The sequence below is a fragment of the Aythya marila genome, assembly GCF_965140915.1.
Source record: "Aythya marila genome assembly, chromosome: 1".
Classification (NCBI taxonomy): Eukaryota; Metazoa; Chordata; class Aves; order Anseriformes; family Anatidae; genus Aythya; species Aythya marila.
The window spans coordinates 91,964,366-92,033,975 of NC_139042.1; the positions used below are offsets into that span (position 1 = coordinate 91,964,366).

At 45.4% G+C, this 69,610-nt stretch overlaps 3 protein-coding genes across 13 annotated transcripts in view; all 3 read left to right on the top strand.

Annotated features, from left to right (window-relative positions):
- The first annotated feature begins 9,726 nt into the window (after positions 1-9,726).
- U2AF1 (U2 small nuclear RNA auxiliary factor 1) lies at positions 9,727-26,148 on the top strand. Of its 10 annotated transcripts, XM_082774413.1 has the most exons (11): positions 9,727-9,863; positions 11,762-11,849; positions 12,082-12,138; positions 13,922-13,952; positions 14,551-14,617; positions 18,885-18,934; positions 19,559-19,657; positions 20,556-20,689; positions 21,046-21,138; positions 21,253-21,353; positions 23,112-26,148. In XM_082774413.1, the coding sequence occupies exons 2-11, from the start codon at positions 11,803-11,805 to the stop codon at positions 23,354-23,356; spliced, it is 924 nt and encodes a 307-aa protein (XP_082630539.1). In that variant the 5' UTR covers positions 9,727-9,863; positions 11,762-11,802; the 3' UTR covers positions 23,357-26,148. The 10 variants fall into 10 exon arrangements, with proteins under 10 accessions (XP_082630539.1, XP_082630543.1, XP_082630542.1 ...); XM_082774417.1 differs by lacking the exon at positions 21,253-21,353; XM_082774416.1 differs by lacking the exons at positions 12,082-12,138; positions 13,922-13,952.
- Positions 26,149-27,408: 1,260 nt separating this feature from the next.
- LOC309878009 (cystathionine beta-synthase-like) lies at positions 27,409-60,219 on the top strand. 2 transcript variants are annotated; one of them, XM_082760071.1, is made up of 18 exons: positions 27,409-27,818; positions 38,404-38,528; positions 39,469-39,680; positions 40,218-40,324; positions 40,694-40,828; positions 43,038-43,117; positions 43,708-43,842; positions 44,385-44,454; positions 46,037-46,128; positions 46,972-47,097; positions 47,734-47,818; positions 48,016-48,121; positions 48,973-49,047; positions 49,765-49,899; positions 50,880-50,988; positions 51,751-51,780; positions 54,356-54,440; positions 55,613-60,219. In XM_082760071.1, exons 2-18 carry the CDS (start codon positions 38,487-38,489, stop codon positions 55,720-55,722), a joined length of 1,734 nt encoding a protein of 577 aa, XP_082616197.1. In that variant the 5' UTR covers positions 27,409-27,818; positions 38,404-38,486; the 3' UTR covers positions 55,723-60,219. The 2 variants fall into 2 exon arrangements, with proteins under 2 accessions (XP_082616197.1, XP_082616198.1); XM_082760072.1 differs by lacking the exon at positions 51,751-51,780 and having other exon boundaries at positions 27,411-27,818.
- A 6,003-nt stretch (positions 60,220-66,222) lies between these two features.
- LOC309878024 (cystathionine beta-synthase-like) overlaps positions 66,223-69,610 on the top strand; it is a 21,039-nt gene continuing 17,651 nt past the window's right edge. The window contains exons 1-2 of the mRNA XM_082760090.1: positions 66,223-66,270; positions 68,476-68,633. Coding sequence (XP_082616216.1) covers positions 68,622-68,633 — 12 coding nt within the window. The 5' untranslated portion in view covers positions 66,223-66,270; positions 68,476-68,621. The remainder of the gene's footprint in view (positions 66,271-68,475; positions 68,634-69,610) is intronic.

Here is a 69,610-nt window from a genome sequence, read left to right on the forward strand (position 1 = left end):
TTTTCCAGTGTGTTCACAGCACATCAGCAGCACTGTGCAGCCTTCGGTTGCAATCACAATGTGCTCCGCATCCATTTAGCATCTCTTCCCATCGGCTGCCGCACTGCAGAGCGGGATTTTCCTTTACAAAGCTTGCTCTAGGGGCTGAAAACTTGTGCAGCTCTGGAAGGGGCTCAGGGGGGTCTCTGTTAGTTTCCAGTCACACCTAAAAGAATTGTTTTAAACCTCTGAAAGGCATCAACCCCAAATTTCCTGCAAGATGACCCGAGTTGTCTTGTCAGGAATCCCATCCTTCCTGTCAGCTCACTCTGTCAACATTATTCTCTACGCGAGGGACTGACACAAGTGCTCAGTTTCACATCACCTTCGCTTTCATTTTCACCCCTAATCCACGGGCTGATTTTCCAAGTGCTTGCCTTCCAGCTCGTTCTGGGCCACAGACAACAAGAGTTTCCCAAGCAGCCCTAAGCCAACATGCCTATGGCACAGGAAGGCAAAAGGAGGGAGCTGCATTATCAGCTCAGCAAAGAGCTGAGGTTTCACAGATGCTGTTGCTTTGTTTCACACCTTTTTAGCTTTCTGCCTTCCAGGATTCAGAAGTCTTTGGAGGTAAGGACTGTTTTTAACACACTCCTGCATGTTTACTTCTCAAACTGAGTGATTTTCCCTGGCGCAAACAAGCAAAGCTGTACAAACGTGAAGGGAAGCTCACCTCCAGAGCAAAACCATGGAAGCGGTCCTCAGCGTCAGACTCCTTTTGTCAAGTGTATGCCCTACAGCACATAAAAACTAGAGCTGAAACACAGAGCTTGAGCCCTAAGCTCTCTAAGCAACGTAGCTGCCTCCATGGGCTGACACCCAACCAGCCCTCTAACACGAGAGATGTATTTGCAAGCCTGCTCACCTAACCCAGTGACAATGCTGGAGATGGCACCCTAGGCTCCCCTGGTCACAGAAAGGAGCAGTTAGAGGGAGACTGAGGATGGGCAATCACCAGGAAGGAGGAACCAAGCAGCAATTTCTTTTTCCCAGCCTTTAGCTAGACTTCGTGTGTGCTCAGGCCTGGGCACACAGAACCTATGGTGTTAAAATGGAATGAGGAGTGCCAGCTGTAGGATTTAACCTCGTTAATCCAGCAATTTACCACTATCAGTAAATCAATAGCAGCTGTTAAGGAGGCTGCACTGACATACCTGCTCAGTGGCAGGGCGTTTTGGTTTTTTTCAGCTGTGACTTTAAAACCTCTTCTGGTCTAGAAGCGCAGTACAGCAACGTTCCCATGGCATTCCAGTGAACACAACTGCTTAGGAAAGCAGTTTATATGGGGATAAAAACGAGTAGGCTCTTTTGTAGGCATTGGCACGCTGATTAAAGTGCCATGTAGCTCGCCTTAGGGCATTCATTGTATCTGCAATTATTGAGAGAGACAGGGACAAAGGACAGGGAGAGTGTGTGAAAAAGCACACAGAAAAGTGCTTGGATGGGCATCTGCTGCTGTTCAGCAGCATGTAGGTCCTCTTCCCTTGAGGCACATCGGGTCCTCGGAGGGCTTTCAGGCAGCCCCCAGGGCTCTGGTGGAGCCTGGAAGCCCCTTGCTGCAGCCCCCTGCTGTCTGAAAGCACCTTTAAATATGAGGAGTGATATCACGAGGAGAGTACAGGAACACAATTCAGGCCTTCAGGCCTCTGCCCCTAAGCCTGACAAGTACTGGGGCTACAGGAGAGCTGCTAATCCTTTCAGTGATGGGACAGGGAAGCCTCTGTAATTTAGGAACCACTAAAGGCTGGAGTATTCTCGAGTTGGGTGCTGAGTGACTGAGCCAGGCTGTGGCTTCAGCTGCCCTTTCCTAGCAGACCTCAGGAAGCCTTTCCGTGACACTGCCCCCTTCTCTCACTGCCTCATACCATGAAAGTCAGCAGGAACCACTGATGTTGCTGTGTGGTTGCTTTAAACAGGAGGTGATCTTTGGGGAAAATAATTGTTTACTATTGTTCCAGCATTCATTATTGCTGCATATATATATATGTCTGTGTGAAAGCATATTTTCAGCCCTGAAAACGAACTCCAAACCCTCCTGGGGAACTCCCTTTGCCTTTTGCTAGCCCACCCAAGGCAGGTGGGTCCCGAAGGAGGTTCCCACAGCCACCCCGTGCCGTGTAGGTTTCCTGCAGCAGATTCACACCCCTGGTGTTACCTGGGGAGCTGGTGATACTTCAGCTAGAGCTACCTCACAGAGCTAAAACTAGCGCTGTAAATATCGATCTGGGCCCTGCTCTGCAAAAAGGCTCTGCTGGATGCTGCAAACAGAGAGTATTTCTCGATTCTGAATCAGCTGGCAGCAAAGACGTCTGTTATCGCGGCTACTGCCCCGAAATCAAGCCCTAGAACAACAACGAGAGGAATTCACATGAGGCAGCACGGCTCTTCGCTGCGTCAGGCCCGGCAGCTTTGATGCTGGTGCTTTCACAGCACTGACTAAACACATCGACCGGCCCTGCATCGGCCACTCGGCGATGGGAAATCATGTTTGCACGGGGTTAGAGCTCCTTGCTGTGAGGAGGAGCAGCTTGGCTTTGGGTAAAATTTTCCAAGGCACCTGTGCGATGCAGCTGGAAAAGCAGAGCCTGGTGCCGAGCTCTGCACCAGGAGTTTCCCTCACACCTGGAGCTGCTCTGCTAACACTTTCCTCAGTGCTCCCGCGCTGATATAGGGCCAGGCAGGTTTTTCCCAGGCTACCCTTCCCACTCCCAAAGCAGATCCCACATTCCCGTCCCCTCACGGGCCTCTGCTGTCCCCCCAAATCTCCATGGTGGCCTCCTGACCTCCCAAAAGCTGTGTCAGGCTCCCCGAGCACCACCTCCTGAAGACACAAGCTGTGTGTGATATTTCCTCAGGTGAAGAAACACATTTGCAGGGCTGCCTGGTGCGAGCCTTTTCAGCTGAGAGCCACAAGAGGGAGCTGCAGCAAAGCACATGAAGGCTCGAGGGGCCTTGTGCAGGCAGCTTTTAGGGCTTTCAGCCCGGTCACCCCCAGGCCCTTTGGAGTGAGGGCATTATTTCAGAGGGATTCGTGAAAAATAAGCGAGAACAGCCCGTCTGCTGCTCCTAACCAAAACCTCTCTTCTCTAGGTGTATCTCAGGGTAAGCCTGGCGCTCTGCCTTTTAAATGTGTTGCTGCAAGCAGAGTTCAGCAGCAGACAGACACGGGAGCAACGTGCAGGAGCTTTCACCCCCTCCGCCCCCAACAGCTCATCTGATATCTCTGCCCTACTTCACTTGCAGAAATGCCCGCTATTTTTAGGCCTAGTATTTGCTGATAAAAAAGCTCTGCAGTTAGGGCACAGTCCCATGACAGGATACAGCCACAGCCATGGAGCAGCCTTCCTCTCCATCCTCCTCCTCCTGCCCTATTCCTGGGGCTTTCCTTCCCTCCAGACAGGCGGGTGGGAGAGATGGAACAAAATAAGCACTGGGGAAGGGTGGAGGGAAACCCACCCATCCCTTACAACACGGCTGGGCTGTTAGCAAAGTCCCGGCCGGGTCAGGAAACCATGACCAACTGAAGCTAGCCAGAGCCAGGCTGCAAGCAAAAAGCGATGCAATGGGGACAGCAGATAGGCAAGCTCCTTCCCATCCAGGGGATGGAAAATGGGAAGTTTGTGTGGGTTCAATGGGCACTAGACCCTTTTGTGGGCCTTGAGCTCAAGGGGTGCTTGATGTGCTTGGAAGAGAGACCTCAAAAAAAAAAAAAAAAAAAAAAAAAAAAAAAAAAAAAAAGAGGGACCACAAAAGGCTCAGGAGGTCCCCTGAGATGAAAAATTGGGGAGGCCAGGAGTGTACCTGTGGAGACAGGGCAGCTCATGCATGCACACCCTGCTTTATTCCCTCTCCCCTGGGGATCTGCTCTTCCTTCACCCAGCAGGCACTGAGGTGTGAATCTGTCCCCGTGGCCTTGTTAGCAAGTGCCAAGAGTACAGGGAGAGGTCTGAAGAGACCGGCTGCCCCCACAGAACCATCCAAACCACCCAGGGCAGCACAGAAGGGGGTTTCTCTCAAGGGACCACCTGGATTTGCTTGTCCCACTGACTCTGGTTACTTTCCAGTCAATCCTTTCGGCCCCTGGGGCAAGGCACACTCTGTGAAAGGGGACAGAGTGACATGGGTCAGGGACAAACCCCGGGGCAGCACCTCACCTGGCTGGGAAAGAGTTACACCCCCAGGGGCAGGCAGTGACAGCAGGAGAAAACAAAAAATACTGCTACTGGTTTCTTTTTTATTTATGTATGTATTTATTTATTTATTTTTCCAGGGAATAAGTGCAGTGTTCAGCACAGCCAGAGGGCAGGGATGAGGCTAAACCTTTATCCCTTTGCTGAATGTCTCCTGCCCAGCTCGTACCTCTTGTTTGCTCTTTCCAGACTGCCACTGGGGAAAACCATCTGATTTCTACAGCACCTCTCTCTGTTTCACTCCACCCCATATGGAGATGGATGCAGAGATCTCACCCTTCTCTCAGCCGTGCCGTGCTTACTTGGGCTGCTATAATTAAGGATCTTTGATAAGATCTACTTATATAACCATGGTGATTAATGAAGTATAGACGTGGAAGTAGATTAAGTGAGATTACCAGCTACTGCTCCGCTCTAGCGTACACAGCTTGCCTTCTCTGATTAACTTTTGATGCTGCATCTTAAATTGATTCTCTTTCCTCCTGGTTGTGCCTTGTTTCAAGATGGGGCAAAATTGTCCGAAGCGCTTGCTGGCTGTGGGTTACTAATTATCCCTGCACACACGTTGTTAGCAGAATCCCTTTAACCTGAAAAGCCAAATCCTGTGTGCCAGCCTGGAGCTCCAGGTATTTTTAATTAACACTGAGCCATTTTCTACACAAAGCACTCTAAGCTCTCAACCTTGGGCTGTGTTTCTTCATTTTAAACTCATTTTATATATATATATATATATCCAAGCATTGTCCTCTTTTGCTTAACAACCATTTCTTTCTTCTCATTTCCTCCCTGACCCGACACTCCTAAAAAACTGGCTGCTTCCCTATCTCCTTATTTTTTTCTCACCTCTTTATCTCCCCAGCCCAGCAAACCAGGAAAACAAATATGGGTGTCACCTTTTTCTCCTCACCAGGTGTCAGCTGGTAGCCGGTGGTGGCATTGGGTTTAAGAAGGTAGGAAAGAACAGAAGAGGGTTTGTGGCAGCATTTAACCCTGTAGGTCTAGAGAAATTGGGGTGGGGAAGTAACCTGCGGTGAGCCACTAGCCTGAACAACCCCACTGCTGCGGAGTGTATGCTTAAAGACAGGGAACACATCCAAGCTGTCCTGAGTCCTGCAAATGTTCTCATTTTGATTTAGTAAAACAAAATGTGCAATAACAAATAGTTACTGCTTTGGAATCCTATTTTTCCTCCAGAGAAAAGTGGGAATCTCATCATTCCTTCATGTTTCCTTTACTTTGCTGGCTCATGACTTCCCTTCCACCTTTCCAGCTGTGCTGCCAACATGAACCTCAAAGGGTCTTCTTCCCTCTCCCTCTCTCACACACCTTAGTTTCTGCCCTAGCCCCCTTTCTTCTTTCTAAGTTTTGCCCTGTGTGCAAGACAAAGTTACTTCAGTTTTGAGGGATTTGGCTGCTAAGAAGCTTTCATCCTCATTGTGATGTGCCCACATAACGTGGCCTCCGGTGTTATCAGGCCATGTCCAAGCTGCTGCCCTTCAGCAGGCAGATGCACTGCAGCAGATCTTCCATCCAACAACAGCTCGGCCACACTGACACAAGGGGAAAATATCCCACTTTCAGATAATCAGCTGCAATACTGCGAGCAGATGGATGTAGGTGAAATTCTGGCTCTTTGACACTGGGTTAATCACAAGCTCGTTGGCACCTCATGAATTCACAAGCAAAAAGCCATTTTGTTTCATTCCTCGCTCCAAGCTTAGACATAGAAGGAAGCATGGTGTGAAACGTCTGGCTGTTACTACTAAGCAGAGCATGGAGATCTCCCTTCCTGGCACGCGGTGGGTTTTGTGTAGGCGCAGCACCCCTCTGCACATGTGTGTTTTGGTGCAGGTCCTGGTGCTGGCATGTGCACAGCCAGGCTGAGCGCAGGAGGGGAGCATCCTAATGAGCCATTTGAGGCACCTACTTTTGCTGGAGGCATCATAAAATCTCTGCTTGTCATGTGCAAAGGCAGCCCGGGCTGGTGGGAGGTGTCCCTGTCCATGGCAGGGGGGTGGAACCAGGTGGTTTTTAAGGTCCCTTCCAACCCAACCCAGTCTGCGATCCGATGATTCTGTGATTTCCAACATGGGCGTTTTGTTTTGTTTTCTAACAGCATCTCCAGGTGAAGTTACCTGCCTGGGAAACACAGATGTCAGTGGCAGCAGGCTTCAGCAGAGCATTGGACTCACAGAGGGTCAGAACCTATTGCATTTCAACGAGTTCGAGCAGATTTTAATTCCCCGAGAAGAAATACACATTTCAACACATCTTAGCTGAAGGTTTTAAAAAACACATTAGAGCAAGAATCAATAAAATTTCGTTCAGCTTATCATGTAAAGCATATACTCTGCAAACAAACGTCACAGGCTGCTTTTAGTGATGAATCAAAGCCACCAAGGACTTCTGCTTTGTTAGGGCTCATTGCAGGCCACTGTAGTTGCAGTTCCCCTGACAACTTAGGCTAGGTCAACCCTCACAGCAGGTTTTCCCCTGGGAGACTGCGCTGATCTAGCAGCTTGCTGCTTCTGAAGGCGTCTGTCCCACTCCTTCATCGCCCTCACTGCAAGCTACAGCTGCAGCAGTCCTGATCTTCCCTGGTGCTGGCTCTGGCACTTCTTCCCCTACTCAGTGAGAGTTCAGCTCACTTCATGAGATGGAAATTACTCTGTTATTTGCAAGGCTTTGTTTCTACTGGTTTTGTGAGTTTATACTGCAGCGCTGAGCCTAAATAGGAGGCTGATAAACAACAAGCAACTGTTGGGAAAAAAAAAAAAAGTACATCCTCGACCAGGCAAACCTTAACGGGCACACACACTGCAGTGCCAAGCCAAGCAACAGGATCTGTCCTCTGGTAGCAGGGGGGGGTCACAGGGAAGCAAGTGAACCCCCGTCACTGGGTATAACTCTTGTCCAGGTAGTGAACTGCTTCTAAAATTGCTGTTCTGTGTTTAAAGTGGACGCATTTTAAACATCTTTTGGAGCCAGGCAGAGACATAAACATTGGGCTTACTTTCTCAGAACTGTCCTCGGTGTTAAGTTTCCATTGTATTTTGTCAGAGCACGATGCAAGCACGTGTGTTTGTGAATAGCCCTATTGACCACAGCGGGGCTATGAACGTTATGCAAAATAAAGCACATTTGTAAACATTTCAGAGAATTCCAAAATACCTAAGAGACAAATTCTGCTTGTAATAGACCGAGTGCTCAGCCTGTTGTCTGCATCACAACTACTCTTCCCTTAGCACCGCCTCATTTACAAGGCCTCACAGAAATTACTTATATTGTTATAACTGCCAGTGGAAACTATTGTCAAACTACAAACACCAGCCATCATGTTGTGCACCTACCAAGAAGAATGTTAGTGTAACTTTACTGTGGCGTAAACTGAAAAGTAATTTGAGGGAGGGAGGTTCGAATGCCTAAGTTCTGCTCATGGGCAGTGATTTTCAGACTGCAACACAAAAACTTTGCTGCAAACACTGATCGGGTTGTATCATATCTGTGTCTTCCACATGCATTCTTATTCCATTTCAAAATTTTCAATTCAGTCAGCTCAACTTTGCAGCTTTGGGCCCATAATTATGTGAAGCTTCCCAAAGTGACTAGAAAGAATCTGATCTGATAGCAACCCTCCACGTTAAAGTAAAACTGCAGATGACACCAGGCTGGGGGAAGTGTCGATCTGCAGGAGCATAGGAAGGCCCTGCAGAGGGACCTGGACAGGATGGGTCAGTGGGCAGGGGTCAGTGGGATGAGGTTCAACATGGCTAAGTGCTGGGTCCTGCACTTTAGCCACAACAACCCCATGCAATGCTACAGGCTTCGGGCAGAGTGGCTTGAAAGCAAAGCAGAGGAAAAGGACCTGGGGGTGCTGATCAATGCTCGCTTGAACACGAGCCAGCAGTGTGCCCTGGTGGCCAAGAAGGCCAACGGCATCCTGGCTCTTCTCGCAGACAGCTACTGATAGGTACTACAGACAGCTACTGACCAGCTACTGATGCGGCCTCAAGTTGCACCAGGGGAGGTTTAGGTTAGAAATTATGTGACATTTCTTCTCAAAAAGAGCAGTCAGGTATTGGAATGGGTTGCCCAGGGAGGTGGTGGAGTCACCATCCCTGGGGGTGTTTGAGGAGAGGCTGGACGTGGTGCTTAGGGACATGGTTTAGTGGGTGACATTGCTGGTACGGGGTTGTTGGACCAGGTGATCCTGGAGGTCTTTCCCAAACTTAATGGTTCTGTGATTCTATGAATATGGCCATTTTTTATTTGCAGTTCATCTGTTTTTTGTTTAATTTCCTTCAGAACCTTCCCACCTTGATCAATTACTATTCCAGCCCTTCAGGATGTGATAACAAAGGTCTAACTCAGATTTCTTGTCTGCATCCTTTGTACTGATGCCTAACTGCAGAAAGACCCTTTAGCTCCTAAGCAGCACCACCACTGTCTTCTCTGTAGTTGTAGAAACTTTTTGTCAAGCCCATTAATTATATGCTTCAGTATCCATCACAGGCTTCACAGTTTCCTTGATCCCCTGGCTAATGACTGTCATTAGGTTTTTTATGTAAATATGTTGGGTTTAGACCTCAAAATGTGATGGTAGCTCCAGAACTACCTAGTCAAATGAGACCACTTTAGAACAGGGTACCACTTTGGCAAGTAACAGGACTGTGTCCTGCTTCAGGAGTAGGGCCAGAATTTTATGGGTCTAATGTATTTTTTTTTGTTGTTGTTGTTGCTTGTGCTTTCTGATGTCTGACTTCAGTGATTTTTTTTCATCCTGGTTTGTTAGCTTGTTCTCACACTGTGTGTCAGGAGATCACAGGTGTTCCTGACTGCGACCTGTTACAAGGCCCCTCACTACAAGAAGGACATGGAGGTGCTCGAGTGAGTCCAGAGAAGGGCGACGAAGCTGGTGAGGGGCCTGGAGAACAAGTCCTACGAGGAGCGGCTGAGGGAGCTGGGCTTGTTCAGCCTGGAGAAGAGGAGGCTCAGGGGCGACCTTATTGCTGTTGGTAAGTACATTAAAGGGGGATGTGGAAAGGTGGGGGTTGGTCTGTTCTCCCACGTGCCTGGTGACAGGACGAGGGGGAATGGGCTAAAGTTGCACCAGGGGAGTTTTAGGTTGGATGTTAGGAAGAACTTCTTCACTGAAAGGGTTGTGAGGCATTGGAACAGGCTGCCCAGGGAAGTGGTGGAGTCACCATCCCTGGAGGTCTTTAAAAGCCGTTTAGATGTAGAGCTTAGGGATATGGTTTAGTGGGGACTGTTAGTGTTAGGTCAGAGGCTGGACTGGGTGACTGTCAGTTCTGTCACTGCGATCATGGCGGCCGCGCGCGCACGCGCCCCGCCGCCACCGCGTGGCGCGAGCACCCCCCGCGCGGGAAGAAGGGAGGGAGGGAGGGGAGGTAGGGGAGTGACTGCGCGCCAATGAGGCCCGTCCGGCGGGGCGCGCATGCGCAGTCCCCCCTCTCCCCCTCCCCACACACACGCCGCCGCCGCGGGGCCGCGCTTCCGTCGCGGCGGCTGTGACGCGTGCGGGGGGCGCCGGGGCCGTCCGGCGGGCGGGCGGGCGGGCGGTGGGCGAGCGATGGCGGAGTACCTGGCCTCCATCTTCGGCACCGAGAAGGACAAGTGAGTGCCGCCCGGCGGGATGGGGCGGAAGGAAGGGAAGGGAAGGGAGGGAGGGAAAACAAGCGGGCGGCGGCTCCCCGAGCGGCGCCGTCCCTCAGGGCCCGGCCGCCGTTACCTCAGCGCCGGGCCCGGCCCCGCCGCCTCCCCGTGAGGCGCCGCCGTTCCTCTCCCCCCCCCTCCTCCCTTATCCCCCTATGTGGGGGGGGGGCGGCCTCGCGCGCTGCCCCCCTCCCCCCCCCTTCCCCCCCCCCACCTCGGAACGCGCGTGCGCGCCACGCTGAGGGAGGGGGCGCGCCCCCGCGGCGGCCGCGCGCGCGCCCGGCGGCCCCGCCCATGCGCCCCAACCCCCCCCCCCCCCCCCTCCTTTTTTCCCCTTCCCGTTTCCTCCGCGCCTCGTGGCCCCAACCCCAGCCCCGGCCCCGGCCCCGGCCCCTTTTGTTTCCCCTCCCCGCCCGCCGCAAGGACGCCGGCACCGCCGCTCGCCCGCCCCCGCCTGGGCGCCTCGGGTGGCTTCCGCCTGCCCGCTGCCTCCTCGCTCGCTCTCCTTCCCCCTGGGGCTTTGTGGTGCCGCGCGGCAGGCCCCAGTCTTGCAGCCCGGCCCCCTGGCTGGCGAAAGGCGCTGTTTCGGCAGCCCTGCGTGGCCTCAGAGTCCTGCGCCGCTCGCTCGCCTTGTGTCCAAAAAGCCAGCGGGACTCTCCGCAAAGTGCCGGACTTCGGAGCCTTGCTGGAAACCAGACAGTCGCTTGTCTTAAGGCTTTCAAGATCACCAACTCCAAATATCAAAGCTTTATAGTTGTTTTTTTGTTTGTTTGTTTGTTTATTTCAGCATAATCAGAAAAAACAGTAAGTATAACATAACATTAAGGACATATTCTCAAAAACACATCGCCATTCACGGTAGAGCCTTTTGCCGGAGGTCAGACATGCTTTGCACCTTCATATTCCCCCCCCCCACCATGAACTGAGGAAAGAACTGCTGGTATTAGCCATGAACACAGAAATAGTCGTCTTTCTTCCAGGACAACTCACATATTTTGCTTCACACACATGTCTAGCCTGTAATAGTTTTCTTGCCCTCCAGAATTTTGCGTTCAGTTTTCCCAGTCCAGGTAACTACGCGCCTTACAGCTCTTCCTTTCATCATTCCACACGAATTATACTAATATATGTGAGAGTTTTACTGGCATTCCTAAACCAGCCTGGTTTTGAAGCTGTTACTAGCTGATAGTTGATTGAAGAGAAGATGCAATTGCCTTGATGCAAAAATAAATGAATAAAGTTTTATTTTTAAATAATTAGTTGGTGGAAATGGCTTAGTTAAAGAATATATATGAGCAAAATAACTTCATTTATCTAACATGTTTTTTCCTCTTACCTGAATTACTTCCAGTGTTACGCTAGCAGTGCTCCTTTAGAGTACCATTAATGTGCGACTTCAAAGTGGTGGGTTTTTAAATCATTCAGAGGTGCAACTATCATTTTTAAAGTACGTTTTTTTTGTCTAGACATGGGGGGTTGCATGAACTAGGATGCAACTCTGTAGCTCGCAGTGTAACTTTTCACCAGTTTTCACCTTATTTCCCATCCTGTCACACCATGAAATTGGCGTAAAGACAAGAAGGGAGGATTGGAAGAGTAGAACAGCTGGGATCGCTTTTGTCAGTTGTGGTGTCATTAACGTACTTGGGGTTTGAGCATTAGGTGAAATTTATTAGGTAATTCACTGTGAATTAGGGATATAGAGGAATGATTATGAACAGATTTGCTATAACGCTCTCCTGTTTTTTTTCTACATTATATTTTCAAGATAAAGACATTTGGGGCATGTGTTTTATAGGAAGTGCATGTTAACGTCTTTCTATTCCAGTATGTAACTACTTTGGCTTTTTTACTTGCAGAGTCAACTGTTCATTTTATTTCAAAATTGGAGCTTGTCGTCATGGAGACAGATGTTCTCGGTTGCACAACAAACCAACATTTAGCCAGGTTTGTTTTCCTTTTGTTTTTCTTTTCCTTTTTTTTTTTTTTTTTTTTCTTTGTGGAAGTATATTCTTACTTTAAAACATAGATTCTCAGATACAAGTGAATAATTACAGAGCTCCAGATTTAACTAGTTCACTTTTGGCCCCAGTTTATATGGGGTTTTGCTTTTTTGGGGGTATTCCATTTACTTCTCCCAGCATTTCTAATTATCTCCTGTCACCCTTAATGGCTGCAGGAAGCGATGCTGTTGTAAGCTTGCCTGTAGTAGAGACCAACCAGTGCTAACTTTCAGGTGAGTGTGCCTTCTCAGTGATGTTTAGGCACTTAAACCGTCCCAGATTTTTTTTCATTATCACAAACAGTGGCAGCACGTTCCGCCCATCTCAAAGGTGTGAACTTAAGACTTTTATGCGCATAAGAGAAAAAAAATGATTATAAAAGTGACTTTTCTGTCATTACCTTTGCTCTCTAACCAGGCTCTTAAGTTTCAAGAGTAACTTACACGCTTCCTTTGAAAGTGAAAGTATTGTTTCTTGAAAGCAACTTGCCTGGTTGCTGAGGGTATACACATCGGTTAACTTGACAGATTATTTACTTTTTTGGCTATCTAAATATTACTAGAGATGAGACCTGTGACTGCACGTGTACTTAAAAAATGGTGCAGTGGATGATAGGGCTGCTATTACTATTATGAGCTCTACAGTTTTCAGAAAACTTACCTGGAGAGCTGTACGCTTTGCCGTTTTCTATCACTGCTGATTGTCAGGGCATGCAGGTAAACAGATTTCTTTGGGAGTGCTTTGTAGTAGTAGTAGTAGCACTTGCAGAATTTGTTGAATTATAAGTAGTTTTATCTGTAAAGGGTAAAGTTAATGGGGTCCTCTGGGCTAGTGTTGGTTTGGGGAGCACGAGGGAGGCAAGTAACGTCTACAAGACTGGAGCTCATCGGGTTAAACCTCATAAATGTGTAAGTGGGCTGGGAGGGCTCTGGGTGGGCTGTCTAGGCTGCTGCTGGTATTTCATCCACAAAAACAGTTTTTCCACTTACGGGAACTCACTATTTTTTAATATACGTAATGCTTATCAGAACATTGACCATTTTCCAAACCGCTCCATGCTACCGACATACATGGGCAGCGTGCTGAAATGTGCTAGGATAGAGGCTTGAGTTTCAATCATTAGCTGCTAGAAAATACTTTGCCCTAGACAGCTTCCACAGTGGTTGTTTTAACATTAAAAAGAAAAGCTACATCTTTGCACCTAGCTTTTTGTAAGAAACAACAGTTCCCACTGTCCCTGCTGTCTTTAGTTTTGCTGTAGAAACTGCAGACAGAAATGCCACCTGAAGTGGGTCGGCAGGACGTGCTGCGCTCGGCTGCCTTGCTGTATGGTCACATCTGTAACGTACCTGGCAGTTGTCTAGGATCCATTACAGAAATCTTTATTTGTATGCCGACTGGTAATCAGCTGTGATAGAAAACAGAAGCACGAGTGTGTTATTAATGGGAAGTTACTGCCACCGAATTTTTATCTTCCCTTGCTATTGCTGGTGCAGCCCTTGTTGGAGGGCTGCGTTAGGAAAGGTCATGCAATCCAGAGTGATCAAATTACCACCAATCAGCAGAAACACTGTAACATATGCATGCTTCTGGCTCTCTCCAATTGTAGGCTAAAACATAGTTATTTTAAACCTGGGCCGTGGAAGCACAAAGCTTTGGTTGGAATGACCATACCCATGATAAAAAAAAAAAAAAAAAAAAAAAAAAAAAAAAAAAAAAAAACAAGCGTGTTTGATATAAATGTGATATTACAGATTCTGTACGTGTTAAGTGGGCAGCGTATGTAGGTATGACATTGCTGGTCCTTGTGATTTCTTTAAGCTCTGAGTTCTTAATGTGACTACTAATATTAATGTGTAAGCTAAAATTATTTGGGGACTGCGATTCATACTAACGAACGTTGAGCTTGTATTTAAGTAATCAAATTTCAATTTTTGAGCTGCTTACAGTGATATGGACATTTGGATTTTTTTTGTAATATTAGTTTACTAACTTAAACATGGTTTGTTTTTTCAGACAACTTGATTTTAAGAAGAACGGTACAAATGTAAGGTTTCAAGTCTGCCTGGGCTAATTCTTCAAGTAAAAAGCAGAAGGGCTAAAAGGATATTGTCCTTATTTGAAGGATCGGAAACATGTGAACCTATGATGCTATTATATTATTTAAACAGAAATTCCACCAAGAAATTCCTGATACACAAAACAAGACGTAGCTCATGCCTAAAAAACCTTGTTGTCCGGTGTAACATTTTAGACTTTGTGGCATTATGTATTGTATGCTGTGCACATAACGCTCTTTTTTTTTCCCTAGACTTACAGTAATGAATCCGGTCTTGACAATACGATAAAGCTAGGCATATCCGTAATACCACGTAGCTTGATGTTTTAGGTTACTGTGCCTCACAACTCCCATTTTGAGGATAGCTGTTGAGACAAACGCAGCTCTTTCTTGGTGGTTAATTAAAACTGTTTTCATAATATGATGGTCTGGATGCAATTTTGGAAGATATTCTGCAAATTCAAAAGGAAGCCTTAAGAATAAAATATTACTTTTTAGATGTTTGCAAACAAGTTGTCTCTTTGCAATTGTCTATTATATGCACAGCAGCCAGTAGAATTCCCCTTTTTATTTTTTTTCCCCGCAGACCATCTTGATTCAAAACATCTATCGTAACCCCCAAAACAGTGCACAGACGGCTGACGGCTCACACTGTAAGTCCCACAGTTGGAGAAATTTTTTTAAAGAATGGTGTTAAAGAGCCCACTCCTAATTATGAGAAAATAATGTTGGCTTCTGAGCTGCTGACATAAAGCTGTTGCAAACAGGACAAGTGATGGAACTCTTCTTGCGCATAAATCAAGAACTTGTCAAATGTGTGCAATTCAGAATGCAGAACGTGATTTCATAAATTGGACCTGGTGCAATTTCTCTTTTGCACTGCAAAGGAAAATGTTTGCTTTCTAACACTGCATTCTTTTTTAAGAGTTCAACTGCAGGCATTTCTCAAATTCTTGATCTAACCAAAAAAAAAATAAAAATAAAAAAATAGGTATATTGGTGATGCACGGTAAGTTTCCCAAAACTATGGGTTTTCTTTCATCTTAACTTTTTTAGGAAAATGGAGATTTCATGTTATGCTCTGATATTGTATTACTTCTGTTCCTGGGGCTTTGCTACTGTAAAACCATTCAGGAAGACTAAATTCAAGCAAATACTTTTGCCTATGGTTTGAATACTGTGTTTGGATGGTGTCTGTTACATATCTGCCTGAAGTCACGCAAACCCCTCCGTTGTAATAGTAGTAAAATAACTGAAAAAGAATACAATACTGGAGTGTCATGAGATCTCTATTACTTTACAGTGTTAGGTTGATTCAGAAAGGTCACCAGCTAAGTGAAAGTTCTCCTTCTTGGGAGAGAATAACCACCTCTTTTTCAGCACAGACTCGGCTAGAGCGACCCTAAAGGAAACCAGTTTCTTGTTAAAATTATTTTCTATAATATAAAGTTGTTGCGTTTTGTATTTCAGACCATTGCCCTCTTGAACATTTACCGTAACCCTCAAAACTCTTCCCAGTCTGCTGACGGTTTGCGCTGTAAGTTCATACAAGTTCCTTCACTGGTTCCCTGGGCTTGATTGTCAGAGCTCAGTGTCGACTTAAGCTGGTCTACCATATTAGTTTAACAGATCAAACTGACCACATTTCATTAAATATGTCCAAAAAAAAAAGAGACCCAAACTTTTTTGTCCCGCTCACCTTCTTCCCTACTCTGAAAGCTGTGAGGGGAATCTGAATACCATCTATTAAATTGAAAAGAATTGAAATTGTATTTCCCCTGTAAAGCAGTCTCGATGCACTGCTGTCGTTTCCCCCTCCTTTCTCCCTGCCAGTTGCTTGCATCCTAGGAATGCTTTTCTGTATGTTTTATGCTATCCGTTCGGTTCCACTGACTCAAAGAGCAGGCCAATGACACGTTGACTTCATCCAGAACAAATTTCCTGCTCTGTAACTGTTAAGAGAACTTGAATTTGAAACTCTTCAGACTGCATGCAGAAATTTGTCCTAGGTTAATGCAGCTTTTATGTAGAGTCTACTTTGGAAGAATACGCTTTGACTGACAAATGCTTCCCTTTTGGCAGCTGTCCTTTTGGATAGGTGCACGGTTAAAATTCTCTCCATGCTTTGAAAATTCAAATTCCAGAACCAAGTTGCATATTTACATAGGAAAATAGATCTTTTTTTTTAAAGTACTTTTGAGGAGGGGAAGCCATTTGGGTATGGTCATGAACTAATTTAATGACTCTTCATGAGGTAGGAATGGACAAAAGAGAAAACACCTACTCTAAGACTGGCAGAAGTTAAATGAACAAGATTGTTTATCTACAATTACTTATCATTGTGATTGAATCATCATATTAGAATAAAATTAAATTTTAAAAGCTCTAGTATCAAAAAGGATCGGTGTTACACTTTAACTAATATTTCTTGTCGAAGTGAATATTGATTGTGTGGTAATAAAGCTTTGTTTGGCTATTCCTTTTTTGACTGTTGGGTTATAGACTACTTCAGATTAGTTACCAGCATTTAATTAGATGTGCTTTGTGAAATCAGCCACTGCCTTAAAAGTCAACGCTGTGTCTTCTGCTTCTAAAAGTAATAATGGCCTGATTAAGTACCTTGTGCTTGTTTTACGTGACACAGTCAAGCTAGATGTGTAATGAGCTGTGTAAGTTTGTCTAGATGCCTAAAGAGTTTTATTGGTTTGTAGGCCCTCTTGCTGCAGCTGCTTAGTAGTCAACGCTGGTTCGGTAAACCAAAAACATCCAGTTGGGTATTTCCACTGTCCCTAAATTCTCGATGCGCTGGTAACTAATTTGTACGGTTACAGCAGTTTGGTCTGTGGAGCTGTTTCGATTGTACAGCTGCAAGAGTCCTGAGTTGAACAGATTCTCTAGCCTTCTCAATACTGGTATCCGACTTTAGTTTGTCTTGACGAGTGAGCAGTCATTTAACATTTAACGGAGCCTAACGATACCTCGTGTGGTAGAGCTGGAGCTCTGTTACCAGTAGGTTTGCTGAAACTCCCAGCTCCATGATTGTTGTTGTTTTTTGTTTTTTTTTTTCCCCATTTTTTTTGTCCCTACTTAAGTACTGCATGTATTTTAAACGAATAACTTGGGTAGCTGTTTAATGCGTTGTTTGTTGTTGCTTAACTGTCTTCCTTTCTATTGCCGTCATAGAGGATTAACCTTAGTTTTGAACAGCAGTAGTTTTTCTGAGTATATTAAGTAGTTGTTGGGCTGCTCAAGGTTCAGATACCGGTGGCCCTGGGATATGAACGTTTGTAAAGCCTGTGCATATGTATGCTTCCCACTTAGAAGGACCTTCGTGTAGTCGTTAACTAACTGTTGCTGATGATCTCTTAATTTGACAATGGAATCAATCTCCTTACAAGCTTCTAGCACTTGTCCATTTGGTAAAAATTAATTATTCCCTGTGTGGCTCTCGGAGCCCTACCTGATATCTTAAAAATAAATCAGTGAATAAATCCTTAGATAATAGTAAGCTGTTACAAGTGGTGTTGGCACCACCTTGAGAATACAGTTAAGTATTAACTGTCTAGAAGTACTGGTTTAATGTTTGGTATTTCCTTAATTTGCTGTATAACCATGACGAAGCGGTGGGGAAGAAGAAAGCTCTGAAAAGCAAACATGTTTCAAATCCAGAAACATTGTTAGCCTGCACTACATGACAAGCCCCTCCTGTAGCCTTCTTCAGGAGGCAGCTGGGTGGAAGAAAAATAATTGCAGTTCCAGAGTGTGGCTGGTTACTATTAGTGACTTTGAAGAAAAAATGTCATGTTCTTCCAAGTGGTACTGTTAGCCAAAAATGCTTGAGCTCAAAGCATCTGTTTTTTCATAGCAGCCCAAACTGAATAAACTTTGCTTTGTTGGCTCGGTTTCTTTCACATTCTGTGAACTAAAACAGCAGTGTTTGTAATTTAAAGGCTGGAATATTTTTCTAGCATCAGATGCGGGGTTCATTTTAAAACTCCTCTGCTTGATCTTTATAAACCACTTAGCTGCTGAAGAGCTAATACAATAGGCTTTAATGTATACAGCTTAATTTACCATAAAGTGCTGTAGACTGACAGAAATAAATGAAACTCATTTTTTGTTTCTTAATCCTCTGAAAAATCAGCCAAACTTATATTGTTTCTTGTAGCAGCAGGCAAGCAGCACTCATTTGTGAAGTCCAGCTTGGAGCATGAAAATAACCTGACTATATAGCTGGCTTACCTTGCACTAAATTACTTTTTTTGCAGGAATATAGAAAAACTCAGTGATACTCAAACAAAAATATTGCTTTCTGTCACAAAGCATTGTGGTACCCTTCTTTGAGACCACTGAGGAAACTCATTTTAGTAACTCTTCTGAGCAAATTCTTTAAAAATAAATAAATAAAATAAAAAAATTCTGAGTTGTTTCACATCGTGAACTCCCAAATTCTGGTGTACATGTGCTGGAGATGGAGAGGTGGACTTGTTAAAATGAAATTCTGCATATAGGAAGAGAAACACTAAATTGTGATCATCCTTAGAAATACGCAGATATGACAAAACACTTGCCTTCTGTTTAGGTAAAACTGTTGGTAGATAGTGGGATTGTACATCAAATTGAAATGATATTTCAAAGCAGTTCCTTTCCCCTTCCTCCCTTGAAATTTGTGGCATACAAGTTTGGTTCCAATTTAAAACTTGTTTGGATTTGATCATGTCAATATAGCGTTTTGACATAATACTTTGGGGGACTTACAACTGTTCACACATATTTTTTAATATTCCTATTAGTTAGCAAAATGCTATATGGTGTCCTTTATGCTCCAGACGGCATCTCTAGATTATGTTTTGTAGTATAATCAGAATCTCTTCTTCCTTTATTACGGGCTCTAATCGATATGACTCTTGATTTTTACAGGTGCAGTGAGTGATGTTGAGATGCAGGAACATTATGATGAATTCTTTGAGGTATGTGGAAAAAGCAGTGCTTAAAATGTATCAAAGTATTCTTGAATTTCTAGAAGCAAATAAGTTAGATTCAGCATATATCACAAGTAAATAGATTCGGAGAAAAGAACTGGTTTCCTTAGGTGTTTGTAAAAACTTGAAACTTCCAATACTAAGTGTTTGCTGGTATAACCTTCAGTTGGTTTGCCTTTAGCTTTGCTGTGAGTAGTAGGCTTTTTTTAAAAATCAGCAGCCTAAGCCATGTAGCATTTGGTTTCTGTAATCTCCTTCTCTTCTGCAAATTCAAAAAATGTGTAATTCTTTGTATAGAAATAAATCTAAGGAATACTATAGCCGAGAGACTTATATTTAGTATTTACAGTGCATGTTCTGTGTTCCCTAAATACCATATGCTTAATGTTTTCCATAGCTACTTATTGTATCCTGTTAGCGCTGTGCTTAGAGATGGACACAGAACAGGCCAAGCAAGTACCAATATTAAAATCAGAAATGTGAAGACTTTTTTTAAGAACAACTTTCTTTTGTACTTATTATCAGTTAAATGTATTACTTCTGTATTTTAATTAATGTGCCCCAAAATTTAAATTTCAATTTTATTTTTTTAATTGTTTGGTTTGTGTTTAGGAGGTCTTCACAGAAATGGAAGAAAAATACGGCGAGGTTGAAGAGATGAACGTCTGTGATAACCTTGGAGACCATCTAGTTGGAAACGTATACGTAAAGGTAGGATAAAAATAAATGTTTATTGTGTACTGAATAATAATTAACTGGTGCTGTACTCACGTAATTTTTGTGAAGGTCCTCAGGTCCTAAACTTCTCTCCAACTTCCCAATATAAATTGGAAAGTGAAAATAGTAGAATCAACACAGTCTCCACTGATGGACTGCTTAGTTTGCCAAGATTAATTGTGGGTCTTTCTTCCCATCATCCTGCTGTTAAAGCATCTCACTATGAGCAGAGGTTTATTTTCAACAGGCGTGTTCATTTTCAACAGGTACACTTCTTTTCTGACTTCCCAATTACACCAAACCTCTTGTAACCAGTTGACATTTGGCAGTAGCTGGCTGGTTGAAGGTGTAAACTGACCTTAAATACGGGTAGAATGAGCGAGATTGTTTGAGTCTTTTTACTGTACGTTCCCATAACAAGGAAGTACTTTGAGGCCTAAAATTCTTGTCTGTGTAGGCCATCATAATTTAAATGAGTGAGAATTTCAGTTCTCATGCTGATTTCTCTTAATTTCTCTTAAATGACTGAAAAATGACTACTACCTTTGGATCGTTGGCAATATAGGAAGGTACTCCAAAGGATTCGCCTTTGCTTGAAGTTGTACTAAGAAGACAGCGTTCTCACATTCTGTAATGCAAGCTGCAAAACTAAAAAGGCCAAATAGAACATAACAAAGAAGATAATATTGGTGTTGCAATTAGCTTTCCATTGATGAGGATTTGGAGCTAACTTTTTTACCTTTGATTTGACTGTCCCAGGAACTCGTAAGTAGCTTCTAGTTTGATTGCTAGCCTTAGGCCACAGGTACGGTGAAGCTGATTTGACAGGAGTCTTTGATCTACTTCTGCTGCTTCTCTGTAACATGAGCAAATGTGTTAATTTTGCCCTTAGTTTCGCCGTGAAGAAGATGCAGAAAAGGCTGTGATTGACCTGAACAATCGCTGGTTTAATGGACAGCCCATTCATGCTGAGCTTTCACCTGTGACCGACTTCAGAGAGGCCTGTTGCCGTCAATATGAAATGGGGTAAAAAGTGACTTCCTGTTGGCTTACCTGTACAATGCCTGCACAGATAAGATGGCTGCGTGGGGTGTGGGTTTTATGTGTAGCTTAGAGTAGGAAGGGGAAAAAAAAGAGGCTTCAGGTAACATTATGATTAATGTCCTGTTACCAGGAGGACCTGCAGGCAGCATTTTGACATTTGCCATTTTCTGCATTTTGATCTAGGAGCTAGTCAGTTTCAGTAAATGATGGTGATTTACTGCTCTTAGCACGGGAGGTGATTAACTTGTAAATCGCTGAAGGTCTACTAGGTAGGGCTTAGGGCAAACTGATCTGGTGTAGAGCTGAGAATTTTAACTGTCTCTTGTATTCTGTTTCAGGGAGTGTACACGAGGAGGTTTCTGCAACTTCATGCATTTGAAGCCCATTTCTCGAGAGTTGAGACGCGAGTTGTATGGGCGTCGTCGTAAAAAGTGAGTTTGCTTTTAAACACAATTAAAATAGATAAACTGTAGATCAGTTGCTGAACATTTTGGAGACAAACCTTTAAACTTAAATCCTCTCTTGCTTTTTCTGGCTTATACCAGTGAAGGGCTTCAAGTGACCAACTTAGAACAAAGGAATGAGTCTGTAAAACAACTGAAGTTATGGTTCTATCGGGCATATCTGTGGATGAATTCAGGACCTGGTGTGTTTTTACTATTTCTCCTAGTCTGATTTAAGAGTTAATGCCTGGCTTTTCTAGCCAGTATTTGTTTGTGACTAACAGGAGGTTAATATTAATACTACCTTACATATTTATTAAGGCACCATGTAGAAAAGCTTATACCACTGCTGTTACTGTGACATCTTTTTTATGGATGGCTCACTTTGAGCTGGATTGAAACTCCTTATTTTTAGGGATTTGTTGTTTAGGTTAAGCAAATAAAATTGTTGGGTTTGCTTTTAGGCAGAGCACAACTTTGCCTTTCAATTTTGGGCTGGGATTATGAAAATGTTTTTTCCTATGAATGTCTCTAATTGGCAGCATCTTAGAATCTGTGAGGACAAATTTAACTTTGGAAATTCAGATTAAATTGCTTAGGTACATGTATTCATGCCTAAATATTTTCCTGAAATATCACAATATAACACTGATTTAAGTATAAATGTAAGCTCTTAAGATGCTTGAATGATTTGTGTTGGGGGGGAAGAAAGACAAAATATGGTCATCTTAACATGGTCACTCTTAAGAGTCTGAATCTAGGTTTCTTTGCCATTAGTGCATCAATCTTTTATTGCAAGAAAGATCAGACTTGCGTGTTTGGCTTTGGAATATGATTGTTTTACCCGTAGGCCAATTTCAATCTGTGGTAAAACAAATAAAATACTTGAGTCCTCCATGCAGTTTGGTCTTTATTGGCCCTGTTTAAATTCTTTATGAAGCTGAACATGTCACATGCTATCAGTAAAAGTTTGATATTTAAAAAAAAAAAAAAAAAGTTCTTGCATCAGTTGGGCTTTGCAGGTAGATTGTATAGACTAAAATGGCCTGAAAGCAATTTTCAAACAAAATGGAATGACCTGCATCAAAGTTTCAAGTAGAAACTAATGGAACTTCTGAAAAATAAGTTAATTTAGCAATTCTAAAGCTCAGTGGTATTCAAGAGTTTTGTGTGTGTCTCCATGTCACGGTAAAGTTTGTCCCCATTTATACTCCCATCCCAAAACAGCTTGCTTTGGAACAATTTTCTGTAAACCTAGACTTGGAGCATTTGTTTCCATGATCTTTTTAGCTCTGCAGCTATTTATTTCTACAGCTATTGAAAATTGTAGTGTTTACTTGTTTTTTTCTGTTACAGAAAACTTACAAATCCATCAGTGTAGCTGTACTAGCAGTACGTTCTGTCTGTGGTTTTAGCTTTCTTCCTGAATTTAAGTCATCAACCCTAGAGGCAGAGAAGATTATCTGCAAACATTGATGGCTTCTGGAAGTGGAGGGGGAAAACAAACAAAAGAGAACTTAATATTGAGCTGCTAGTTAATGCAGTTGATTTAATAAAACTGGACTTGTAAACAGCTGTAGGCTTACCCTGTGTGTAGTTAAGAGCTATTCATAACTGCAAAAGCAGGTGTCCCCTTTTCTTGCTGCTTCAAGTAGCAGCTGCACAAAAGTGCATTTGGGTCCTCCGCGTGCCTTTCCTGAAGTTTTGTACATAAATTACAATGGGTGACTGGCAGTGAACAGTTGAGTCTTTTCACAATATGTGTTGCCTCCTCGGTGTTACATTTGTTCAGTGCAGAGAGACAGGGTTTCACAGTCTGAGTGCCAACTTACCAGTACTTGTAATCCCCTATTGTCTTTCTTCTCTGCCGTTACTTTCATCCTCAAATGTTCCGCTGCATAGTACTGCAAGTGAGTGACTGAACGCGGTGAAACAATAAAATGTTCAAACTTTCTTTGAAGGCATAGATCCAGGTCGAGGTCCCGTGAACGTCGGTCTAGATCCAGAGATCGTGGTCGTGGAGGTGGTGGTGGTGGAGGAGGAGGACGCGAACGCGATAGGAGGCGGTCAAGAGATCGTGAAAGATCCGGTCGATTCTGAGCCATGCCATTTTTACTGTATGTCTGCTAGAAAGTGTTGTAGTTTGACCAAACAAGTTCATAATGAGATTTTTTTTAAAGATGGGCTTCTGAATAAAAATTTGTAGTGATACAGTATTCTTTGTGTAACTTGTTTCTTGTGGGGGGAGTCTTTTTAACTGTCATTCCTCTATCTTGACAAATACCTGGATTAATACTATGCCTGAGGGAAAGGTGGTAAATGTATTGGAGGAGCGCCAGTTTTTTGGTTTTTTATTTTTATTTTTTATTTGGGTATGATTTGAACTGTTGATGAAAATGTGTGTGTATATAATATAAAATATTATATACATAGTAAAAATAATATACTGCTTAAGAAACAGTTACATAAGTTTCCCTTTTCTGCTATGCTGTCTGCTTATTTAGGTTAGTTTAGGCACATTTAAAAGGAAGGCTGTGCGAAGTGCATTTATTTACCAAGTAGATATGCTTAGTTACAAAAATGTATGTTTGTTTGTTACCAGAAGTCTGTGCTCTGTCTATCAATGTGACTGTGGCATTTACAATAAATCCAGTTTCTTGGTGTAAAATCTAAAGCCTATTTTCTAAGCGCTCTGGAGTAGTTGAGTTGCTACTCCTGGCAGTGACAGAGTTGATAGTTCAGGGTTTTTTTTTATGATTCTTGACTAAATTACTTGGCTAGAAAGTTACCTAGTGCAGCGTGTGTTGGGGGGAAAAAACAACAACAACGTTTTTATCGCAGTGATTCCTAACAGGCCAAGTGCGTTTCTTAAAAACTCATGTTCCATGCAATAGGATACATAGGAGCTATTGAAGGAAATAAAAGGTCCTAAATATGAGGACCACATTGCTTAACAGACTGAATTTTTTTCACTCTCTGTTCTCCTAGCTGTTCTTTAACGAAAAGCATTTCACTAGTGTGCGAGATGATAGCAAACTATCATGCTAGTGGAAAATATTTTTTTCTAGCTTTATTTTTCATCAGGTCTGAGGTGTGATAAAAGATAATGGACAGATGGCAGTTTCCTCAGAGAAAAAAAAAAGACTTCTTCCATTGAAATGCACAATAGCTATATTTCATAGGCTGTGTATCCCTTAAGGAGTTAAAGCTGTAATTGAAATGTTGCCGAAACATCTCTAGAGACTGTTTGTACAATGGCTGACTTTAAATCCATTCATGTCTGCTTTTATTCAGTTTGTGACATTGCATGGAATTTTGGTCATATTTCTGCAAGATACACTTCACATACACAAAACTACCTAATACAATATAGTTTTCCAACATGAGAGAATTTACTAGTGCTTCTTTAACTCTCAATCTAATAACTTGCTAAGTGATAGGTCTTCTTGGTTAATTAAAAAAAAAAAAAAAAAAGAAAAAGAAATGATATGGAAGTGTCCAAAGCAGCATCTCTGTCACCAAAATAAGTACAAAACCATTTTGCTCACAGAAACTAGGAGCTGGCAAACCAAATGATAATGTAAAGTGGGTTTGTCTAAAAAATACATATATTTTACCTCTTGGAACTACATTCTTGCACCAACTGCATTTGAATTTATTTTCTTTGTACTGGATGGTTTAACCAAACAGATTGTGGAATTTATTCTGCCAGTAACTTTTTAAAAGAAAATCATCTCTACATGAAGGTTGCTTCACTGTTTACATTTTGTTGCAAATACATAAATCAGGACCCGATGATCTTTCGAGGTTGCTTCCAACCCCTTGAATTCTGTGATTTCTTTTTCACTGAAAGCAATTGAACAGTGCCTAAAATAGATGGCTGAACTGAAACCTGTGTTATTTTTGCTAGGTGTTAGGAATTGAACGTTTCTAACTCAGTTCTTGTTTGCAGGATATTAATCCAATTCCATTTCTTCTTCAGTGAGATTTAGGATTATTAGTGAGCTAATTCAAATCTCAAGCTCAAAAAGGTGAGAAGAGTTAATGTTTTTTAACACAGGATCTAATATAACATCATTCCTATTTACAGATGCTCAAGATCTTTTTTTATACGGATTGTCAGCAAAAGCTAATGTGCTCTTTAAACAAGTTAATTTAAACGTGTCCTTATAATGGCTTTCATCTGTTTATGTAAACACTGCTAAACAGCAGGTGCTTTTTTGCGTGAACAAATAGCAGAAAATCAGTTTCTAACCCCCCCCTTATAACTTTTTATTAAGAAAGCAATCTTGAATTCCACCAAATGCTTCGTTTTATGGTCTGATTGCTACCCAAAAATTCACCACATAACTGGAATATGTCATAAAGGGCACAGAAAGCAAGAAAGCAATGGATTTTACTGAATACTCAAAGGGGGGAAAAATGCAACTTGTACGTTGATTGTTACTTGATAGTCTGGCTAGTGACAGCATCCAGCACATAAACCAAGCTCGTGGCAAAGCTGCAGTTAGTACACAGCCTTACAGGTGAACCTACCAGTAAAATTCATCAAACTTCAAATTTTAAACTGCACAAATTTGGTTAAAGAAGTTGAAAACAACCCAGTCCAAACTGGATTGGTTTGCCAATACAATGGTAGGAAATCATCCTACTGACTTATTCTGTTGTTGACCCTGTTGTCTTAGAGTGAGATTTCCCCTCTACCCGAAAGGTATACCTATGTCATACGGATATTTCATTGTTGGCTCTTCAGTTAAACAGTGGATCTTAATTTATGGAATTCCTTTACCTCAAATAAGTGACAGCATACAGTATTTTCTGAAGTCTGAGTCAATTAGGTTGAAACTGTTAATCCCAAATGGCTTCCTCTTATTTGTATTTGGCTCTTATTCTGTGAAAATGCTGCTTGTCCATGAATATGATGTATGTTGAGACTGTAAAACCAAATGGAGAAAATTTGTTCAAAATAAAGCCTTTTTTATAAGAATCTGACAAAAATTATCCCTTTCCTTTAGATGGGATGCTGCTCTTTAGATGACTGATGAGGACATAGACTACAAGTTTCAAATCCTTAGCTGCTGGCTTGAGCTACTTTTTCAAGTGATTCTTTGACTTGTTGGTTAGGGCTGGTGGAGCGTGTCTTTAATTCATAACAAAAATAACCATGTATACTTGATAAGGTTGAAGTATCGAAAGAGCACACCTTGGAGTTGGTGGGTTGGTTTTTTATTAGTTATTTTGGGGTTTGTGCTTTGTTTTGCCTTTTAATTGGTAAGGGCTCTGGTTGAGTAATCCTGTAAGTTTCTATTGTGGTGGTCTACAGAGATTGAGAATGCTCATTTTTGACAGAAAACATGTTTAATTAATGAAATCAGTAACAGAGAGAGGACATAAAAATGATTTTTCCTGATGTTGCATGGCTCAAACTGTAAAACTTTGGCAATGGACAATGATCATTAACTCCCACTGTCTTTTACAATTGCAGCTTAAGCTGAATGTGTCGTCTTTAACATACTAGAACAGAAACTGTTTTCATAGCAGATGGGGGGAATGTTAATCGCTTGGTTCTCCAAGCACTGGTAACCGCCAGTGGCTGCAATATTTATGATTGGTCTGAAAAAATGCCCTGTTCTGGGAAAGTCAGAACTGAAAATAGGAGCCAAGTCGGTGTGCACTCACTTCAGCTGGTAAGGAAGTAATACCTTGTTGGTAAGGCTGTCACAGAGGAGAATATGTATAGCTGTGCTGATTTACTATTCAGTGCAAGGACGAAGCAGAGCTGTATTACTATAGTGCATAACTTTACCTTGGAATGCATGAATTTCCATTTTAAAAGAACTCAAAATTGCAGCCAACTATCTGTAGAACCATCAGTACATCTCAATCTTGAATTGACACATGATGCTTTCTAAAACTTTGCAGGAGTATTTCTGAATTCATTCCACTGGCCAATTTTATTGTATTTATTTACATATGTCTCCAGTTTTTTTTCTCTGTGCAATTTTTGATTTGTTAAATCCACGTGTATGGGGAAACAGCACGTGTCCTGAACTACACGTACGTGGATGATTCTTCCTTGTCAGCAATGTGCTCATCAGTCATAAATATCTGATCTGGTAATGCACGTCATGTTTAATTTCTTGTAAAATCATATCCTCCAGCGAGAAGAGCCAATAGTGACTACTATCTTCACCCGTTGTTTCAGCAGCAGCAGCAGCACCATTTCAGAAGGTTCCTTGTCCTCCTCCATCTTCCTGCTGGGGGTTACTACCAAAAAGGTGTCAACTCAATTGCTCCGTTTCAACTGTCAATTAGATTTATGAGAATGGGTTGAATGGTGAGAGCTAACAAACCAGGTATGCCAACAAACGCTCTGGTAGCCGGTGTCTTAGTTTCAACATACACAAAGTGGGAAAGGGAAACGTGCTGCTTATCTCACCTCTATCTGCTGAGGCACAAACGACTACGTGGTGCTCCAGTGGCCATCGGGTTCAGCACTTCTCTTGTAGCTTTGCTTTTGGGGTTTGCTTTTCTAACTGGATTATTTTGACAGGACCAAAGACAAGTTATGTGCATTTGTACATCAGCAGAGCAGAAAGGTGATAACTCCTGGTGAAACGGTGGGCAGCGACTTCGCGGGTGAGCTGGAGCCCTGTGGAACAGTTTGCGTGAGTATGGTTGTCCCTTTGATCCCAGTACCTTAAAAATACTGAGAGCTCTGACAGCTGTCCCCACTGGCAAGAGAAGTTATCGATTCAGGTGTTCCTTTGGGATAGACTCATTGAGTTTTGAAGAAGGCTTGCAGAGGGCTATTTCCCTGAGCACTGCGCCGTCAGTGTGCTGGAGGTCATTGACTTGCTTCCAGCTGCCACAGTTTCCAAAGTTACTCTGTTAGTTAGGTCTGGAGGGAAAAAAAAAGAAAAAAAGAAAAAAGAAAAAAGAAAAAAAAGGTTTCTGCTCTGGTTTTAGTGGCTACAAGGCAAAGTGGGAGAAAGGCAGCGCACAGCGATCAAGCCAATCTCCCTGCCCCTCAGTTTTTCACAGAAAACCCTGTAGTCTGCCAGGTTTAGGCCTGCTGTGCTTCTGCCAGCGCCTGACTTACTTCAAACGTTGCCACCTATGCAGCTGAATTCTGGCTGTATTTCAGACCATTCATTCTCCCTTTCTTCCTGGAGCTGTCTGGGATTCCAGCCAGGAGAAAGGAGGGAGGAGGCAGCTGCTGCCATTGCAGCCCGGTGCACCAGCATGCCTCCTGGGCCTGAGGGCCACGGGAAGAGCCAGGGGAGGAGCGACTGCGCTCCCCTTCCTGCCCATCCCTCTTTCCCCTTGAGAGCTAAGGCCATTTTTGTTGAAGAGAAAGTTGATAAAGCCGCACAGATCAGAACAATTGTGCATCTTCCATCGCTTCCTCGTCCTCCTTTCTCTTTAGTGAACATGGAAGATGCCTCCGCTCTTCTTGTGTTGGTGGAGAAAAAAAATGTTGTGCAGCTGCAGGAGGAAGAAACTTGACAAAGGGACTCTGAGGCAGGACTTGAAAACCTGATTTCTGGACAATGCACAAATGGAAAGTGAGCAGACTGCCTTACAGACTTTAACACTGCCTTCAATATCACATTAATTGTTGCTGGGCTGTGGATGGGCAAGGCAAATTCCAAAATCTAAGCCAGGCCAAAATCTGACCAAGTAGTAGCCTCATTAATGCCTGGACCAGTCTTTTTGTGCTGGAGGGGTTTGACTCATGATTTTTGACCCTTTCACGTGACCACGTTGACCACAACAGAGACCTTTAATTGCCCTCCTTGCTTATGTTGCACGGAGGCGAGCCTTTGGTCTTTAGCCAGCTCTGTGAGTCTCAAACACACACACGGTGGCAACTTCAACACTTTTTGAAAAGACCATCTTCAGCAAAGGGGCACAGATCTGTAGGTGAAGGGAGAGCGATGGTTGACGTCCTTCCTGTAGGGCTAGGAGATGACTTGAGTGAGGTTTCTGACACTCTCCCACTCCACCCAAGCTACGTTATAAAGTTTGGATGGGTGACTTGTCAGATGAGTGAAAACCGGGTCATTTGGGCTTGGAAGGTCGTACAAGTCACAAGTGTAGAGCCATAGGGGTCTGTCTGTCCTAGTAACTGTCCCATCGTAACATTTTGTTTATCAGTGATTTCGAGGAGAAAAGGAGCGTGCCCTCACCAGGTTTGTGGATGACATCAAACCAGGGCAGTGCGCCTGGTGCGGTAGAGGGGTAAGACTGTCCTCCACAGGCACCTGGATGGGGTGGAGGGGATGGGCCAGCAGAAACCACCTGAAAATTGAACAAGGACAGACTCAAAGTCCTGCTCTTAGGTGGAGCAAGCCCCTGACAGGGCACAGAGTGCCTGGCTGGGGAATGGCTCTGCAGGAAAGGCCCTGGGGGTGGCAGAGGGCAACAAGCTGGACATGAGGCCACAGCACGCCCCAGCAGCACAGAGGTCCACCTGCATGCTCAGCAGTATGCATGGGGACAGCCAGCTGACTGGGGGAAGTGACTACTCCCCTCTACTCAGCACTGAAGAGGAGATACTGCCTACTGTTTTGGGCCCCTGATATGGAAAAGTCATCAATAAATAGGAGTTATTGGGGTGGATGCTCGGAGACAGTAAGGAGCTGGAGCCAAGGCAAGGGATGACTGGGGAACCTAGCAGCTGCCTCCTTGTGCCTGCAGGCAGAAAAGAAGCCATGATCTTTACTGAGGTCATCAACTTAAAGGGGAGGTTCCAGCTGGGTGCAGGGAAAACATTTTACCTGTGAGGACAGCCAGGCGCTGCACCGACTGCAGGCCCTGTCCTTGGAGGCTTTCAAGACCCAGCTGTTCAAAGCTCAAGCAACCTGGGCTGATCTCTGGACTAACCGTGCTTTGGGCAGTAGCCTGGACTGCAGACCTCCTCAGGTCCCTTCCAACCTGAGTAATTTTGTCGTTCTGATGGCCAGCCAAAATCCTCGTTGCTGCCACTTTGACCTTTTTCACTTTCCTCCTGTTCTGAAGGAACTTGAAAAATGGTTTATCCCCTTCCTTATTGCCCCTTAGCTAACTGGAGCCAGTTCTGCCCCTCTTCAGCTTTCTGTTCTTCAGTGCTTCCTCTTGAGTCCCGTTTCTCTCTCCAACTTCTTGTTGTGCACTTCACACCATGTCCCACGTTGGCCATATCTTTTCCGAAAGTCAGCACGGCAGATTGGACATGGTACCTCAACTAAGCGCACCAGCGCCGGGTGCCATGTGTCCTGCAGACTATATTCCTGTTTGCGTAACCCTGTATGGTGTTTGCTTTTTGCACAACAGTGGGGCATTGTTGACTTGCATTGAGTTTGCATGACTATAATCATACATTCCATTCTACACAATTGCAGTCCAGATAGTGGTTGCTCCAGCAGCTCATTGCTCCTGCCTAGCTGTAAAATTTTGCATGTGTCCTTATTGGCCAAGGTCCTATTTTACTTTGCCACCTCATTTCTCCAATCTGTCAAAGATTGTTCTGAAGTATGATTGTCCTCCAAATTGTTTACAGCCTCTCCCACTCAGTTAAAATAAAATCTGGAGTGGCTCCTCTTTGGCTGCTTTTTCCTCCCTCTATATAAAAAATATTTCCTTGAGCTCATGGGATTACCTAGTGCACTCCCTTCCCAAAGAGGTTCTGAGTACCACCACTGCACAGTGCTTCTTTGGATCACTTCATTACTTATTCACAAAAAAAAACAAAAAACACCTTCCTCTACCTGATCTTCCTCCATTAGGAATTCTACCACAACAGCATTTGCCCTTTGGTCATTGATTGCAGATGTGCAGCTGGTGTCTTTCTCCTGTACCTTTCAGTCTTCAGTAAGTGTATTCATCGCTGGTATGAGAAACAAGAATTTTTGCCATTTCTAAGCAAGTTGTTTAATGTTTCGGTCAGCATCACATCACTGCTGTGTAGATCAAGCAATAATCTTGATTATACACCAACCCTTTCTGCAACTCCTTTTTCCGTATGTGAAAAGCATTGGCAGATGCTCCTGAATCTCAGGAAATGGTTTAAGTGGCCCCACTTATGACAATGGCAGCGAATTGCTGGTTTATGGGAGTTATTACAAGGCTGGTTTGAAGATTAATCTAAGTGCCCCACTGATTGGGCTTGGTCATACTGTCTAATTAGGATGCAGTAGGGTCAGGAAAGCTTTATATATCCATTTCCAGCCACCGTGACCGATTTTAATGCTACTCATAGCAACGGCAAGACAAAACTCCCATTTTCTTTGAGTATTGCAAGCTTACCTTCACCTTGTTGCTGCCACGGGGAAGGAGATCAGCTGTTGAGCACAGAGCTGTGGTGCCATTACAGATGGCATTCCCGTTAGCACCACACATTATGTTCAGATAGCTTCCAACATGCCTACTGCTGTTGCTTGGTCTTACAAGTCTTCTCTGAGGTATCTCTCTCGCAGTTTGAAGGAGCTGGCAAACCCATCTGTGCTGCCACTTTCGTATCTCAACGCCCGTCTGCCTGAACATGCAGCGGCTGCTGCAAGTCTGGCACTTGAGACAGAAGAGCTGACTCAGTGCCTCTTCCCTTGATCCTTCCTAAAAGGCATAAGGAAAAAAAGGTGTGGTTTATCCCTCCTTGGGCTCGGTGGGTACGCCTTCAGTTTTCAAAGATTTGCACCCATTTTCTGGAAGTTGTAGCCATGTTTCAGGCCCAAAGATTCATGTTTTGTTTTGTTTTTTTTTTTTTTTCCTTCTGCTGTGCTTTTGATGCTCTGCATTCCAGCTGTGCCATTCTGTAATTTAGCAGCATCAGAGGCAAGCCGGGGGCTGCTCCCACGTGCTTTTCCAATAGGTGTTTTCCCAGTGGTGCTAATGGATACCTGTGCAAACCAAACCTTACATGCATGCTTCAGACGTAAATAGCTAGGTGAACAGTGGTTTAAAGTAAATAATTGCCCTGTTTAACAACTGTATTTTCTAGTAAGCCTTTCTTCAGGAAAAGGAGGATAACAACGTAGAATTCAACGTGGGTTTTACATCCATTTCGGTCCTGATGGAGGCAGGGGGGAAAGCAATGTATTCATGCTTCCCTGTGGGTTTTTTCTTGTGACCTGAGTGTGCATTTTAGCCTATGCAGTAGAACAGATGCCTCAGCCTTGCTGTTTATTTGTTTTACTCACCTTTCTCTTGATTTGTTTGGAGTTTCAGTGTTTTCCCTTATTCTTTTTGTTTGTTTGGGGGTTTGTTTGTTTGGGGGTGTTTTGGGGTGTGTTTTTTTCACCCCATGTTCTACTCATGGTCCATTTCCTTGCCAGGGCGGCCTCTCCGTAACCCCAAGGCTGCCCGTTCAGCCTCAGACCGGTCGCACCCAGCCGCACACCGCCTTTTTCCACCCTAACCGAGCCACCCTGCCCCTTACCCTCCATTTTCACGCAGCACCCCACACCCCGCAGCACGCCTGTTGGCACAGCATCCGCCTGCGGAGGCGTAGAGCCACCTCCTTCGATCGCGGGGACCACGTGCGAGGCACGGGGGCGAACCACGCAGTTAAGACAAACCCTCATTAATCACCATTTCTCTTTATTTACATTTTCACACCGACCCCACAAAGCCACCTCCCTCCCCCCCCACCCCCTCCTCCCTCTCGCTCCCTCTTCGCGGGGCCGCCCGACATCTTGAGCGGGCAGCCCCCCGCCGCCCGCCCATTGGCTGCCCGCCTGGCGCCGACGCCCACTCTTCGGCCAATCGCCGCGCGCCGTTCCGCCCCCTCCCTCGCCGGGTGGGCGTGGCCTCAGGGGGCCCCGGGGCTCTTCTTAACCCCGCGCCCGCGCTCCCGCCACCCGCGCTCCCGCCACCAGCCGCGCTCCCGCCACCGCCATCCGCGCTCCCGCCAAGCCCGGTAAGGGGGAGCCCTTTAGGGTCTAGGGGGGGCTGCTGGGGACTGCTCTGTGCTGTTTTGCACCTTTTAAAAAATATATTTTTATTATTTTTTTTTAATTTATTTTTTTCCATTATTATTTTTTTTTATTTTATTTTTTTGGTGGAGAAAATCGGTGGTTTGGGTGCGACCCCGGGTTTTTTTTTTTTTAAAAAAAAAAGGATAAAAACGAAAACCTTCTTTTTTTTTAAGGTGTCGGGGTGCCTGCGGGTAAAGGAGGGGGCTGGTGGGGATGCTCCAGGCAGCCTCGGCTGGGCTGGAGGAGGAGGAGGAGGAGGAGGGGGGGGGGAGGGGGGGGGGGATGAAGGAAAGGGAGGAAGAGGAGGAGGAGGATTTGGGGGATGAAGGAGGATGTGGGAGGCTGGGCTCTGCCATTCCTCCTCGCCCCGTTCTCCTTCTTAGCCCCCACAGACTCCCCGAGGGTCTCCCAGTGCAGCTCCTCCATCCTCTCCCAATTTTTGGGGCAAAGCCTGGGTTTGGCTGAGAGCCCCTTGGGGAGCCGTGCCCCTAATGCTGGGTGTAGGACCGGCAGGTGAGGGGCTCCTCGCCTGTCCCCTGCCTGCCCTCCTGATCCCAAAGCCTTTGACCATGGAGCGTGTTGGCACCGCCAGCCCAGCGCGGTGTTTGCCCATCAAACAAGCCCCTCTGATAAGCCCAGACGTGAGCTCCGTGTGCCGGACAGCTCGTGCTGCAGGCAGCAGGAGAAACTTGGGGTGCGGAGATGGGCGAAGCCTGGGCGTTGGGTGCCAGAGGAGGAAAACACATCCCATGCAGCCAAGACCTGCTCAGGACCTGGTGTTTTTTTTGGGATCGCTGTTAGCAAAGTAAGGCTCAGGTGCTGCGTTAGGGAGAGCATTTATTTGGGCACGTCATCCTTCCCGAGGCTGGTTGGCAGCTCGTTGCTGTCCCGTCACAACCCTCTGGTTGCTTTCTGGAAGCCCGAGCAGCAATTTTTTTTAAAAATCTGTATGTGGTGGCAAGGGTTGCAGGGGCACGTGTCCCGGAGCACAGCTCAGGTACATCATTAATCTGGCGCTGGCAGCCTTAGCAGGCTGCCGGGGAGGTTTGGATGGGCTGGCCCCTGGCTCTTGGCAGGTGCCTGCTGTCTGCCCGTGAGATGCGTAGGAGCGAGGAGGATTGGGGGATGCCTGCCAAAAGCTCTGCTGGTGGAGCCAGAGTGGGTGGCACCTGGTCTTTCCCACAAAACATGCCTTGGCCGAAGCAGTGGCTTCCTGCCCAGGCAGCAGGGATCGGCGTTTCTCTGCCAGTCCTTATCAGAAGTCCTGTGCTAACAAAAGATAACAATGACTCTAGGAGGACACGTAATCCTAGGAAGGGAAGCTGTGACTGCCCCATTATAAATCCTGAGCAGGTTTTTGAGACCGAGCTCTGGTTCCCTCTTTGTATTGCGCTGGGCAAGCTGATTAATTTCTGCGGCTCTACCTGTGCCTGTGCAGAGGTGGGTGACATCCCCTGCCCGCACTCGGCTGTAGTGGTGGCCCCTCCGTGCTCCCTGGCTGCAGAGAGGGAACTGGAAGCAGGGGAGGAAACGATGAAAGTCTGTGACCGCAGCAGGTAGAAATGCAGATGAGGCATTCACTCTGCAGCCTTTCCTCTAGAGCTATTTTGCTCCTTGGGTCTTCTGAATGAAGATGCACGTCTTATCAGGTGAGTCCAGGCAGGGTTGGGGAGAACTGAAAAAACAAGGAAACGTCAGAGAGCACACCATCTACAGGGCTGCACACGCAGTTTTCCTTCTGTGTGGGGAGGGGAGGCTGGACGCTTCCGTGTTTTCACTGTTTTTAATCACAGCAGCTGCGGGTGCTGCTCTGCTGTTGAGGTTGTAATGTCTTTGCAATGTTAGAGAGTCAGGGGCATGAATGACCTGCATCTTTCGTTTTGGGATGCTGTGTATGTGGCAGTCCAGCAGGTCCCTTGGTGTCTCCTGACACACAATAGATGGCTGGCTGCTACTGAGGAAGTATCAAAGATGGGAGGGGGGAAAAACAAAACAAAAATGACCAAAAAATTGCCCAAGAAAGCCCCAAACAAATCAAAAAACAGCTGGCTGATGGTCTCCTGAGCCACTTACAGCTGTGGCGTTCCCAAAGACTTCCCAAAGCTGCTACATTTGGTAACCCGTGAGGATCCCAAAGCTCTCTGAGACCCTGCGATGGCACAGAGCGAGCAGAACAACAGGTTTTTGGTGGTTTGCTCATTCACGGCCCTGCTCAGCGTCAAAGCCTGCCGTTCGCAGGCCGCAGCGTAATGGAGTCCCCTATCTCATCTCCCGCTGAGCAGGCAGCCCTCGGGGCATCTCCCTGTGATCCTCCTCGTAAACCTGCCTTTTAGACGGCTTAATTTCGGCTTGAGACCCGACCCAGGTTAATTATGTTCTCGCACACATGATACTCCCTCTGCATGTCTGCGTTAGTGCTGCCATCACGTACTGCGTACAGCCTTAGGAGCTGGAGCTCCTGACTGATCTGCGGAGCAAGTTCAGCCCGGGTTGTCTGGGGATTAATTTCACTCGCTGGCCTTCAGTCCTGCTCTGTAAACTCCTTACTCAGGAGTTGAGAAATAGCTTAGATCTTGGATTCCCCGTGGAGATTGATGCAGAGGTGTGGCCTTGGCCATGAGGCTTTCTCATCTCCTATCTCTGCTGCCTCCCAGGCTCCTCCGAGGCTCGGCTTTGAGTGACTGTGTGTAAATTGGCTCTGATTTTTACCGCCTCGTGTCCTCTGCAGGTATAATGGTGGAAGTTAGTCAGGCTTTTCTAGTCAGGCCCTGCCCACACCCTCAGCTAGTCATGGGAGCGCTCACTTCTCCGGCAAACCGAGGCTCAGGCTGGCAGAGCGGGGAAGGTAGGGCTCATTGGTAGCGCTGCAGGAGCTCGAAGATCTGAGGTCTTCCTGTGGGTTTTGGACACAACCAGGCACACTGGGCTCCTGACCTGTTTCATATGTACAGCAACAAGCCATTGCTGCTGCTCCTACGTCTTCACTGAGCTCTGTGGTAAGAATTCCCTCTAAAATTCCCAAATTTGTCCTGGGATGTTGTCCTTCTTCAGGATCTAAGGTACCAGATTGACCGTAGCTGGGACTGATTCTCTGCTAGCATGTGGGTAGAATTTGGCTTCCTAAATGCATATGTGCCTACCTATATACTTCGAGGTGAGTGGGTGTGGGGTTATTTAAAGTCGTGCCTAATAAAGCATTTTGAATGGATTTGTTAAACAGGAGCTTTTCATTCCAATGAGTGATGTGCTTAAGATTGGTATTTGGTGACAGGATTTTGCTGGCAGTGCTTATCGTTATTTTTTTTTTCCTCTCTCGCCTCATTTTTGTTCCAAGGTCTAGCCCCATGACTGAAGCTTTGATGAAACATCAAAGCATTGCCGTTCCTCTAAAAGATGTGTGAGAATATTGCTTCTTAGTTGAAGGCACTAAATACAGCTTTTCCTTAGCTTCTGCTGTTTCTGGCTCAAGAGGTGATGGATGTTGCTGCTGGTGGATTTTATTTCAGCTTATTGCCTTATAATAGAGGAAATGAAATGGCGTTGTCTTGCCCAGTTTTGAGGGAGTCCTCCAAAAAGCGGCTTCTGAAGGCAGCCAGGTTCAATTCCTTCCTGCAGGCAGTACAAACAAGTACTTACTTACTTCAGACCTTTGCAATTTTTTACTGCCACAAAATTTCTCTCCCTTTCTCCACCAGTTTGGACCCTCTTGCAGGAAACTGAGGTTTGGTGATTTAAAGTCTGCTTTTCACCCCCTCCTATTTTTTGAGAACCTAGAAGCAGAATAAAAAAATCCTGCTTCTGGTCTGTAAGCCCTTACTGCTTTCTTCTTCTGTATTGAAATGGTTTGATCCTTTGGCAGCACGGTATCCTTATTAGATGAGGTTAGTAAATACTGTCTGTCATCAGTGTTGAGCCAAGGCAGCCAATGTCCACGTCCAGTATTGCATCAGCTGTTGGAAGGAGCTTGTACGGGTGGCTTGGAGGAAAACTTGAAACTTCCCCAATACTTTTGCTTTAGGAAAAAAAATAAAGTGATATTCTGAACTATGAACAAGGCACCTTCTAGAAGTAGAAGTGAAGGCTGGGCCTTGCTTTGGAGCTAGAAGTAAACTCTTCTCTCTGCTAGCAAAGACGGGTGGTGTTGAATTGCCTGTGTTTATGCTATAGCAGCGCTTTTGGACTGGTGCCTCGCGGTCTAGCCCTCGTCAGTAGTCGAGTACAGGATGCAGCCTGTGTTGGCTCTTGGGCACGTATTAACCCAAATAAAGCAAAAAGTATCATTTTGGTGACGTGGAAGTTTTTCCATCCAGAAGGTGAATTATTTCAAGCCTTTGTCTTGAAAGCTGGCACTTCCAGAGTCTGCTCTCCTAAAGGGGAGCAGTTTAAGTGCCATAGGCATTTTCTTCGAATCAGCACATGAGAAAGGAATAGGTGCGTATCAAGCAGTGGTGCATGTCAACTTGCAGGATCAAATGCTAAAGTTCACTGATCCTGTAATTCAGCTGGTTTCCAGTCTGCCAGCAGACCATTGGTGCTACCTGATCTAAGCTGTATCTGTTCTGCACCCATTTGGCGTAACTGTGGGGATGAGAACCTTTCCAGGCCTAGCACAGTTCAGTAATGGAAAGAAAACGTGAATCCTGCTGTAAAACAGTGATGAGAAAAACAAATATGAGAGAGAAAATGCGTTTCCTAAGACTCCAGCCAGATTTTTGCCTTTAGGAGAAACGAAGCTGGCTGGAATGGGAGAAATGAACTTACTGCTTCCATTTGGTATTCGCTAACTTCTGAAACACAAAAAGCCTGCTGGGCATCCTTGTGGTTGGAGTGTTTGTGTGCACTACGTCCAGCATCGTTGCAGCTACATGTAAAGCACCGGTTTGGTGTTGGGAGGAACTGGTGAGTTTGGTCTCCTCAAGGGTGGAGAGAACCCTGCGAATGTTCCTCTTCAGAGCCTTGGCCTAAAATGTTTGAAGGGTCTTCTGTTGATGGCCTCGTGCAGCCCTTTTGCCCTTGATGTCTCTAGAAGCATATCTGCTGTGGGCTGAAGTATTTTCTTTTAGTTTTTGTGGCTGTCAAGTTTAAGGAAGCACAGACAGTCCAACAGTGTCAGATGACACTAAGCTGACTTTCTGTGTGACACCTCTGCTGCATGACTTTTTTTTTTTTATCCTGCCTTTACAAATCATCTTTGCTTTTTTTTGTGGCTTTTTTCCCCATAAAAGTGGGGTGACTGTGTTCTCTCTAGGATAAACTGTTTCCTGATGTTTGTTCGTTTACCTTGCATGATCTGCAGCTTTGAAGAAGATTCCGGTCCTGTGACCCACTGCACTCTTTCTGCCGAAGAAAGTCCTGTCTGCTGTGCCTTTGCCGAAGGAAATGGAGAAACTGATGGCAGAGAGACCTATTCCAATGTCTAAGGTATACACTGGTCTTTGGGGAATACTATTTGCCTTTTTCTCACCAGAATTTGGGAAAGCTCTATCTGCTTTCAGAGGGATTTCTAGATCTCTTGGGGCAGAGGGAAGTGAGGGGGTTGGAATTCTCTTGAGGCAGGTGCTGTCGAAACCAGTGAGCTTCTTGAAAGAGTTTTCAAGATCATAAGAAGCTGCAGAGTCTGTTGGCACCACTTGCTAATTAGCCACTGAGTAGTCTTACTCTGTTTCTCTGCTTGGAAAGGAGAAGCTTTATCTCCAAGGGCTATCTTTTTGTGTGGGAGGGGTGTCTCCCACAGCACGTGGTCTAGATATTCGTGGAGGCTTGTTGCAGTAAGCATGTGCTTCAGTGAGTTTAAGTTATCTTGTCACTAGGGGTGCTGTCTTGAGCTTTGTGCTTGGCATAGCCGTTCAAGATTCACATTTTGATAAGTATTTGGCAAAGGAAAATTATATTAAAATGCTTTCCATCTTCACAATAATATGGAGACATCAGCTGAGCATTAAAATACCCATTCGTTGTGTGACCTTTTTCCCACAAGGGAATAACAAGACCGGGACACTTAAGGATAGGATTCATCTCACCATGTTCTTTCCACTAATACCAGAGTCTTAGGCAGGGAGACAGGATCCCCTGCAGCCAGCAGCAGAACCTGTTCTTGGATGTTAAAGGCTAATTGTTGTCGCTGCTGCCCCTTTTGGCTTGTAGACCATGCTGTTCTCCTGAAAAACACCCCCAGGGTAGTTTCAGTTTGGGTAGGCTCCCCTCAGAAAAGCAGCAAGCTGACACACTGGAGAAGAAATAAATATCTGATGAAGGGATGGAGCCAAAATAAGGACTCTTTTTGATAGTCTCAAGAGATACTCTGGTCTCATCACAGCAGGGCATATGATTTACAGCAGTCTCTTATCTTTTTCTTTCTAAGGATGAAATGCCTTCACTTCCTACCCAGCTCAAGCCAGACACAAACTCATGCCCTCATGCTCCTGGCAAGTTCTTCCTCTCTGGAGGGACAGACCAAGAGGACTGTAAGGCTAACGATAAGGAAAGGAAGTGGATCCGTCCTGATACGCCTAGCAAATGCACGTGGAAGCTCGGGAAACCCATCTCTGCCTCCCCCCATCGTCATATCACTCTGTAAGTATTGCTCTTCTTTGCTTGCTGGTTTTCAGCACCAGACTTACCCTGGTTCATTTCAGAGCCGTGGGGGTTAAACAAAAGGTGACTGGTTTAAACCGATGCTGCTTTGCATGTAGATGTGCTGGTGCTTCTTAAATTTCAGTGAATAAACAAAACTGAGAACCCAGATTAAGCATACAGGGGGTATTGCACAAAAGAAGTTACATGAAACTGCATGGACTGGAACTATTTTAAATAACCCAGCAAACTGCTCCCTGACTAGATGAGTGATTGCACTGGTAATGCTGGCTGCGTATAGCACAGCAGACTGTGAGCACACCATTCTTGCCTCAGCACTCAGCTGGATGTCTGATTAACCCTTGAGTTCTGGATCAGGGACTTGTTTTACAAATTTCTAACAGACCTTTTGATTTAAGAGAATGTCCAAGTCTGCTAGGAAAGGGAGAAAGCTGGGTAGAATAAAGCATCAGAAGTGCTGTGTGTTGCTACTGTGTGACCTGCCCGTGGTCTCTTCTGATTTTGTCTGTGTGCCAGGCCAGAGCCTCCAAACATCCTGCCGAACATCCTGAATAAAGTTGGCAATACCCCTTTGGTGCGAATCAACAAGATTGGGAAGCACTTTGGGCTGAAGTGTGAACTCTGTGAGTACTACTGCAGGCAGGAGGCAGAAACGAGAAATGCTGGGGAGTTCTGGCTAGTAGTGTTGCGGGACCCGAGCCTAAGAGGAGTGCAGGAACCCTTTAGAAAACAGAAAGAAGCCATCATTTTATGGAAAGGCTGACTGTTTGGGGGGGGAGTTTCTGGCTTCTGTGGCCAGCGTCAAGTACCAAACGTGCTGTGCTGTGACCCATAACAGTGGAAATGCAGTGCAGTGAATCCTCATCCGCTGTAAGGAGGGAGGTGAATTGGGCCAGACGTGTTAAGAGTTGCTCTTGGAGGTGCGATAGGATCAGCAGCCTGTCGGCAGATGGCTGCTGTTCAAGAATTCTGCCTGGTTTGTCTGTTTCCAGTGGTAAAATGCGAGTACTTCAACGCGGGGGGCAGCGTGAAGGACCGCATCAGCCTGAGGATGGTGGAGGATGCTGAGAAAGCTGGGATCTTGAAGCCTGGAGACACCATCATAGAGCCAACCTCTGGAAACACAGGTAGGGGGTGGGAAGACCCTAACAAAGTGTGGGGAAAACATGCTGGTGGCTTTCCTGGAGAAGGCAGAGCTGAGACTGGAGCATGGAGGCTGCCTGTGCAAGGGAGGAAGGGGATCCCTTCAGCAGGAATCTTCAGCAGATTTCCCTTGTGGCAGCATCTTCTCTTTGGAGGGCTGGAGGAAGGAACAGTCCCACTAGTCAGAGGCCAGGGAAGAGAGAGCATCTGATGATCTGAGCAGGCTGGAGTTAACTGGGCTCCTGCATCAAAGCTGCTGCCCGTATATTAAGCTGCTCTACTGGCGGCGAGTAAACATCAGGAATACTCCCCACTGAGCTGGTTAAATATAAATGCACTGCATCCTCTGAGGAGGTCCCTGCGATGCGCTACGAATTACTCAGCCATCTGATGTGTTCTGGAGAGGTGTCCCTGGATGTCCTGTCCTCTTCTTAAACTATTTTTTGGGCGTCATCTTTTGCCTTTTGATGCACAAAATGTATGTTTTGATGGTTTACTAGGCCAGGCGGACCAACTTTTCTTTTGATCTTTTGGTCCAGCCCAGTTCTTGTTAATGGAGTACTGAGATGACTGAGCTGATCTATGAACAGAAATGTTTATATTCTATAACAGAAAACTGAGTAGTCATATCTGTTGCCATTAGGGAGGTGCTTTGTGGGGGCTGCCTTAAAATTGAAGCCCCTTTTGACTGTGGCCATAGCTGTTGCCTGAGCAATGGCACGTTACGGAAAATACCCACATTGCGTTCTTCCAGTATCTGAGTTCGTACTACAACACTTGAGGCAGTGCCTGATGAATAGCTCTCCTTTGCTTGGAACCCCAAAAAAATATAAAAAGAAAGCAGACGCAAAGGAGGTACAAGTCATTTATTTCAGAAAGTTGTCTTGGTTCATTCAAAAGCAAAGACCAGGGCAGACAGTAAAGTGAGGACACTGGCTTTGGCCCTAGGTCACTGCTCAGAGATAATAATACATCAGATTTTTGCCTTCTCTGCTTCCTACTTTTCCCTCAGCCAGAGTCCTGTTTTGATGTTGTGCTTCCAGGTCAGTACCAGAAAGCGCAAGGTGTTAGTTTAGGTCTCAGAATGCTTTCTTCATCACAGACCATAAGGAAGGATGCTGCATGGCTTCTCTTTACTCCTTGGCACTAGTGAAGCTAGTGCTTCTTGTTTTATTTCATTCTGGTGTCTGTATTTATCTGTAATGCACTGGAAGAAGATTTAAAGGGGGTGCTTCCACCCCCTTTAAAAAATAAAATAGAATTTAAAGAACTTGAATTACCTGAGGTGTGAGTTGTGCTTCTCAGAGGAACAGTTAAAGATTTTTTCACTCCTATACAATCCTAAACCAAGAAGAAACAAAGGAAACTTTGAACAAGCAAGCTTCTGTGTAGGCTAAATTGTGAGGCATTGCCATGGGCACATGTTGATGCTGTGCTTGGTACCCAAAACAGCACAGGAGCATGCAGCCCTCTCTCAGACACATATTGGCTGACCTGATCTGTTTCTTTATCCAGCAGGGAGGTGACAGCTGTAAGCATCTCAATTGGGAAGATATTTCGGAGCTTAGCCCCACAGGTGGGCAGCTGACGACATGCTGAGAAAGCAGCAATCAGACTGGAAGTGCAGGTTTTTAAGCTAGAAGTGAAGTGTCTTAACAGTTCAGGTAGTTCACTTGTAACAAATTGACGTGATCCATTAGAGCCACAATCACACAGAGCACTTAAATCTTGTCCTTCAAAAAGGATTTAGCTTAGGCACATTGCTTAGTTCAGGCATTTAATGCAGAAGAATAGTAGGGGATATAAAAATGATTGCTCTAGTCCTCTTCAGCTTAAAATTCATTCATTTCCCAAACTGCTTTTGTAAAAACAGAGGTGATGAGATGGGGGAGAGACAGAAGGAAAATGATGTGTGCATGGTAAAGCCAGTGGTCTGCACATATTGAGATAGGTAACTATTTTTTTCCCTATCTTTGGCTAAACTTTCTATTGGCTCTGCTCTTCAAGGGATCAGCAGTGTCTGTAAATCTCCCCAGAAGCCAGAAACGTTCCCTTTGCCGCCCCTTGTAGAGACACTGTACTCAAGCCACTGGTGAAAATCTAATTAAAGCAAGGGCATGCCAAAGCTAGCATGGAGGGTTTGGGTTTTGTTGCACCTCACTGTATGCTCTGCGTGTCTTTGCTTGCTTCCAGGAATTGGGCTGGCCTTGGCTGCAGCAGTGAAGGGTTACCGCTGTATCATTGTGATGCCAGAGAAAATGAGCATGGAGAAGGTCAGATCTGCTTTTATTTCCAAGAGTTTTTTTAAAAAAAAAAAAGCATGCTTGCACTTGCTGCAAACGGGTGCTCTGGCTTTAGCAACAAAGGTTAGAAATTCGTGTCAGCAAAACCACTGATCTCAGTGGCACAAGTGAGAGCAGCCGTGAGCAATGTCCCCTGAAGGCCTGTGCCTGTTACTAGCTCTTCTCTGCCCTGGAGGGAGAAGTAGCACAAAGCCATCACCATTATATATATATTTATATATATATAATATCTATTTTACAATACTGTTAGAGGGCAGAGCATATGTGACCAGCAAAAGAGGGTGCTGAGTTCTGCCTGAATGAGGCCTCTCAGTGTGGAGTGGTAGTCCCAAAGCTCCAGAATGGAAACAGGAATTTGACATCTAGCTCCAAAATAAAGCTGAGTTCAGACCAAATAACATAGCTCAGTGATGCTGTGAGGCTAGGGCATAAGAGAGCTGCTGGCAGGCTGTTTCAGGCCAAGTAAAAGGGAAGAGGTTTCCTTCCCCTGCATTGTAACGAGGTCTCTGTGCTGAGAGGGTGCTTTTGGATTTTCTGACAGTCTGTTTTTTTTTTTGCAGGTGGATGTTCTGAGGGCTCTGGGCGCTGAGATTGTGAGAACCCCAACTACTGCCAGATTTGATTCTCCTGAATCTCATGTGGGAGTAGCGTGGAGACTGAAAAATGAAATCCCCAACGCGCACATCTTAGATCAGGTAAGAGCAAGGTGGCACAGGTGCAGGTGCGGCACGGGGGGAGGTGTTGTAGCTTTGTTGCTTGGTGCTCATGGCTGAATGTTAAACAGCACAGGGATGTCCCTGGGTGAAAAATCTGCCGCCCAGGGATGGAGCTGTTGAGCAGTCACCATGCTCTATAGGGTAGCAAGGTTTTGTAATCACCAGAGGGCAGCAATGAGCCTGTCTGCAGAAACAGCAAGAGGTATGGGGTGGCTTTCTCCGCCGAATTGGTAGTACAAGGTACGGGGTCATGTTCTTAAAAGAAACTGCCCTGCAGCCAGGGCTGATCTTGGTGTTGGAGATGTCTGGCACCTTAGGAATACCCTTAAATTAGGTCATCCAGGGAGGTTGTGCCTCCCCTCAGGCGTGGAACTGGGTAACAGATAAGGAAACAGTCTGGAAAGAGTATTTGTAGCAGCTGTGGGGCTTGAGAAGTGTTTGCCATATTCCTGCGATGCCTCACAGTGTGAATGTTGGTGTCTCTCTGGTCTGCTTACTGGCTGTCCTGTCTCTCGATGCAGTACCGCAATGCCAGCAACCCCCTGACGCACTACGACACCACAGCTGAGGAGATCCTGCAGCAGTGTGAAGGTCTGTCCGTGCCCCGCTGCTAGCTGCTTCTTTAATCACAGTCCTTTGTGTTTTCTGTGGTTATGTGCTTGGAGACTGGGACCCGAGGGGGTTGAGAATTGCATGGATTTTGGTACAGCAGAAGCGATACATCCGCTGTGCATCATTAGAGGACCGCCTTATTTCTGTAGTCTTAGTTAAACCGATTTTCCATTAAGTGATGTTTGAATTGTTTACAAAAGCCTTACCTAGAGTGGCATGAAAGAACAGGTCAGTTTTTTCTGATCACAAATATGGAAATGGGTATTTTCACATTTCTCACATTCATATATATCCTCCATTATACTCAAAGCTTCCTTAAAACAGGAGACGTCAGGAGTACAAGCTGCTCTGTGTTGCTGTTGCCACCAGTAAGACCAGTTTACTCTTCTGGGGTCATTTCCACCTCAGCTCTAGGCAGTTGGAGTACCAGAAATGACTGAGCTGTGGCAGCAGAGAGCTTTGGCTGGGTTAGCTCACCCAGGTGAGGAATCTAGGAGCTGTGATGCTGCAGCCTACCATGTAGGCATTTGCCACAGGTGGTAGGAAAAAAAAAAAACATATAGGAAAGGCTCACCTGCCCTATGAAACAGTACAGTTAAACTTTTTCTGATAAGACCCTGGCTGCTGAAATAAGAAAATCAGCTATTAAATGTCTTCTTCTAATCCAGGTGTGGACCATTCGAAGGGCTCCCCTTCTTCTGCCCAGAATAACACTGTTCAGAGGACTTAATGTGCCTTTCTGTGGCAAACTGAAGCTAAAATGAGTATACTTGAACAAAGTGCAATCCCACAAGCTGAGAGTATAGCCAAGTTCTAGCTGTAGGCTTCGTTACTCTCCTGCTTCTATTTATTTTCCCTCGTAGCTTGGGCACTGTTCTGTTGTCGTTATTACTGATCTTGCAGCAGTCTCACTCTGAATCAAACCTTCCTGGTGCAGTGTTGTTCTGTTGAATTGAAAACACTATTTTTTTTTTTTTGTATAGGAATTGCCCTTTTAAAATGTGTTTTAGTCAAAGCTGTGAGGTGGATGCACCAGGGAAACTGCAGGGGCTGACAGAAGAATGAGCTGTCAGACCTGCGTTAGCTCTGCTGGGTGCTCCTGACCAAAACAGCGTTTTTCTTCCCACGAAAATGAGAGAGCTGTCTTAAGGGTTCTCTCTATGGGCACCTATCCCATGCTCTTGGCACTCGTTCAGTAATGATAATGGGCTGCTTTTTCTGTGTTAAAGGATGAGTTATTCCGTATCTGCAAATACAGTAACAGGAAAACTACGGGTGTTGAGGCTATGGACTCTCTGCCCAAAGCCCTGCAAACTGACACCTTGCAAAACCACCGAAGGACATTTCAAAATGATTTTTTTGAAGTAAATGGGTACTGAGCAAGATAGTCTCATGGTAGGTCTTGTGCAGCTCTTGGGAAGCAAGGAGTCTTATCTTGCCCTTTTGCTGCCACTTCCTTTGTTTTTGTTAAAGTGAGTCCATGCTTAACTGCAAGTTTATTTTTAATCCATAATCTTCGGGGAGGTGTCACAGCTGTCTTCCCTCTCTCACCCTTAAACAGGAAAAATAGACATGCTGGTGGCTACAGCTGGCACAGGAGGTACCATCACTGGCATTTCCAGAAAGCTGAAGGAGAAGTGTCCAGGTTGCAAAGTAAGTGGCAAGTCTAAAGCGGGTCCCTGCAGCTGGGAGAGCCTCAGACAGCTCTGCTTCCTGCTTTGCATTACTCCTTGCAAGCCTGCCCTGGGTCTCTCAGAGAAGCTCTTGGAGTTTTTCAGTGTGAGGGTGGTTCTGGGCAGCAAAGAAAGGTTTTCAGGTTCCATCTGAAATCACCATGCGCTGGTCTTGCTGGTGACTAAGGTTCAGGTTTGGCTGAGCAGGTGACAGCTGGCCCTCTGATTCCTTCATGGGGTGTTTCAGAAATTGACTTCTCTGGTGCGTACAGCAGCCACGTGTTCCCTCTCTGGCCATGCCCTGGCCACCTTTCTGGAGGGGCTGAGTTCTTCACCAAGTGAAGCTTGCTCTGAGCACACCCACCTGTGTGTGTAGCAGGGAGTAGTTTTAGATTTCCTCGCGGAAGCTGGTATCCTGTTTCAATCATGAATATTTTCCTATATATTCAGGGAGGGGGAGGGAAAACAAAGTCAAGCTTATGTGCCTGCAGTTGGCACAAAACATGTTGGCTGTAATGATGCCTGGCATGCGAATGAGGACAGGTTTGGCTTGGAAACCCTGTCTCCTGGTTAAAAAACTTGCTTAGTGTCCACAGCCTGCAGAGCCAGAAGCAGCAAAGCATTCTGTCTGCAGGGAGGGGAATGCTGCCAGGAGGAGGTGAGCAGCAGACCCGGTCTGCTGTGAGCTGGCTGTGTCTGCAGCCAAGTGTGAGCAGCCAGAGTGACGCCGACTGCCCTAACACGGCCAGCGCTCACGAGCAAGTAGCTGTGCTCCCAAAAAGCTGGCTGTCACGGTAGCCAAAGTGGAAACTGCTTCCTCCAGATCATAGGTGTTGATCCCGAAGGCTCCATCCTTGCTCAGCCGGAAGAATTGAACAGGACTGACAAGACGATGTACGAAGTGGAGGGGATCGGGTACGATTTCGTCCCCACGGTGCTGGATAGATCTGTAAGTTGTGCTTCTTGGTTCACTTCTCCTTGCGGTCTGCTGGGATGCAGAAGTGAGGTGGAAGGTGGAGGAGAAACCTGGGAAAGCCTTTCTTTGAGATGAAAGGAGAGGGCTAGCAGGCAGAATTATTCCTGTTCTTTCCTACCAGGAAAATCAGTCCTTGGGGGGCTTTTGTACTGAACACATTTGTTTTGCAATGCTAGGAGAAATGCTGTGAAACAGGTAACGTATTCCTAGAATGTAATAATTACTTCTAAAAGCCAGTAAGTAGCAGTATGGTTAGTTATGAAATCTTACCCTTCCCCCTCAAAAGCAGCCTGACTATGTCTAGTGCTGAGCAGAGGCTGTGTCCCTGGGAAGCCCTCCAAGAGGGGAGGAAACGGGTTGATACTCGCTGGCCGTCTCACAACAGCCTGCTCTCAAAGCCAGATTTCAAAAGGCGACTGTTGTGCTAATGTGGTCATCTTTGGCCAAAAAAATAAAAAATAAAAAAGGCACTTCAAGGATGGAAACCTGAGCATGTGGCTCAGTAGGACAGCTGTTACCTCAAAGAGTGTGGGGCTGAATTGGCGGTGTAGCTCTGTAGCTCCCCTCCTTTAAAGAGACCCTCGTTTCTGTCTTCCTGCCCCCTCCCAGACAGTGGACCAGTGGTACAAGACCAACGATGAGGAGTCGTTTGCGTTAGCACGCATGCTGATCCGAGAGGAAGGACTGCTGTGTGGTAAGAGCAGACACGAGTCCTTTGGGGTTCTTCTGTGGGAGGCTACGGCTTTGTGCAGATCAGGGAGACCTCCTTACACTTCAGGAGCTGTTCCCCTCACTCCAGGCTCCTCTACTGCCTCTCCTCCTCTCTCTCATTCTTTCTGTCTTGTTGCCCTTGTGGTTTGACAGTCTTGCCTCTGATCTGCGTTTCGGCAGGTGGCAGCTCAGGCAGTGCAATGTCTGCAGCTGTGAAGGCAGCCAAAGAGCTGAAGGAAGGTCAGCGCTGCGTTGTTATCCTCCCTGACTCTATCAGGAACTACATGTAAGAACCTGCCTATTTTCTCTGGGAAAAAGACAGGGCAGCTCCTCAGATTCTCTTACAGCAGTGGCGAAGTGAATGCATTCCTCTTGTTAGCACCAAGGCAGCAAAGCCAGGGGTGCGTTTGGGGCACAATTTCTGAGGTATCTAGAAAAGGTCTGACAGGGAGTTGTCTGAAGCAGAGCTCCTCCTGGTGTCTGACCGAGTATATAACCATAACTGCTTGGTTAAGCTCTCTATGGAGATTTGCTTTCAAGCTTAATTATTTGGGATCCCTGTTGTTATCCCATTCCTGGAAGGGTCTCTTTAAGGCTGTTGTCAGCTCCCTCTGCCTGTGTCCAAAGCAGAACGCAGCCCTGCTGCGGCAGTGGCCAGTGCTGGGGAGAGTTTACAGATGGCAGTGTGAGGGCGCAGAGCTGTGCCAAGAAGAAATTTCTCTCCCACCACACTGAAATGCGTACCAAAACATGCTGTCCTTTGCCGTGTTGCATGACTGCTGTCGCATCCAACACGATGCTGTTGTGTTGTCTGGTCATCTACTGTGATAGCTGACTATGAACTGCAGAAAGACCTCGACTGAGTACAGATTTCTCCGTTCCAGGCTGTCTCTTTATCATATTGCAAGGGACTGGTGTAGTTGAAGCTTCATTTCCTATGGGATTCCTTTTTCTTCCTATGAGTATTTCTTCACTATGTCCCTGGCTGGTAAGCTTGGATGGCAAATGCAGTGTATTTTCAATTACACTTTAACTGTTAGTGATAGGGAGCTGTAAACAGTCACCTCTGTGCTATTAGTATTGCTGTCAGATATTCAGCCTGCTAACGAGTTTTTTTTATTACCTGATTCTGTCCAGGTCCAAGTTCTTGAGTGACAAATGGATGATTCAGAAAGGGTTCATGAAAGAAGAAGACCTTGTCAAAAAGCCTTGGTAAGCATGTCGGATACATCTGGATTTTTGTGATTCTGTTCTGTTTAACAGCTGTCTCTGTGGCAGTTGCTAATTGAAATCTCCTTGCAATTTGGGTTTGTTTCCTTTGGTTTTTAGTTAACCTTTCATGCTACTGTGGTGGTGTATAACTGTGGATATTAATCAAATCTGCTTAGATTCCTTAATTTCCTTCTTTGAGTTGCATGGTAGCAGAAGACGACTTGATACTTAATGATTTTGGAATGAAAGGGGTTGTGTCTGAAGTGAAAAAAGTAGTATTTGGAGAACTCTACCAAGCCAGAGTTCTTGAGGGCAAAGCACTACAGGTCTAGGTCTACATAGCTGAGGGAGAATCTTCTGTAGACTTGTAATATCTGTAAATATGGCTAGCTCTTTAAGAAGGAATCTAAATTTTTTGTTCTTGTGTAAGATATAAATAATAAAACTAGGGAGCCTAGTCTTCACTAACTGTCTGCAATACTACAATGTAGATGAGCTAGAAAAATTGGCTCAGTCTTAAAGCCTTCTCACACCAGGGTAACTTTCCTGTGTTGATGTAAGAACTGGAAAGCCTTCAAGCTTCTGCTGACTCTGGCGGAGTCCAGTCTCGTCCTTGCAGCCTTTTGTCATTCCCGTGGTGGTGAATTCCATGGTACGTGATCATCTGGTTCTGTTCTCTCCGTTAGACTTGCGTTGGTTTGTTTTTGTTTTGTCCAGGTGGTGGAACATCAGTGTTCAGGAGTTAAGCCTCTCGGCTCCGCTGACTGTGCTTCCCACTGTCACCTGTGCAAAGACTATTGAAATCCTCCGAGAGAAGGGATTCGACCAGGTACCAGTTGTTGATGAATCTGGGTATGTCCACATACATTTCTATTAATCCATCCGTATCGCTTCTCTCACCAGGTCCCAGGGGAGGTCTTTAAGTGCTGAACAGAAATATAATCAGCTTTCTCTCATCTTTCTTCAGTTACAGTGACATAGTGCAGAAATGTTGCTTTATATGTTGCCACACCAGGGGTGGGCTTAATGTGTTATCATGCTGGGGCTCTCCTGCCTTTCATGTAGTAAGCCACTAGGGATTATTATGGTATACTCACTCAGTGTGTCTCTGCAGGATGGCTCTGTTTTTACAACAGCCGTTTAACTTACCAAAACAAAACTTTGCGTTTAAAACAAACAGGGCCAAACCCACCCATTGTCACCACAGCTTTCACCCAATTTCTTGGGATCATCATGTTACTTGAGATCATCTTGAGATCATTCGTGTAAGATGGAGTGATCCCTACAAACCAGGCTGCTCCCAGGAAACTGGTGTGCCTTGGTACCCTGTTGGTCCCTTGTCAGACAGGCTGAATAATGAACAGTTGCTCAGTTTCTTTCCAGTCAGTGTTAACACCAGGGATTAGTTATTACAGTCCTTTTAACGTGCTTGCAGGGAGAAGGGGAATGATCAACATTGAGGAGGGCTTGGCTTTGGCCTTGCCACACCTTTCAAAAAGGACAAATGAAGGCATAAAACAATGAGGTCTGCTTTTCAAAAGGTCTCTGGCTGCAAGAGCTGGAGGTATTCTTCTGAGCTAGATGCTCAGGAGGGCCAGCCAGCCACCCACAGCACCTGCTGGCTTCTGTGTGAGTCGCCAGAACGTCTGAGCACTGGACTCCAGGTATCTCCTGCAGAGACATAAAATCCAATTATATCCCATCAATCATGGTGCTTTATGCAGTGAAACTGCTCAACTGACATCTGCAGGCTGGCTGGAAGGGAGTGCTTTTACCTACAGGAACAAAGGCTATTGTATTGTTTAGCTAATTTTATTTCTCTTCTTCCCCAGGGTGATTCTGGGCATGGTTACCCTAGGTAACATGCTTTCTTCGCTGCTTGCTGGAAAAGTTCAGCCTTCAGATGAAGTCAGCAAAGTGATCTACAAGCAATTCAAACAGGTAAGGAACAATTTCCAGTCCTCTGGTGTAAAATACTAGTGTGGGTGTCCTAAGACTGCAGTGGCATCGGGTTGGGTGAGGTTTACCTGGGACCTTAAGGAACAGCGGTTACTGAACGCAGACATGGGACTTGCTTAAACTCTGTCCTAGGTCACTCAGTAGCTCCCAGGCTTGTGTTGTGGCTCTATGTTGGGCTGTTCTATTAATTCAGCAGGCTTTCTGCTGCCATTCTTGCACTTTATTCCCTCCCAAAATAAACAGCATATATCTGGGCGATGAGTATCCAGCTGAAAAGACAGCGAGATGTTGAAACAGCTCCTATTAAATCATTTCTGTATCAACTCTAAAAGGGCAACTGTTTGCCTTTTGTATCACACACCTTCCTAAAACAGGGTTGGATGGCTGGTGGAAGCTGTTGTTGTCAGGATATGTGAATTTTGACATTAGCCAGTTTCACCTGTCCATCCAATATCACGTAGCAAGAGGCCACAACTTCCCAGCTGCATGGGTGCTCCTCTGAAAGATATCAATATTGTTGCTGTTTCTTTGCTTCGCTTACAGGAGAAAGATTTTCTTAACATGGAATGCTTGACTGAGCTTCCACCAGCTTTTCAGTTTCAACAGTCTCACAGTAGATGAGATGCTGTCTTCAGGCAGTATGTGTAAAGCTGCTGGTCAGCCTGTGAACTACCAAGTCCCTGAGGCTGAGAGGGAATGCTAGCTCTTCATAGACCAAATGTAAATGTATTTTTTCCTTCCCAGGCAGATAATGAAGCGTCAGGTGGAAATGTGGTGCGTAAAAAACACTCTTCAGTTCCCGTCCTCCCTCACTTGGACACCTTAAGAGTTTCTGGGGCTGGTGTTGTGCAATCGCTTCTGTAGCTACAGTGGTGATAGCCGTAGTAGCCGATTCTCTGCACTTCTGAGGTTGTGGCTTTTCTCCATGGACAGCTTGAACTTACTCATGCTTCTTCAGTAAAGAACAGCTTAACCACTTCTTTTCAGCTCTGACGTTTCTTGGTGGAGGATGGAAGGGGAGCAACACGAGTGGTGGTATTGCTAACATGCTAACTGAAAGCATCGTTCACTGGTTATTTTTCATTTGAGTTGATGACTTAATGGAAAAACATGGTTAAATGCACATAACCTCAGAAGTATTGTGGATTTTGCTTTTCTTACCACTTTAGTCAAGCTTATTTGGCTTGTTTACTGATTAAATTAGGAGAAAAGATCATCTGTGTCACTGAAATGACTTAGGATATCCTACAGTTAGGATCTGTACCACAACGTGTGTCAATAAAAGAGGTCTACTTAGCCTGTGACAACTAAGGCAAAACTGTCTTTTAGCAATGCAGAAAGCTCTTTGATGGACACGATTGTTTTCTTCCTTTACTCTGAGAGATTTTAAGATGACGGCTTCTACCTTTTGTAGAGATACCAGCAGGATAACATCCAAGGGCTTTGAAGCACTAGTTACAAACGACTTGCAAATGCAAACAACTATTGTGTGTCAGTGGAGAGCAGGACCATTGTTGTGGAATCAGGTGTTAGCTCGAGTACCTTGGGGTCTTTTTACCCCTTTTCTCCCCAGAATAAATAGCTTTGTGTCAGCTGCTAACATCTGTTAGGTGTGGTGCAGACATAGCCTCAGCAGGTTTCTTGTCTGGCTTTAACAGAAAAGAGGGCTGGGGTGTGGACTGACACTTTCCTTTTACTATACCTAGTGTTTGCTAGCCTGCTCCTTAGGGTGACTTTGGTCAGTGTCCTAAATCATTTAATCCTCAGCATCCTCAGTGGATGAGAGCCTCCTTTTGGCAAAGGAGATAATTCAGTTGCAGGGACGTGCGCAGTGCCTTGTCACTTGCTCTTAGGGCCAGACAAGCAGCCCCAGTCACGTCTGTAGGCTGACCGCCACAGGGATTTAGCACATTTTTAAATAAGAATAATAAAAGACCAAATGTGGGAAAACTCATGAGCAAAATAGTTAGGGAGATTAAATAAGCAGCAGTGAGATAGGTGAGAACTGTGGGACTTCTGTCAACTTTCCATTAAACACTTCAAAAACATGTTTAGGTCTTCACAGCTGTCCCCATCCTGCCTAAGGGCTGCCTGTCCTGGTCGTTTAGCTTATCCAGTCCCTGAAGACAGACCTGTTGGTAATATACAACGAGATGGCAAGGGGCTCTGCTCCTCGGTGAGCTTTGAACCTAAAGCCAAACGTTAGGCTTTGGAGCTAGGTTTGCACAAAACTGCCTGCCAGTGGTGGTGATGGACAGCTAACGTGACTTGGCAGCAAGTCCAAATTCCCCCCGCCCCTTGCCTTACACATAAGCTTAAGGATCGATGCTTTGGTACGCACCGTAGCCTGCTCGTCCTTTTAAACACAGGGAATTAAGGCTGCTGGGAATCCTCCTTTTGATCTCTTCTCACTTACAGTTTGGAAACCAGAGCGCTGGGTTCCCGTCCAGCCCAACTGTTCGTGTTGGTGGTGTTTATTTCCCAGTCAAAAGTTGAGCTGGTTGCAGAATAAAAGCTGCCTTTCATTTGCAGTGCAAGACTTCTCTTTACTACAAATTAATTTAATCCCCTTTAATGAAAGTACATCCGGTAGTGGCTGCTGCTGTCAGCTGGGGAGGGTCACCTGGATAATAGACGCGTTGGTGCTGCTAACTACTTCAAAGCGTGGAGGAAGAACAGCTTTATGCATTCTTTCAGATGTTTCCAGGTGGCGATTAGCCTAGTGTTTCAGAAGGGCCCGTATTCTTTTTTTGTAGAGCCAACACGGAGTGCTTTCTTGTTTAGTCTTAGCCAAGTTGAACCATTTCACTGAAAAGGAATTAGAGATTCTCAGTTCCTTGATTTATACCAGCATAGGGTGTTAGCCAAGTAATGTTCACTCTTATTTTTGGTTTTGGCTGGTTTGGGCTTTTCTCTGTTACCCTGCTGCGTTCTCAGATTTTATTCACTTCCACAATGATTTGCAGCCTGATTCATTCACTTTCCCAGTCTTGCTGAAGTAAAATCACGGAGTATAATCTCGAGTTTTATGGTACACACTCCTGTTACACATGGATTACTTTTTACCCTCTCCCTCATAAAAATTTTTCAGCTGTTCGTTACATTCATTTTGTTTCCAGAATCAGAATGAAGATTTCACGTGCTGTTTTGTTTCTTTTCCTGGAAATCAGAGACAAAGGAAAAAATCTCTGATCTTTTAACTCAACCTTGATTTGCTGGTGTTTTACAATACTTAGGATGTGAGCAGAATATAAATGCTGACGTACTGCTTTTAACGCTAGATGGAATATATGGGAATTATAAACATATAGTGGACTGCTTTATTGAAGTTCTGTAACTCTTTCTTCAGATTAACCTGAAAGACAACTTGGGGAAGCTCTCTCATATCCTGGAGATAGACCACTTTGCTCTAGTGGTCCATGAACAAATTCAGTGTGAGTATGATATCCTGCACCTTGCAAGATGTAATCTTCTTAAGAACGATAAGAAGAAGCACGTGCAAGTGTGAATGTGTAAACATGCTCTAAGGAAGCCAAATAGCCAAATGCTCTTTGTGTGTCCCAGGTTAACTCATTTTTTTTTTTTCCCTTCTAACGTAAAATCTTCAGTTTCATGAAGTGCAGTAAGAAATAGATGTCAATGCTGACGTCACCTTCTAAAGATAGTTTAATATTTTTCTCTTGTATCTCATTTGAAATAACTTATTCCCTTTCATTGGACAGTTTATAATTTTACAATTTATATTTTTGCTACAAACCCTACTCTTCAACCTTTTCAAAACCCTTTACGCTGCTTCCTTTTTGAACTGGAAGTGACTGTTTTAAAAAAAAAATCTTCAGAAGTTGAGGATATCACTGCTACATGCGAATAATTTTGTTTTATTGAAAAAAAAAATAAATGAAAAGGGTGAATTAAAAGTCCAGGACAATTCAGCTGGCTGAACAAATCGAGCATAAGTAGGTGAAGCATCTCAATACAGCCAGACTGAAGGAATGAGGTACTCTAGACCATAGGTAAAGGGCCAGAGGTCCTTCAGATCATTTGGTTTCCAGATCAAAGCTTTGTGGTCACAATGTAAAATCCCCTGAACCTGTGCTCTCAGTGCAAAAATGCTCGGAGGGTGGATAAAGATTTAAGATATGAATGGGAAGATGCTGCACTGTGATTTTATGCTCACCTTGTATTTGACAGGGGTGTAGGAGGACAGTAGTGTTGCATGTCCTGCTCCAGTGATGGTTGGTTCAAATGGGATATTATCAATTTGCAGCTATTTCAGATAGAGTGGCAGAAACTTAACATATGAGGAAAATATGCTCTGTAACAAAGGGTTTGGTTTGAATTTTAATGTTGAAATTAACAACAATGGATCCTTATTTTTCCTTCTATGCTGCTTCAGTTCCTACAGGCCTTTTATTAGGGGGCCTTTCTGAACTGAAAGTCCTTGCCATTCCCCCTGTGACTGTCGGCCAAGATGACTTTGGGGCTCCCCTCAACATACAGGGGACATCGCTTGGGCACCTGGCTTTACAACCAACTCCATTAAAACCAGGTGGGAAGGTATTTAACCTGTGTGCCTCCTAAATCCCCTCTTTCTGTTTCCGTGTAGATCACACCGATGGCTCCTCCAGTAAGCGGCAAATGGTGTTTGGCATCGTCACAGCCATTGACCTGCTCAACTTCGTAACCGCCAGAGAACGGGAAAGAAAGTCCAACTAAAGTCAAGGAGCAGCCCGGAGCCTCGTCAGCAATGTTTTGCAATCTCCAACAACAACAAAAAAATAATCGGGTTTATTTCTTAGGTCGAATGCTCTGTCCTTAAGGTGTGTGTTTTTTTTTAAATTCTGGAAATAAGCAATGAGCTATCCTGGTGTCAGCTATACAGCCAGTGCGTTTTAGCGTATTGCACAGCTTCTGGGAACTTGTTTACTAATCAGGTTACACGATATTTCTTAAGACAATTTATTTTTATACCTATACATGTGTATGTAAAAATGTTGCCTAAATTAACTGGTGTGTTCCTTACCCGTTGTTTCCAAAGTACAGCTTCTCAAAAACATTTTCAGATGCATTAAACATGTTGATACAGAGTTACTAAAGCAGAGGTCCAGGAGAGCTCTGGAAAGCTTTTTTATTATTTTTTTTTCTCCCTTCTGTGCAGGGGTGTTAAGTTAGACAATGAGTGTAGAGACAAAACGGTATTAGGGTGTGGAGAGTGTTTCCCTTTCGGTGAGATCAGTGTGAAATAGGGGGCAAGTGTGAGAGCTAAAGTTGGTGTTCAGCTCAACCAGCTCCTCTGAGACAAAACTGACATGACTGGAGGCCTGACAACGAACTGACAGACAAAATAGTGACTTTCTTCTACACAGCACAACAGCTTTCACTGCAAAGATAGACCTTTCTTTTTTTCTTTTTTTTTTTTTTTCCAACTGTACATTGATAAGCATGGGTGGAAAGGTTAGAAAGTAAGACTGAGCCTCTTGCCTGAAGAATGCTGTTCCATCTAGGACCTTCTCCTTACCACACACCCTCCTCTTTATCTATATTTATGCCTGCTCTTTTTTTATTTTTTTTTCTTCTTTTTTTTTTTTAATAAAAAAGAAGCCAAATATAATCTGTCAAGATCTGTGAACACTTTTTTTCTTGATGTCCTGTTCAAGTACTCCCAAGCTGGAGCTCCTTCATGTAATGTGCAGCAGGTGAATACAGCTACAACTTTTTACCACTTCCATAATTCTCTGGATTTTTCTCAATAGAGATTGACCCGTGTAGCCATGGCAAAGTTTGTTGGCAGTAGCAGCTCAGCCACACCGTGCTCTTCCGACTTCTGTTAGTGGTAATGATGGGTGGAATCGCTCTGTGGTTAAAGGAGAAGAGTAGCTATTCTTTGTCTTAATTAAGATTGCTCTAATCATCGTATGCTGACCGGCCTTTTGCCAAGAATACAGATTATGATCAGCAACAGTGACATTCTTCTTAGCTTATCTCTTTCCACTGCAGTAAGAAAACACTACAGCTGGCTGGGGCTACTGGTGGTAAGATAGTGTTTAAAAAAAAAAAAAAAAGGCAATGAATCAGATAAGAGAAAACAAAGGTGTTATTTAAAAACAAAACAAAAAAAAACCAATGGCACTTACTACCTTCTACCTGCTGTAAATTGATTTTTTTCTACCCCACTGGCCTCCCTGTGGCAATGGAATTTGCTTTACATGGTGGAACTGTGTGCTCAGAGGAGAGGTGTCCTCTGTCCCCCTTCAGAGAGCCCTGTCCCACATCACTGCTGAGCAAAAGCATAAATCCGACCTTTTGTGGTTCCGTGTTGGGTGATTCAGGCCTTGAGGAGAGCAGAAAAACGAGGGGAAGCAGGAGCTCAAAGACAAAGAGGTGACACCAGTGGTGGTGTCTGCCTGCCAAGAGCGTGATGGGCTGTTTGGCCTTCTAGCTGCTGCTTTTTTGGTGAATGCTAAAAAATTTGGTAATGAAGTCTCCGATAGATTTCTGTTAACTCCTTAAAGCTGTGTCGATGGATGCTAAGTTTATTCTGTACTTATTCAGTTTACTTTCTTAAACATTGGCTCTCCCTTCTGATGAAGTAGCACGACCCCCAGTCTCTTAAAAAATCACTTGCTTCCTCCAGTAAGTGATGGTGGTGGTGGAGACTTGCAGACTGAACAAACAGCTGGGAGTTGGAGGTCTTGTGTTGCTGTCAGGTGAGGAGAGAAAGGAAGCAGCTGAATCACCAAAGGGATCTGCTGTCTGTGGCTTGGGTGGAAGCAGATGACCCTTGCAGTTTTAATTCCAGCACCTACAGCTTGATGCTTTATCCCTCGCGTGCAAATACTGCAGGCTGAGCCTGAAGAAGGACAAATAACAGTTTAGATCCACCTTGTGAGACTTTGTCAGGGGCTGGATTAATATTCTCAAATTCTCCTTGTAGAAGCTAGACAGCAAGAGTCAACAACGTGGCTCACTGGGGAGAGGAGGCACCTTCCAGAAATGATTCATCTGTAACACCAGTTGTAGGAAAGGGGTCAGTTACACCAGGAGATACTTCCCTGAAACTGTGGTTTAACCATTAAATTCATACACTTCTTTGAGATTTAAGACAACTTTTCCTAGGGCTCTGGAATAAACTGCCACAAAGTTTAACAAAAATAAAATAAAATGTACCATTCATTAATAATTGGTTCTAGAGGACGGTAGTTTTTTTTTTAAATATTTTTCTTTAACCTCATGCTTTGTGGTAATTTCTTTCTCACTGTAGGAGCAACCCCAGCTTCGGTGCTCTGCCTGGGGAAAGCTGAACCTGGTGCGAGTACCAGATAGGTGTGTTAAAGATGCTTCTTTCAAATCTGGATTAACCTCTCCAGGCTGAACAGCTCTGCCTTACACTCTGTCAGTGATAGCTGTAAGAAGTCATCTTTCAAACTGTATTTTTGAGCTACCTCCCCAGGGGGTAATAAATAATTTAGCACAGTTAAGGGCATGGTTCTTCTTTTAGCGGTTTTTAAATCATCTGCTTATTAAATCATCTTAGCATAGACAGTGTGTAAATGGTCAGTTGTGTCCCTGTAGGTATTACTATTTCAGCCAAACTTCTGAACTCCTTTCCCAATTACTTCAAATACTGTTGTCAGATATATTTTCATACATATCTATACATGTTGTGCCTTCACGAGATGCTGCTAACTGAAGTGTTTGCTACAGTTGTAGCTGTCACTGCTGCTAAATTTTGCCATTACTGTTGCTCTTAAAAGTTGGCTTTGTGTTTTATCTGTTTTGTTTTTTTTTCCACACGTTTTTCCATCTGATCTTGGCTGTGGGGAGAGACACTTCAGGATTTTTTCCCTTTTCTTTTTGTCCCTCTCAAAACTCCATGTCCCAGCCTAACTGAATTGCAAGAAATATGAGAAGGGTAGAAGGAGATTCCTCAAGTTATTTTCAGAAGAGCAGTCCAAGAAGTAAGATTACTAAGACAGGGTTGAGGAAGCAGAGGATTAATGGCACAGAAAAGTGTGACAATTTCGGCTTGCTATTTCAGTTTGCTGTTCATAAATTGATCTCTGCCATGTCATGAAAAACAGGTGGTATTGCTGACTAAGAAGGAAGGGTTGGTTGGAGCCGGCGGGGAAGCAGGGATGTGACACTGGAGCAATCCAAGTGAGTAACCTGAAGTAATCCAGCTGCTCTGCATGTGCAGTTGGTTAGGAGCAGGAGCTGTTTCCCATTCTAAACTGACCCAAGGAGATGGTGGTCACCAGCTGCTCTTACTGAGAGCAGCAGCCCTGTTTGATCAGAGGAGCTGGGGAAATAGCTGGAGTCACTGAATGACTGAAAAACTTTCCAGAGCTCTTTCTTGTAGTAGGAATGATGACAGCAAGGAGAAGGGGGCTGTGATGTGAAAGTTCATGAGCGTGCTGCTTTTCTGCATACTTGGAAGTGTTCTGTCACATTGATCCTAGTGAGCAGTTGTAGGGCTGTATTAATGCTTGACGCATCTGTTTCAAATACTGTGAGGACCAAGAAAGACATCTGTTTGCTTGTTTGGTCTTTAACCCAAAGTAAAAGTCCAAAACTTGAACAGAACTACGGTATTTTTTTATTTTTTGTTTTCCTGAAATGGGTGCCTGCATCTTCTGTTTACCTGTACTGGTTAAGCAAATGCTGACCGTAAGCCTGAAAACTATTTTGCACATGGTTATTTATATAAACAATTTATGCTGTGTTTGTGTGTCACTGTAAGAGAGTATCAGTCCTCTTGCTTCAGTGTTGGCTCTGTGAAAATCCTTTTGTTTCCTCACCTGAAGACCGTTACCCAGTAAAAACTGTACGTTTTGCAAGAAGTTACCAGGCAACAACATAAGGATCACCTTGGAGTTGCAATGACCAATATTACTTCCCACTTTTTCCACAAGCTATGGCTGACTCCAGAGCATCGTATAGCTGAGTTCCTCTCAGCTGCCAACCAAGCTCATCCATAAATGGTTTCTGAAAGCTTCGGTGTGGATTTCACACAGCACACTCGCCGGTAGGAGCTGCCTAGCGTTGCCGCCGTCGTCCAGCAGCCTTTCCTCCTGCGTAGTGTCAACACGCTCCTGTGAGAAAGGGAAGTCTTTTTATGCTTGTAGGAGCTGGGAGAAATCAATACTACGTGCTGTATTTATTGCACAAACCTTCACAATACAATATAAAGAATTCAATAAAAGCTGTTTGATTGCAGAATGACTCGGTTTATTTTTAATGGAAGTTCAAGGTGAAGCTATATTAATTAGGCTGTAGACTGGATGAAGTTTTCTGTCGGCTGCAGATGATCTCCCACTTCGTGTATGGACTGCAGCTCTCTTCTTCTGTCCCCAGGGAGCTGCAGGACTGTCAGTGAGCCAGGCCATGGGCTGCTTCTCAGGGATGGCTCTATTACACTCCTGTTTTTTCTGTATCATACAAGAAAGATGAAGAGGTAGGTCTGAAATACCACTGCTGAAGTTTCTACAGGAAGAGCTGCCTGCGCAGTCAGGTGGACCGGTATCTGTGAATGAATCCAAAGGGTATGGGCTCGCCTGCATCTGGGAGAAGGCAACACGAAGGGACCTGAAGTGAGGTTAGAAAGGTAATAGGTGCATGAACGCAAGTAACACGCACACAGTTGTTCTGTGGCTTAATCTGCAGGAAAACGGTGGGGCTGACTAGGCTGTTTCAGAGCTGTGTCTGCATGCTGCTGCTCAGCTCCACTCCCTCTTGGCAACTGCTCAAGTTAAAGCAGGGTGAGGACACACTAGTGCTCAGGCAAGCGAGTAAAGCTCTTAGGCCTTGGTTTGCAGTCCCCAATAACTTGTGGGGCCAGTCCCTGCTCAGCCCCTTCCAAAGCTTCAGGGCCCAGCCAGCCTGCCTCGCTGGCACCTTATTCCATCACACAGGGGCAGGGAGGACCTCCTGGGCCTGCCTCAGGTGCTGGGGCAGTGCAGGATGAAGTCCACGCTAGCTCATGGGTTTTCTTACGGGAGCACTGTTAACCTGCCTCCTCCCATGTGGAGCGCTTTATCTCCGGCTTTATCTTCCTGCTCCTGATCCAGCAGCGAGGGGTGACTGACCCAGCAGGTGACTGATGCAGGAAACTTTCCTTACACATCCCTCTCGTATGATTAGTCGACATGCTGTCCTTGTCCGCGCCGATTGCGGATCGTTGCCTCACCTTCACCTTTCAGCAGTCGGCAGAGAAGCACAGCGGGGTCGTGATAATCGCAGCCTGATATGCAAAGGGCCAACGTAGCTCCCAGGCTCACCTTTGCGAGACACGGCTTCCAGCAGAAAGGCCAAAGGCTAACGGGGCACGGAGAGCAGCCAGCAGCTCGCAGGATCAAGTTCCACCTCGGGAGTAGGCTAAAGGCGTTCCTGCCCCGCTCCGGGCTGCGGCCCCAGACACAGCCCCCAGAAGGGAGCTGAGCCAGGTGAAAAATTCAAGGTGGTCGGATTTTTGAGGCAGTGTGGTTTTGGAGAGAAGCAGCCAGGGCTAGGCACAAGGGAGCCGTGCACACCAGGGTTTTGAAGGCATCTCCTGCTGGCTGAGGCGCTGCCTAATGGCACTGCCAGCAGCGAGCCGTCCCCAGCTGCGGAGATGCCCCTCCTCACGGCTTACAGATGCAGGGAAAATTACTGGGTACAATCTGCTGTTCTGGCTCTGGAGATAACCGGAGGACTTCAGTCCGGAAAGCTACCTTATGAAGGCAATAAATTCCCTTTGGGAAAAAAAAAAAAAAAAAAAGACAACATACGTGTTGCTGATGGGGGTGCCACCACCTTTTGCCAGTGCAAGGTAAAACCAGCTCCGCCTGAGCTTTGCTCATGAAATATTCCCGAGGGCACTCTTTATTTATAATGATTTACCAGAAGCGTGCCGTTGGAGAGGGAGGTGGCTGTAAAAGGGCCGTGGGAGGATTTCCAGGCTTTTTTTTTTTTTTTTTTTGTCCTGGCCTTCCCCAGAGAAACAAAGCGATAACGAAACAGAGCTGGGCTGGTTAGCACTGGGGCAGCATTTCTGCTGGGAGCAGGCGGTGGGCTTCTCTCGGGGTGAACTGGGGAGCTGCCCTGGCCCTCTGGGGATGGCTATTAGCTCAGATGGCTGATGCTGCAGGGCTGGTGAAGCTGTAGGTGCAAGAAGGCTTCAGGCAGTGTCCTTTAGTGCTGCCATTTCCAGCTGGGTGCCCCAGGTTGTCCCCTCAGAGGCCAGGGAGGGGATGGACGACACGGCAGGGAAGATGGTGAAGAGAAAATGGAGCCAAACCCAGCCCAGTGACCTGGGAATGCTGTGCCTGGATGCAGAGCCCACAGAGCCCGGTTCCTCCTGACAGGGAGGTCGTGGGCAGGCTTTCTGCTTCACCTGCTTCCAAGGGAAGGGCATGAGGACATGGAGGCACAGGTCCCGGTGCCGCCCGCAGCAGTGCCGTGCAGGCCATGCCCTGTCCTCAGGGAGCACAGGCAGCACAGGGCAGGGTGCCTTGCTTCAAGGCATGAAACTGTGCAAGCTGTGTTAGCAGCAAGGTGGCATGAAGGAGGCTCCGGCTGTGACCTGGGAACAGCTTTTAGCCTGAAGCACCCTCTGGTCAAATTTCCATGACAGGATCCAAAGCAACACAGAGCATTCAAGTTCACAGAGGCCTTTATTTTACAGCCCCTGGATAAGTGACCCCAGAGCCAGGGCTCTCGGTGCAAGGTGGCTGAGTCACATTTCAGGGACAACCTGGGATTCAGCTGTCTTTGTGACAGGCCTGGGTGGCTGCCGGGCTCGAGGCCAGCTCAGACTGTGGCTCCTGCAAAGGAGGAGATGTGTGAGGAGAGCCATGCGTCATGGCTAAGTCCAGCCACCATGTTGCTCAGGGCCTAACACTGTGGTAGTCAACTCACTTGGTGGTGGAGATGGAGATTAAGAGTTAAGGGAGGGAAGAGTCTGCAGGCCCTGAGCAGTGGTGTGGCCATCAGGAGAGCAGCCAAGTCACCTGTTGTGACCTGTTGACCCACGTTATCCTGAAGAAAAGTCCATGTATTTAGGAGCAAAGCCAAGTGGTGTGTCTGCTGCAGGGTGCACTGCTCCTTCACTAACTATCAATCCTTCACAGCTCCTTTCAGCAAACAGATGCGTGTTCTTCTTTCACACCTGCCAGCTCACAGATTTTGGAAAGCAGCCTCTGCTTTTAGTGGCAACCAGCTGGGTCCGTACACCCAAACAAACAGGGCAAATGGCCTGTGTGTGCATACTGCCCCCGTAGCCCATGCACAGTGTAATATGTGGGAGACTGATGCCTTTTGGACACATCAGTATTTGAGCATGCTCTGATCAGGCCCCATGGGCAAGCACAGTGGTCTGGCCTGCGAAAGGTGGGAAACCCGCTGTGTTTAGAGTGGGTTGTGCTTTTGATTCCCCCCAGTCTCCTCGTAAGAAATAGTAACTGGGTGGCTCCTAAGGTTCTGGGGCCACAAAAGCTCTCTCCTCCCAAGCACCCAAAAATAAAACCTGAGTGCTATGTCCCTTCCACCCCTGCTGAGGTGACTGCCATGAAACTACCTCTGCAAAGAGCCAGGAGGACGGTCCTTTGAAAACAGAGACGCCTCCCCTCTGTACCCAGACAGTGGGATCCTGCAGGGCAAAAGCTGCAGTGTGACCATTCAGATGAAACACAGGGCAGTGCAAGTTGATGTGGCACAAAGAGCTTCAGGCTTGTGATGAGCTCTTGTGTTTTTTCAAGTTAATAATGCTTAAACACAAACGCCGCAGAACGGCAAGGTAAGATTAAATACCCACAAGCCACCTTCTTATTGTGCACACGCTCTGTCAAGTTCCTGGCCTGTCTATGTGGTGTGGAAACACAACAGGGACATCGGTGCAGACCCCTGCCAGTCTTCTGTAGACAAGTACCTCCTCTGTTCTTAACTCAGGTGCAGACAAAGCATTAAAAACATGTCAAAACGCCTGCCATCCTCAGTTTCCCTGGGGCAAAACAGGCTGGGTACATGCCTGCTCTACTAGCCATGTGCCTGGAGTTTGCTGAAGAGCCGATGCCCTACCTAGACCTGGAGGCTGGAGGTAGGTGACTTGATGAAAACTAGAGTCGGTCCAAATGGTATTTCTGGGGATGGTGGTGGTGAAGGTGAGAGTGCTCATCAGACTTATTAGCTAATAGCTTTTAACTTACAAAAACAAAAATAAGGAGAGGATGGTGTGTGATTTTTTCAAACCCCCAAACTTGCCATTTAGACCTTTTCTGAAGAAAATGTTTAATTGAAAAAGAAATCTCTGAGCAAAGTATTTTATTTCAAAATGAGCTTCTCTTCCTTCAAACACCCATCCAAATCTCTGCTTCAATTTAGTCTGGCAAGGTCTCCCTTTATTTCAGTTTGGTCACTAAAATGAAGAACTTTATTTTTTAATGTGGCTTCACCTCAAGCATATACTGCTTCAGGAGGTAGCCAGGGAGAAGTGGCTGGGTTATTCTGTAACTGCAGTGCCCAGAAAACACAGCTCTTACCAGGGTTAGGGTTATTTGCAGCTTCTTTATGAGGAATCTGCATGATCTGCGTCACATCAGATAGCCCACAAGATTTTTCTACAATGGATTACCTCTGGCAATGTTTTCCAGAGATTTCATTTATTGCAAAAAGACCAAAGGTAATGTCATTCTTGTGCTAATGCCTACAATAATCACCTCTTTGAGAGGTTTGATTCCAGAATAAATGTGCCAATAAATATTATTCTTGCTCGCCTGTCTGAATAGCAGTGAGGCTTCCTTCACAACTGTGTTGAGGGGGAGCAGGGCCAAGCGGTTGGCAGGAGAGAGGAGAGGAGGGATCTGAATTCCTGTGGGCTCTCCCTTTTCCAGGAAATCTGCATCCAAATAATGTCATGATTGCCCCAGCTGGTGTTTGAGAATCACCACAGAGTGGAAGACATTTGCTGCTCTCAGCTGTCTTAAGAGTAAAGCTGTTGGGTGAGACGCTAGGGTGAGAAAGAGAGGTTGAGGTCCGGAGGCTATGCTGAGACTAACCCCAGGTTCCTGGAGGACATGAGGAGTCTATATCAGACAGCACCTAACGTGGATTGTCGTTTCTGTCATTGCTTATGCCTGATTCAGCAAAGCACATACCGGTATAGACCAGAGCTGGACAGTTGGAGACACGAAATGAGATTGCAGAAACCACATTCTGAAACGATCACAAAATTGCTGGGGGATGGGCTGAGAGCACTTCTGAAGATAAGTATAAATTAAAATACAATAAATTGCTTATCAGCTTAATGTCCCAATCACTTACGCTCAGAGAGCAATCAGATGCTGGGTATAATTAGGCGTGGGGCAGGACCCAATCAGCATCATCTCCACAGAGCGCGCTACTGCCGCTCATTGGCGTTTGCTATCACAGGGCACATATAAACTCACAGCTGAAGCACAGCGAAAGCACTCAGCCAATACACTGAAGGCGGTGAGTATGGCTTATCTACGACTGAACGTGCTTCATTTATAATAGCAAAGTACACGGGAGCCGTGCCTGCTGACCAGGTAACGTTGTTATCACGGGAAGGCTTGAGAAGAGGATTCTGGTAGCGTCTGCTTCTCAGCCTCTTCGGAGGTTGGTGATCTAGGGAATGTCTGCGCAAGATCTGGCTAAGTGTAAAAGCCAGGGAGGTCCTGGCTTTGTGCTGCATGGCCAGTTGGGCAGTGGAGCAGGTTGTCTGGGGAGCCCGTGCAGTCTCCATCCCTGGAGGTCTGCAGGCCCCAAGAGGACAAAGTGCTGAGTCTGTGCCCAGCGCCGACCCAGCTCTGAGCAGGTCCAGGGATTCTGTTGAATTGATGCTGCATTTGTCTCGCTCAGTGAGAGCTATACCATTTCTTTAACGTAAATCAAGAAAATTGCGTTTCGCTTTGAATGGAGTAAGTTTCCATGAACTCTCTCTCCTCTGCTCAGTTATTTTCCTTCAGACTGCTTTGAAGTATCTCGTTCTTCCTATTGAAGTTATCGGCGCAGTCTGATAACCTAATAATCACAATCTCTTATCTGTGAAGTACTCTATAAATATTAGCTTGTGCTCTTTGTCATATAATTTCCGTAAGTGGCAGCAGCTGCAGAGCTGCATGTAACCGTGCCCTGCCGCTTGGACCGCCTCCCAGTTCCAGTGGATATTTCCATTATCTTTTCCCCATTCTGTCTCGTCTCAGGCTGCTCTAATTGGAAGTCCTGCACTCTGAAGAGACTTACGGGGCCATTACAAGACACCTACAACAGGTCAGACGTATTTGACAGCTAATCAAATAATGGCTGAGGCTTCAGGCAGGGGTTAGAAGGACTGTTGGGACATAGGTAAGAATTCTGGTAATCAGGAGAGGACATACCTTTGCTTTGTGATGTAAGGTGACCTGAAACTGCAGTGGAAGCAGTGTGGGGAGATGTTTGTGTTAGACATTGCTCTGTTCAGCAATCCCCAGCTGCAGTCAGACTTTCCACAGTGGTCCCATCCCCCTTCCTGCCTGTGCTTCTCACCGAGCAAGCATGGTAGCAGGATGAGGCCGCTGAATCTATCAGCAGAGGAGTGGCTCACTCCTCTGGTGTTGCATCAAGGCCTCAGAAAGATACAGGGAAGGTCAGGCTCTGCTGATCTCTTGGTACCGTTTCAGGTTGTCCGCAATCTTGTATAGACTTTCTGGGCGTTCCTGTGCTTCAGGCTTCATATTTTTAAGTTTTGCTTCAGAACCGCAGTGGCTTTAAATGTCTCTTATCTTAACTACAAATCCAGACCCTGGGCATGGCTGTGCAGAGATTTTAGAATGATTCAAGGTTGGTAGGGTATCTGTTGAGTCCTACAGCACTGCACAGGGAATTAACCAGCCTTTGAGAAGATAAATGAGAAATCCTCTGGCAGTAAGGAATGTAGACATTGACGTAGTCAAAGGACAGGTCTTGCTTCTTTGTTCTCTGGGCATCTAGAAACTATGTCTGAATCTACTCCGGGTGACTGAATAAATGAAAAATCCCGTTCTTTCTGTTTTCATGTATTAGATGTCAAGGGAACTGGACATAATGAGTAGAATGTGATCTTATTTTAAAACGTGGAATACCAATAATGGCATTCCCTCCATGCAGTAGTCTTGCACGTGCTGTCTCACCACAGCCAGCTGAAACACAAAGTCTCTGGGACCACCAACCTAAACTGGACATGCAAACCTGGATAATTCCTCTACATGGAGGGTGTCAGTGGCACCAGGTCCTCTCCAGTGATCCCTACAGCTCTGTGTGCTTAATGATGTCCACCAGCTCTTCCCACAAACACATCACCCTAAAATCTCCTGGCCTTGGCCTGAGGAGAGGAGAGCACAGCCAGGCCCTGCCTCAGGGCCTGTTGGAGGGGACAGGGGCTTACGTTGTGCCCAGCAGCCACTGCCCAGCTTCCTGGGGGCCAGCACCCACCAGGACAGGGAGATCAGCACCCACAAAGTGGGGAAGGATCCAAAAAGCAGACCTTGTGCTGTTTTGTAGCAGCTAAAACTTTCAGCCTCTCCTAGCACAAAATGGTGAAGATGGGCATACTCGGGCCTCAGTAAATAATAATACTAACAATAAAATCTTATTTCCAACATTTTAGTTGGTAAACAGAGGCCTCAGTTGTGAAAACATGCTAACTCCCCCTGATAAATTGCAGTTTATCTCTTCTTTACCCACACAAGTGACTTTTGCTCCTTCCCAGTTAATGCATTAGGTAAATAAGGATTTGCTTGGGGAGACACTCTCAAGGCTGACACAAATCCTGGTTTGCAAGGAAAATGACTTTTTTTTTTTCCCTTTAATCCCTCCCAAGAAACTACAGGTTTGGTGGTGGTTGGGTACAACATGGAGAGGCAAAGTTTGCAAGGACTGCTTTTATCAGACCCACTGCAGGGTCCAAGCCATTTTGACCTGTCTGCCCTGTGCACCTGGGGCCTTGTTGCCTTGTGGGGCTGGAGCAGGTGCCAGCCGTCTGCCTGAGGAACAGAAATGGCTTTCGGGTGCTAGGTCCCTCCAGGGGCCTTTTTTTCTGAGAAAAGAGGATAAACCAGCTCAGGATGAGCTCTTTGTACCCAAATTTTCTCTGTGTGCCTACATCCAGTGCATTGCAACTGGCTGACTTGGTTCCACACGAGGTGGCACAATGTCTGCCTGCCCCCCCCAGGAGGTGACAGGCCTGCTTTGGGCCTTGGGTCATATCTGACTGTCAATGTGGACTCTCAAGTGCTCCAAAGTGCTCATAATCTGAGGCACAGGGGCACACTTAGGGTATGAAGCTGGGCCCTCACTACTGCCAGGCCCCGTAGTTCATTCTTAATGTCAGGGTCAGCATGCCTGGTGGTGTTCTTCATGTTGGGGTGGCTGGGCCAGGTAACCCCACACATTTATTAACCTCCATCTTCAGAGAAGTTCTGGCGCCTTTGGTTGAAATGTTGTATTTCTGTGTTTCAGGAACACCCCAACAAAAAGTGAACCCCAGCCCCATCCTCCTGGCTGGTGGAATAGCAGCTGGGAAAGTACAGCTCTGACCTCAGATAAACCTGCTGGGCTACTTCAAAAGAAGTGACTGCAATCGGGTGAAGCAAGCAAGCAGGAGGATGGCAGAAATGGTAATTAAGGCTGCCCTTGGGCTTACATGTCGAGCTACAAATTAATTAGATAACCAGGAGCCAGCCATAACAGTGTGCTGGCTGCTTGCCTGGCTGTTGTGAGTCAGCAGGGCTTTGTAGGTGCAGCAGTCAGCCTGGGTGCAAGTCTCCAAACATGACTCTACCAAGCCGTAAGGTCCCTTTATTCAGTGAAGGCTGAATCAGGGCCAATTCATTCTGTGGACAAGCCAGAAAAGGAAGTTCCAATTACCAAAAATGTTTCTTTTCTCCATGTGGCTAGTTTCTTTAGCAAAAGAAGGTGGCTGATTAAATTGATAGATGGTCACTCCATAGAAGCTCACACCATAAAGGGGCACATCAAAGCTCCATGTAACCCTTTATCCTGTTACTAGTACTGATCACAATAGCAGAAACTATCGCAGACACTGAGAATAAACTACAAAACCAGACCTGTCCTTTTCTCCACATATAGGGTGTTCCCAGAGCACAGGTACCATTAAGGCCAGTGTGTTTAAGAGCCACTAATGAACTTCACCTTTGTGAACCTGACTAGCCCTTTTCTAATTCCACTTTTGCCTGTTTCGCTCCTATAGCTGTTCCTGACACTCTCATTTTGACTATTATTCAATGCTGAGAAGCAGAAAAGTGTTTCTCATTCCCCTTCCCCAGATCCACCAGGATTTACAGCCACCTGTCTCACTTTCAGTCTGAAGAGTCCTGCTCTCTTTAAGGCATTTTCATACGGAAATTGTTCTATACCTCCTAGCACCTTTGTTGTCCTTCCTTGACTTTTTGTTTCTATTTATTCTCTCTTTTTTTTTTTTTTTTAAATTTTATTTTAACTTTTAATGTTCTTGTATGCCAGACTAGAGGGGTCTTTTCATCTCTTCGAGGCCCAACACCACAGTACAAGTATTCTCAGCTTAGTTACAGGGTAGACTTATCTACAGTTTCTTCATTGCTAGGATGAAAACAAA

Coding starts and splice junctions, on each gene's coding strand:
- U2AF1 (XM_082774413.1), top strand. CDS start 11,803: ATGGAGACAGATGTTCTCGGTTGCACAACAAACCAACATTTAGCCAG. Junction 20,690..21,045: donor TGCCGTCAATATGAAATGGG/GTAAAAAGTGAC, acceptor ATTCTGTTTCAG/GGAGTGTACACGAGGAGGTT. Junction 21,354..23,111: donor GTGGATGAATTCAGGACCTG/GTGTGTTTTTAC, acceptor CTTTCTTTGAAG/GCATAGATCCAGGTCGAGGT.
- LOC309878009 (XM_082760071.1), top strand. CDS start 38,487: ATGGAGAAACTGATGGCAGAGAGACCTATTCCAATGTCTAAG. Junction 46,129..46,971: donor AGAAGTGTCCAGGTTGCAAA/GTAAGTGGCAAG, acceptor TGCTTCCTCCAG/ATCATAGGTGTTGATCCCGA. Junction 50,989..51,750: donor TCTACAAGCAATTCAAACAG/GTAAGGAACAAT, acceptor TTTCCTTCCCAG/GCAGATAATGAAGCGTCAGG.